The sequence below is a fragment of the Lynx canadensis genome, chromosome A1 (genome assembly GCF_007474595.2).
Source record: "Lynx canadensis isolate LIC74 chromosome A1, mLynCan4.pri.v2, whole genome shotgun sequence".
Taxonomy (NCBI): domain Eukaryota; kingdom Metazoa; phylum Chordata; class Mammalia; order Carnivora; family Felidae; genus Lynx; species Lynx canadensis.
The window spans coordinates 107,040,454-107,112,542 of NC_044303.2; the positions used below are offsets into that span (position 1 = coordinate 107,040,454).

The 72,089-nt window shown below is 39.4% G+C and overlaps 1 protein-coding gene and 1 long non-coding RNA gene across 2 annotated transcripts; one reads left to right on the top strand and one right to left on the bottom strand.

Annotated features, from left to right (window-relative positions):
• The first annotated feature begins 2,967 nt into the window (after positions 1-2,967).
• MINAR2 (membrane integral NOTCH2 associated receptor 2) lies at positions 2,968-19,653 on the top strand. Its single transcript, XM_030298558.1, has 3 exons — positions 2,968-3,132; positions 15,546-15,773; positions 19,474-19,653. The coding sequence occupies exons 1-3, from the start codon at positions 2,968-2,970 to the stop codon at positions 19,651-19,653; spliced, it is 573 nt and encodes a 190-aa protein (XP_030154418.1).
• An 8,478-nt stretch (positions 19,654-28,131) lies between these two features.
• LOC115515537 lies at positions 28,132-37,136 on the bottom strand. The gene is made up of 3 exons (XR_004344142.1): positions 37,038-37,136; positions 35,596-35,770; positions 28,132-28,268 (listed from the first exon to the last, which is right to left on the bottom strand). It is a non-coding gene; the product is annotated as an uncharacterized LOC115515537 (long non-coding RNA).
• Between the last annotated feature and the right edge of the window lie 34,953 nt (positions 37,137-72,089).

Genomic DNA, 72,089 nt, shown 5'->3' on the forward strand with positions numbered 1-72,089 from the left:
TCACATATAGACAGTTTTGTCTCGTGAACCATATTTAATCCTATTTTTACAATTCTCACGGTTCAAAAAAAAAAAAAAAAAAAAAAACAACCGTAATTCTGGGTCCAAATCCAAGAGGAAATGATACTTTTATAAAAATTGGTTACAAAGAAAAAGACCAAAAGATTACCTGCATGCTAAGTGTTGAGAAGCCCCAGATGTGCACATTTCCACCAGATTTCCCTCCAGTAAAACTCTTTATATTTATTTATAACCATTGTCACTCTAGATGGAAGTTCCTAATGACGATAAAGAAATAAAAACCCTAAGCCAAAATTCGTCCAGTTACTTTTGGGTAAACTTTTTGAAGAGTTAAAAGGAAAACAATAAAATGGGTATTATGTGATCAAATAAATTTGGAAAATGCTAGACTTATCAAAGCAGGACTTCTCAGAGCCTTCAGTGTGAGTCTGTGCATCGTAAACTACCAGAAGAGAATATAGAGTATCATAAACATTTTTGGCAACAGAATCCTTTTTTTTAATGAGCTTGGAAAACAGCACTAAGCCATTTTTTAAATCAAATGTAATTGGATTATCTATTTCCAACCAGAGGAGAGCCCTTTCTAGTGCTTTTGAAGAGACAAGATCCATCGTTATTTATGGAGCAAAGGACTTCATGAGGGTCTTCAGGACATGACTCATGGGGAAGGAAGCATCCGAAAGGGCTGCTCTTTGGTAATGTATCATCTAGTATAAGGCTCATAAAAGAAAAGCATGAAATACATCATCAGACCAAAGATAGTAAGATGAGACTTCAAACAAATCACTCCAAGATTTCAAAGGAGGGAACAATCGTACCTACTTGGCAAAATACATAAAGGTTTTGTGAAAGGTGAGTTATCAGCAGTAGCCCGTGAAGGATGATTCAGAGGTGGTCAACAGCCAGTTGGGAAGAAATGTTTCCAGGCAGAAGGACTGGCATTACCACAGGCACAAGTTGGGGTGGGGTGGAGTGGAAGTGGGGGCCAGGGGTGGGGAGGGGATGGCCAGTAACGATTTTCTGATCGTTAGTCATGTAGGTTACCTACAGTGAGAAATAAGAACCGATAGTTTGGGGGTGGGGGTGGAAAAAGAATGGGAAAAGAGGGAGAGTCTAAAACTCAACTTGTAAACAGGAGGAGACAGTATACAAGCCTCTGGGCATCTAGAGCATGGCGGAGGGATCTAAGGGAAGGATGCCTAAGGAAAACTGAAGGCTCATTTCACCTACCTCATACTTTGGCCAAAGAAAAGGCCTAATCAAATATATTTGGACCTAGATTCTCTGTCTCTACTTGCCAATATAAAGAGCCAAAGAGAAGTAAGGTTCTTCTTGAAGACGTGTGTTATTCCCTGAAGAATCTTTTAGGAAAAGCAAACAGCCTGAGAAATATTTATTCATTAGATGTATTCTGGCAGCAGCCAGGAAAATCCAGAATGTACCAAGCACACGCACATGCACATAATACACTTGATTCTTGAAACACTTGTGATTTAACTGTTTTGTTATTAACTGTCATTATGAAGTAGCTCTTACTTTCTCCAGTAAATATATTGTTAAAACTACCCAAGTTTATTTCGAATATTGCAAGACAGTGGAAGAGTCTGGGTCCAAAACATTCTTACAGAAAATGTTGATGGTTCAAACCAGTTTTACAGCTATAAGTAGGACAGGATTTTTAAACTCCCTCATGTTTATTGCTATAAAGAAGGTAAGTACTCTCTAGTGTCTTGCTCAATTTGAGAACATCCTGGCTGCTGGTTCTTATAAGCTATATGGCACTCTTCTGAAATCTGGTGCTGATACATTCCACATGTGACCCCATTTACCCCTGGAAGAGAAACCTTCCTGCTGAATCAGATGGGTTTACAGAGATGCACACATAACAAACAACCTATGTCTTTTTAAAACTGCTGATGCATCTATCCTTTGCCTTCTCACGGTGGGAAAGTATTCCTCTTACTCTAGATGGAAATCCATACTTTCCCAATGAGAAGCATGGGTTGCCTGAGGCAGAGTGACTTGAAATGTGAGAGCTTATGTCCCTTAAAGTCATCATTACTTCCTGGCTTAATACAGGGTCTTCAGCCTCATTCCCACCTTGGCTCCCTGAACGGCAGATGGGTTCACTTAGGACAGCACATCATCCAAACCCAGCAGCCATGTTCCCCTTTGGTTCCCAATGTGCTGTGTGAACACCAAAGCACACCGAAGGAGTTTATACAGCCAGGAACAGAGTCAACGGGACCTTGGATAGCATATGGGTCAAGGCAGTAGATTGGGGTGCTGAATTCCTGTAGCAAACTATAACAGCAAAATTCTTGCCATTTCTCAGTTCGGACCAAAGCTGACAGTGGTCAGGTTTCATGTGAGCTTGAGACTCTGGGAGTCAAAACAGGAGGAGAAACAAGATCCCGCATATCATATGGGAGACTGCATCGGCGGGGCCAAATCAGCTGTGTTAGCTCGGCAGTGTTCAGAGAGAAAAATTAAGAAATCTCTTCCTTACAGGTGATATCTCAGGTGCTCCAGTTATGGACTGTGACCCTGAAATTCTGGCAGCCTTTATCCAAAGACTAGTTCCTCTTAAACCGTTATGTCTGACCCTGTATGGAGAGACATTAAGCACTATATATCTAATTTTGGCATTTTGTGTAATTTAACGAGTACAACCCCATCTGTCCCTTTTAAGCCTCCTAAATGTGTGTGTGTGCATGCGTGTGTGTGTGTGTGTGTGCGTGTGTTGGCGTGCTGTGTGTGAAAGGCAAGGCAGGGCGCTGCGTTGTCTATGTGCGTCAGCATATCATTTCGAGAACAGCTCCCCCGTGTAGCTGAGAGACCTGGTTTCAGATGCCAACCGGAGCATCCTCAGGCTCATTAATAATGGACGAGTCTGACAGAAGCAGCCTCACTTACCTTTGTTTTCCACCGTAGACGAGGGGAGACATGGATCTCTCTGTTTTGCCAAATAACAACCATCCTGACAAATTCCTGCGGCTCGATGTGAAGTCTTTCAAGAGGAACTCAGCTCTTCTTCAGGCCAGCCTGGTGAGGTTTCCAGGTGGGAATCACCCTGCCGCCCAGCACTGGCAAAACCTCGTGTACTCACAGGTAAAGTCCAGGACAGCATAAAGCCCCCAGGCGAGGATCAGTTCTTTCTCACTACCTATTATTTCCTTATTTGTGCAGCGAGGGGGGGGGGAAGGCTGTAGGGAACACGGTACAAGGTGGCTGCCCTTGCAATATAAAAAAGGTCTTTCTCTCTTCCTTAACGTAAGGAAACTCTCTGATCACTTTATAAAATATGTGAATTCCTGCAAACATTCATTTCCCGCCAAGCACTAGCTTTGCAGCCCGTCCTCATTTTATTGCCTAGTTTTCATTTTACTCCTTTCCTTCAGAATTTTTCAAACCACTTGTTACTTTTGCAAATAAGACTCTGGGGGGAAAATCTACCTCTCTCTTCTGGTGCATTCTAAGCCCAAAGCAGCAGCAGCTTAGAAAGGGACTCAAACACAGCCTCTGAGACCACTGGGGAACTTGCTCTTGCCTTATTTAGGCTGGCTCCCTTTCATTTCTTGCAGAGAAGAGTCAGCATAACAATGGAAACCCAATGATTGAAGGAAAACAAAATAGAGGGAACTCTTCCCTTTTATTTTAGATACTCTTATTTTCTGCAGGTATCCATGTGGACAAGACATAACAATCAGACCTTCAAACCCAGTGCACACTTTATTTTTTCGCTTTCTTCTTTTGCACCTTCCTTCTTTTTGCTGACCAAAAGAGAGGAATAAAACTGTGATGAGTTCCATGTGCTGGAATAAACATAAAGGCCCTGACTGTTGGAAGGCTCAAGAAACAGGAATAATCTTTGTTTTAAGACGTGAGGGCTAATGGGGTTAAGGGTTAGTCAATTTAGAAACAGGAAGAAGCATTTCATTTCAGAACAGATGTGACTGACCTACAAACCCCTGCAAGTCATTAAGTCCTTTGGAGTGGTTCAAATTCCCTGAACAGAAATTTGTTTTCTTTTAAGAAACAGTTGCTACTCATGAGTCCTGGTGTAAAGTGACTCCTTTGTGGTGTGTTTGTGGGCTCCTCGGGACCTTTATCATGAGATCATTCAAAATCAAGTACACTCAAATGATTATGTAAGTGTTTCCTCCACCTATAAGGGTTTTAATTTATTTCCATCATAAGGCAGCCTGTTATGACAACTGACTTTTAAAAAAATTTTGCATCCTTCCCTTTTGGAATCCTCAAAACTCTTCCCCCCACCCATACACACCTTTTTGGTTATTGTTTTCGTGTTTTAAGTTAAACACAATAAATTTCGTGTTTTAAGTTAAACACAATAAATTCCTCCTCGTTGTTTATGCCACGGAATAAAATGACTCAAAAATCAGTTCAGAAAACCTTGGCCCTCCTATGCTATGAAGTTTAGCAGAAGAAAACATATCCAATAAATTCCTTTGAGGTTGGAATGTATCAATCTAACATCTTTTGTTTGGTACTGGAGTTGACCTATTTCCTTCACGGGAATCTTCACAGTTTAAAGCTCTGTTGAATGTTGTTTCTAAACCTGAATGAAATGCATCCAATTTTTAAGGGGCATCTTTTTCAATAGGTAGGCCCTGATGAGTTGAAGCGGTTATTTAACAAAAAAACAAGGAGGTAAAAATCTGCTATGAATGTCTTTAGATATGTTATTGGTAATTTTTTTAATTGTTCTTTGAGTTTATTTATTTATTCTTGAGACAGAGACAGAGAGAGTGAGCAGGGGAGGGGCAGAGAGAGAGGAAGAGAGAGGAAAGCAGGCTCTGCACTGTCAGCGTGGAGCCTGATGTGGGGCTCGAACTCACAAACTGTGAGATCATGACCGGAGCAGAAACCAAGAGGCAGACACCTAACCAACAGAGCCACCAAGGCACCCCTGTTATTGGTAATTTTAAACTGCACATGAACTCGATTTAATTATCCTTTTACCCTAAAATAACGTTAAAATGACAGAATAAAGGCTAATTTACTATTGAAATAACGGGGTGAGGGGAAATAGATCTTACAAATTCAGTTAGCTGGGTAGCCATGACACAAATTAGGACTAACAATTATTTGTATTTTACTACTTTAATTTGCAATATGTGAATAAGTAGTTTTTCTCTCATTAGCTGTATTTTAAAAAATCCAAGAGTGATATATTTGTGGGATAAAATAAATACCTAAAATAAAGGACTTACTAAAGTTTAAGTAGCTGTAGAGATACCTGGAAGAAGGCACAAAGTGTATCAGGTGCATTTGAGGCGTTAAGGGTGCATAAGGTGGCACTGTCAGAAGTTCTTAATTAAAAACCCTCAGTCTGGGGGCGCCTGGGTGGCGCAGTCGGTTAAGCGTCCGACTTCAGCCAGGTCACGATCTTACGGTCCGTGAGTTCGAGCCCCGCGTCAGGCTCTGGGCTGATGGCTCAGAGCCTGGAGCCTGTTTCCGATTCTGTGTCTCCCTCTCTCTGCCCCTCCCCCGTTCATGCTCTGTCTCTCTCTGTCCCAAAAATAAATAAACGTTGAAAAAAAAAATTAAAAAAAAAAAACCCTCAGTCTGCTGGGGATGCATTAAACCAACAGGAAGAGCATCGAATAAAGAGGGTGGAAACCTGGTTTCTTGTCTCACATCCACAGTAAGCCACTTTAAGAGACATCTATTGTGGCTCTTACTTGGTTCAAGCCTCAGTATTTTCACTTGAAAAACTAGAATAATATTAATTTTACATATTTGTTTTAAAATGAGAACAAGTAAAATAACATGAGGTAAAACAATTGAGAGGAAATATTTCCCATAAAAGTTTAAGAAATGTGTGTTGTTGTTGTTGTTGTTAGACAGCAGTCTGTTGTGTGTGTTGACATTATCCTTTCATTAGACATTGCAAAACAGTAGATAATACTACTTGCATTTTTTTATTTATAGTGCGGATGGAGGGGTGTATGTGCTTGTGTGTAGATGGTGGTGTTAGGGAATATAGTCAATACATCTGTGAATCCATAACTCAAGCAGTAGATTTTTTACTCACACGAAATCTACACAGACTTCAGAGTTGTGTCAGCTTACCGCTGGGTCTCACACCACCCAGGTGCATGGTGTTTGGGATTCAGACTACATCACGAAATGTCAAAGGACTTAACCTAGCAACAATTGCCTTCAAAATTAGTGGTAATTCAGCAGTTAAAACACAGATCTCATAATCCCGAATGTGAAGTTGAATTCCTAACTATATGCAGCATATTCTCATCCATCTCAAAGCTTTTCTATAAAAATTCACCTAACATCTTCAGGGGAAATTCTTTAAGCCATTATTACACATGAAAGCAATTGTGGGCATATAGAAAAGCAAGCGCTCGTTCTCACACATGCCTATAGTCCAGGAGGCTGTGAATTCCATGCCAGGCAAATACACAGGTCATCCATGTTTGCAGGGAGAGAGTATGAGCATATATTTCTTGATTCCACTATATTTACTCCTTCTTAAATTCTTTCAGTAGAGAAGCAAAGAAGCTTCACAATAAATTTCATCTCAGTGCAATGAACAAATGTTCGCCAAAATCTAATGTTTCTGGTTGTTAAAATAATTTGGGGCATGTATCTGATGAAGGCATGTGGAATTGTATTCTAAATATTTCTGCCAATCGCTTTATAGAACGAGGTAATGAAAGGAAAAGGGTGATTTTTTTTTTAGTTTAAATGATAAAATATGTTTGGTTTCAGATAATGTAGTGCCCCCCTTTTTTTGATTAGCAGTCAGACTTCAGAGTCATTTCAGACTAATCTCTTTGTTTTATCTTTTCCTGGCTTCCATCACATCTTTTTCAGAACCCAAGAGCATTCCATGCTAAACTTGTGAGCTGGAGCAAAAGACCAAGGATAAGAGGTTGCTCTTCCCTTGATTTCTAGGCAGTGCCATTTCCTGGGTTTATTTCCTAGTCATTTTCCTCGCTTTTTGTCACAGTCTTAAGAGCTATCTTTTCCCCTATCTTCTAATGTCTCTTCTATCTCAGTTTTTTGTTTTGTTTTGTTTTGTTTTGCTTGTTTGCATACTATAATTGTACTTCTTAATGATCTGTCTCTGGACAGGTCCCTGATATCTGTTTTGCCTTCTCTAAAAATGTCTCTATTCCTAATCCTCCAATTAGCGTTCTGAAAAGAATACCCTGCATATGCATTAGACTCCCATTTTTAAGCCTATATTTGGGGAAGAGCCTTTGAGGCTCTTAAATTATTATCTAGGAAGTAGATTGACGGGCACTGCTCAGTTGTTCAGGGATTTACTTGCAAATATCAGAACATGATTTATCAAGTTATGCTAAATTTATGCAGCTCACAAAATCTCCAGTGGGGTCTGGAATTTAGCCTTGGATGGTGTGCTGCCAGAAACAACACCTAAGCTGTCTCATCATACTGCTCTCAGATCAGACCCAAATGCCTCTTGCGCTAAAGCTTTTATTAAGGACGCCCTGAGTATTACAATAGCATGTGTGGGAGGTTAGGTGGAGGAGAAGGCAGGAAACAAGTTTCAACAAAGGTTTGGTAATTGTTGTCTGAGATTTTAAATTTTATCCTGAAAATTTTGAGGGGTTGGTGAAAACTTATTCTAGCAATTTGGGAAACAGAATTACTGGGGTCACTGGGGAGCTGATTTTGTTTGTATACCCACAAGTAATAGATAAACAAAATGCCTTGTTTGCAAGGCATTTATGATTATGAAAGGGACTTCATTGTATGTACAGATTAAATTGGGGAAAAATGGAAATGTTTATAATCTTGATTCTCCCAATCCATAAACATGGTATATCTTTTTATTTATTCAGTTCTTCATATGGCCCTTCAATGATATCTTATAATTCTCCATATAGAAGTTTTCATAAAGTTTGTTAGGTGTATATCTAAATATTTATAGCACCATTGCTTTTAAGACTAGAACCTTTTAAATCATGTTTCATAATAAAGTGTTACTCATGCATGCCATTGATTTTTATAGACTATTAATTGTCATATATTAATCTTAAATCCAGGAATAGTGTTAAATCTCTTTTATTTTGACTGTAAACATCCCTACAGCTAATCATGCTATCCGCTATTTTGTTTTATTTAAAACCCTATTCCTTTTATTTATTTTTCTGTTCTTATTGTATTGCTTAGGGCTTCCACTGAAATAATATGTGAATGTTTGTGATTACTGACATCCTCGTATTAATTCTGAAACTAAAACAAATGTTTCTAATATTGCAGCCATTTGGTAAACTATGCCCTGGAAGTTTTACGTAGATTCTCTTAATTAATTTTTAAAGATCCCCTACTATTCCCAGGTGGTTGGAAAGTTTGCTTTAAAGACATTTGAATGTTTTCAAAATCTTTTTCAGAATCTGTTGTAAAATTCTGCATTTTTTTTCCTGTTAATGTGATGAGTTACATTCATCTTCTAATTTTAAATCACCCTCCAGGTAAAAATTATTTCCTGTTATAAATCTTATTCTGGTATGTATAATTTATATGTATTGTAGGATTCTTTTTACCAATAGCTTATTCATGACTTTTGCATTGTGCTTATAAGAGAAATTGTCCTATAATTAAATTACCCTTTCTTTTACTTACTGCCTTTGTCTGGAGTTTATACCAAGCTTTCATAAAGTGAATTGGGGAGTATTCCTTGTTTTCTTATTTTCTGGAAGTGTTTGACAAAATATAAATGATCTGTTTCAGGGATATCCAGTAGAATTTGACTGCAATATTCTCTTGGCCTGATAATTTTCAGTTTGGGGTAGATGTTAAGTTATTGATTCAATTAATCAAATTATCACAGATTTATTATCATTTTCTATTTTTTCTTTGCTTCAAATTTTTTCAATGTTTATTTATTTTTGAAAGACAGAGAAAGAGAGTGCAAGCAGGGTAGGGACAGAGAGAGAGGGAGACACAGAATCCAAAGCAGGCTCCAGGCTCTGGGCTGTCAGCACAGAGTCCAACACGGGGTTCAAACTCATGAACCATGAGATCATGACATGAGCTTAAGTCAGATGCTTAACAGACTGAGCCACCCAAGCCCCCTATTTTTTTTCTTAATTAAGTTTGATAAGTTATATTATGATGGAAACTGCCCAATTGCATATAAAGTTTTTAAGTTGCTCATATTATTCTCCTATTACATTTATTAATCTCTGCTACGTCTCTTTCATTGTTTCTTTTACATTTCTAACACTGGATTTGTGTCTTTTTATTTTTCCCGATCTGTATTGCCAGAGATATTTTAATCTGTTTAGCCTCTCCAAAGAAATAGTTTTCAACATTGTTCATCCTCTCTAATATATTTGTTTTTTAATTTGTAATATTTACTGATTTCTACTATCTTTTTTATTTGTTTAAATTGCAGTTAACATACAATGTAATATATCTACTTCTATCTTTATTGTTTCTTATTACCTCATTTTCTCATTCTGCCTTTATAATGCAAGAAAATATTTTTGTAATACTCCCTCAAAATACCGTTTCAACTCCACCCAACAATTTTACAAATGTAGCATTTTCCATTTTAATTCTATTCTAAATTTTTAATTTTCATTATTTCTTTGAAGTGTGTGTTTTAGTTTTCTACAAAACGTGGTACTTTAACTTTTTGATATAAATATACAAATTTCTAACTAAGTTGACTGTGTTCAAACAGCACAATCCATATAATACTGAGTCTTTGAAATTTGTTTTAAAGTCTAGTACATTATCAACTTTTGTAAATATCCAGTGTATATTTTAAAATTAATGTATTTAGTTGTTTAATGAAGATGTCAGTATATGTGACTTGATCAAACTCGGTTTTATTGCTCAAATCCTTTATCTTTAGTAATTGTTTTGTCTGCTTGATAAAAATTCTCTGCATAAATTTCTCCTTGTAATTATGTCAAGTTTTGCTTTATAAATTTTGATACTATTTTATTAGATACATACAAGTTTAAAATTGTTATATTTTACTGATGATATCTGTCTTTATTCACTTTATAGCAATTCTCTGTAACTAACACAGTCTTTTATTTTAATACCTATTTTGTCTGCTAAATATATACTTTCTTAGTGGTTAGTCAGGCTAAGTTATGTTATGGAAACAAATTTTATTGAGTTAACACAATAAAATGTATCTCTCACAACATCTGATGTGGGTGATGTAGATGTCCTAAAGGCCTGGCTTCCAAGTGGAATCCAGACTGTTCCTTTTTGAGGGTTTACTATATCAGAATCTCCATAGGTCTGAACATTGGAAAGAGAGTAACCCAGGAATCTTTCAAGGGATTTTAGGGGTCAACCATGAGTTGTTAGTCATATGTCCTTGCCGTTGTATGCCCTTAAGAAGAAATGGATTTGCTAGTTAGGCTTTGCCACAGTTTATCATTCTGTCAAATATATTTACACACTATATATGCATATATATATATGTATATGTATACATATATGTATATGTATACACTATACATATACATGTATATGTTTGTATATATATACATATATGTATATGTATATATATATGTATGTATAGTGTGTGTGTGTGTATATATATACAGCATATATATAGTGCATATACATATATAAATACACTTATATTATATTATATGTTAAACATATTTACATAACATATATTATATATGTACACAATATATAAATAACACACACATATATATATATAAACTCTCCCTTTCTGAATGGGAAAAATTAAAGACACAGCTGTCACTATTCCAAAGTAATTCTGAGATCCCATGGGAGTAGTTTCATGGCCTCCTTCTTTGAGGATATGGAAGATTGATTAGGACATGATTCTGCTTTTTAGAAGGATTTCTGATGCATTGTTCTCTATAGTCCTTGATTACACTCTTTAGGAAGCATCTCCTTGTTCACTTTTCTCTTTTGCCACGTCAGAAGTAGACCCTGCTTCAAGGATAGACTTCAAAGTTTACTCCTACTCAAGGACATTTAGAAATCTAGGATTATTGTCATTGTTTTCTTTTGTTTTGTTTTAATTTTAAACATTTAAAAGCTTTTAGGTGTAGGCTTGTGATTTCTTTGGTAATACATTCTTTACAGAATTTAGGAAGCTATTTATTAACGTATCTTACCTAACATAACTGACTACTTGCAGTCACTTTTATATGTCAGTAAACACACCTATGTTCTTTGCAGACATAGCTCTCAAATAGGCTGAAATGCCTTGCTTTTCTGCCTCCGTTTCTGTATTTTTAGAGTCAGTGACAACCGCATAGAGGCTCTCAGGGTAACAGTTATGAAAGCACAGCCTAGCATGATCTTTATCTTGAGTCATTTTATTCAGTTGAGAAATTTCAATAGGTATTTTTTGCTCAATGCTTTTTTAAAAAAAATAATTCTGTGTTTTAGTATTGAGATCTACAAACAGACTTTCAACAATAGAAGGCATCACATTTCTAGATGCCTAGATTCCTCTCTACTTTCTTTCTTCTTTCCAACTGTGCAGCTTTCTCTAATCTCATCTCTTTCTTGTAGCACATTAATGCTATGATTATTGTAATGTCATTATATGTACATGAGTTCTCTGATTATTTCACAAGTATATCTCCTAGAGCTCTATAATCTCCTAGAGGTGATTAGATTCCAAATTACAACAAATGACATTTATGCAAAAAAATTTTTTTCCTATAGGATATGAATAACCATCATTCCAGCTTCTGATGTTTCTCTCAGCCCTTTCCACTTTTTGGCTGCAAGTCCATGCCACATGTTTGTGGAATTTCAAGATCTACTACTTTATTAGGGAGGATAGACTAGGCTGTGCTAACACATAACCCCAAAAAATACCAGTAACTAAAAAGAATGTTCATGCTCACGAGAAGCCTAAAAAAGAGCAGGTGGATTTTAGAGGCAGCTCTTTTTCAAGCAATAACCCATGGCCTCAAGTTCTTTCATCCTGTAGTTCTGCCATCACAGAACCCTTACTTAACAATGACACAAAAATGGAATATGAGCCAAAAATCTTGTGGAAGATTTCAGGGGCCAGGCTTGGAGGTGGTTTAGCTGGCCCCAATTTAACTTTAAGCCAGACTGGGAAAGACAGTCATCCATCCTTTATGCTTAGGAGAAGAGGATAAAATTCATAGGCATTTAACCAGTCACCACAATACATAGCTCCCATTCTTCTTCATTTGCCAGTATATCTTTTCACATTCTTTCACTCTCATTTTTGAGTCCTTATATTTTAGGTACTCCTCTTATAAACATTACATAATTTCATTTAATTTTAAAAATCTGACCTGACCAAAAAAAAAAAAAAAAAAAAAAAAAAAAAAAAAAAAAATCTGACCTGACAATCTCTGTCTTTAAATAAAGAATTTAGTCTATTTACATTTAACATGATTATTTCTAAAATTGTTCTCTTTTGCTGAAGTTCCCCCATTCTTGGTTTCAATTTTATTGTCTTATTATCAAGTTTCCTTTATCTTTTTTTCTATTGCTGTACTGATTTAGAAACTATCGATCCTTTCTCTATTTTTTACTACTATTTCTATCCTCTCACTAACCTGATTTCTTAAAATGTTCTAATAAAAAATATTTGTGTTAAATTTTACTGTCAAGTGACTTAGTTATCCCTTATTCAAAAACTCACAAATTAGGGGTGCCTGGGTGGGTCAGTTGGTTGAGCATCCTGCTCTTGATTTCAGCTCAGATCATGATCCCAGAGTTTTGGGATCAAGGCCTGCACTGGGCTCTGCACTGAGTGTGGAACCTACTTAAGACTTCTCTCTCTCCCCCTCTCTCCATCTCTCTCTTCCACTCCCTCTACCCCTTTCCCCCACTCATGCTATTGCTCTCTTTCTAAAATTAAAAAAAAAATAAAATAAATTAAAAATTGTTTAAATTCCCAAATTGGTGATTATTATCTCTGTTTTACCATAAAATCAATACTTACTTAGATATATAGAGAGAGATATAGATAGACTTATCAATATTTTTTCCGTATTCCTTTTTGTTTTGTTTTGTTTTGTTTTGTTCGGCATTTCTTCTTAATTTTTCCTTTTGTTATCAAGTTTCTTCTTTCTGGAGTACAGTTTTTTTAGAGGCTCTTTCTTTATTGGTCTATTAATTGTATACTCTCAGGTTTTGTTTGTCTCAACGTGCACTCTATTTCACTAATTTTACTGATTGATAGTTTACTTATATATAAATGTTGTAAATAATGATTTAAGTGTATAAAAGATAAATGGACAAAGTAATGGTGATACGGAGAAGTCCAGGTAAGCTTTGAAATGTTACTTTCCTTGAATATTTTAAAATACAAATTATTGTAGAGTCCATATGGCTAAAATAATAGAATTACTGTTGAATTTTCCTTTGGTAAATATAATCTAGTGGGGTCGAGAGTTAGAATCAAATACATGCTTTTTTTTCCCTTAGGCTATTTGAGAAAAATCATCAAAATGTGAATGAACCTCAACCATCATTAGTATTTTTTATATTGCTATCATATTCTTAGTAAAGAATATTCTATTATATATCTTAGTAAAAATATTCTATTAGTTTTCCCTTCACATGCCTTCAGACCTGAAATTGTCATGCAACAGAAAAATAAATGGCACCATGTATTAAGATAAACCCCAGACTTCCAAGAATATGGTTTAGAATTAAGGGTTTGCATGTTCTTTTTACACTATAAGTCTGATTAATTTTTATCTCGTGCCTGTTAGTTTTTCAGGGTCTTTATACACTGTAATAGAGTCTATTATTTTTTCCTGGCCCCCCAAACTGTGTTTTCCTCATTTACAGAGCTTTCTTATTTAAGAAGCTCAAAGAATAGTCTAGTAGGCAAGAGAACTGACAAAGCAAATTTGTCAGTGTCCAAAGAATTATCCCTCTCAAAGATGATCAAAGATATCTATCCTCGAAAAAAACAAAAAAGCCTTGAGTCAGAATTATGCGAAGCTGAAATGATCTAATTTCATATCAAATTGTTTTCATATCAAATTCAGAAACATGTTTTATGAGGTCATCCATCTTAAAGACAAATGCTAAGTCAAGATGATGTATTATTTCATTGCAAATTTCAGTATTGTAGAATATAAATTGATTTTCAGACCAACAACATAATAAATTCAGAGAAGATCTCCAAGTTGACCGCTAAGCATGTCAAAAATCTATGGGTTAAGAAAATTAGGGAAATGTAAGGCTGAAGAGAATGTGAATGGTTTTACCTAGATGATTTTCTTTTGGCTTATCAGCCATTTCAGAAGGAAACTGTATGTAAAATTAGTTTACAATTTAGCTTACATAAATACATATTCAATGTGACCTATATACCCCAATATATGCTGAGGAATCAGTATAATGGTGATAATAAAGATGACTAAGAGGAATATTAATTGCTATTGAACCTGTTTAGGAAGTCTGAAATATGTGAAACATATGAATTAAAAAATTGCTGTAAATTAGTGAAATGTGAAAGTAGTGAAATTAGCTTTTAAGGGTTAACCCTAAGTTTTCTGAAAATTGACTTATGTGAAATTCCTCTCCCTTGAAGCCCCATGATAACTGAGGCATTACTCTATAAGCTTTTGTTTCTTCTCAACTTTATTTAACCAATGAACAAATTTTAATGGAAATATTTTCTACCTCTATGATACTTTTATAGCCATAAGAAGAAAGAAAGAAAAAAAAAGCAAAATACAAACCTGAAGGCCAGATCAGACACAAAAACACAACTGGCCTCCACTGTTAAACTTGGGACACTGGTTGTCCTTGGGCAGGGGAAGGGCAAGGCAGAGTGAGGTGTGCTGGTAGGTGCTCTGTTTCTTGGTAGCGTCTTGGGTTTATTTGGTTTGTGAAAATTTATCGAGCTATACATTTATGATATGTGCAATTTTCTATTGTATATTTTGCTTCAATTAAAAAAGATTTAAAAAATCTGAAAGTCAATATTAGAGCCATCTAATAGCCACCTGGTCTGTACACATATAAAGGAATATGATGCTGTTCTGTCCTCCAAACTGCCTGAAATAGGAGTCCCAAGAGAGTTTTTGTAAAAGCCAAGGCACATCTATAAAATGTTTGTAATCTTCACTTTGCTGGATTAATCCAGCAATGCTAAATATTATTTTTATCGGTCGTGGAAAGCACAAATAGAAAGAAGTAAAATGTTATTAAATCTCAGTGCAAGTGAGCTGGAAAAGAAATTGGCTTTGTTCAGAATTCTGTGATTGGAATTAAAGGACAGTGTTCTTTCTCTGTAGTGATAAAATAGCATTTTAATGAATGATTACTGAAGCTGAGCAAGATCACATGCAAAGAAAAAACTCAGTTAAGGACAGGATTCTAGGTCAGACCAGATCCTAGAATCGTTTCCTCGTTCATTGTCCTAATCTGTTGGGGTTCCAGGCAGAATCAGCAAATTTTCAGGGGCAGTTATTTCACGTTTCATCCTCCGCCATCAGTGAGTGGCCCATTGGTAAGAGGAGACTTGTCTCTGTGCCTCCTAACAGAGAGAGAAGAAGACTATCACTGCTCAGCGAATGAGAGGACCCAGTGCACAGCGTGCTGTTGCTACAGATCATCCCCCACCATCCCTGTCCTCTGTTCTGAAGAATAACCCACTGTACGGTGACATAAGTTTGGAGGAAGCTATGGAAGAAAGAAAAAAGAACCCCTCATGGACCGTTGAAGAATATGACAGGCATTCCCTTCACACAAACCTTTCTGGACACCTGAAGGTACTCAAAGCAAAGAATCACCTTCTTCAGTTGCTGAAGAAGATCAGTTCAAGTTTCCTTTTTTAAAAATGGATATATGGGGCGCCTGGGTGGCGCAGTCGGTTAAGCGTCCGACTTCAGCCAGGTCACGATCTCGCGGTCCGTGAGTTCGAGCCCCGCGTCAGGCTCTGGGCTGATGGCTCGGAGACTAGAGCCTGTTTCCGATTCTGTGTCTCCCTCTCTCTCTGCCCCTCCTCTGTTCATGCTCTGTCTCTCTCTGTCCCTAAAAACGTTGAAAAAAAATTTAAAAAAAAATGGATATAAGGGTGCCTGGGTGGCTCAGTCGGTTAAGCATCCGACTTCTGCTCAGGTCATGATCTCACAGTTCATGAGTTTGAGCCCTGCATCAGGCTCTCTGCTGACAGCTCAGAGCCGGGATCCTGCTTCAGATCTGTGTCTCCATTTCTCTCTGTCCCTCCCCTACTCATGCTCTGTCAGTCTCTCTCTCTCTCTCTCAAAAATAAACATTAAAATTTTTTTTTAAATGGGTGTTTAGGTGACCACCCCTTTTTGCTAGACCCAAATGTCCAGATGTCAGATCACTGTGGCATCTGGCATCCTTTTCTCTGTCCTAGTCAGTACATGTTTATTGATTTGTTCTGAGTTTTACAGTGTCAGCAATTTCTGGCATCTGTATAGTGTAGAGATGAGGAAATGATGTGATACAGAAAGGTTTACCTAGAAGGTAAAAGGTTTTTCAAAGTTAATTTGGCAGATTATGTATGTTTTCCCCTAGTTTTATGACCATTTATTTCATGAATACTTAAGAATTCCCTATTCTGCATTTATTAAAAAATATTTATTAAATTCTCTGTCTTAGGCACTGTGCAAGGCAGTTCTCATCAAAGGTCATCTTATTCCAAGCCCACTCAATGATTTAAGATTGCAGATTTACATTTTGGACATTTTCCTGTGTCTCAGTAACAAAACAAAACAAAAACATTTCAACACAGGAAAAGTATGCAATGAACTCATTCACCCAGCCTAAACCCAACTTCAGTTTTTCTTTCCCCACCGCCCACCCGCCCTCCCACCCCAACCCCACTGGTGGTGTCCTCTGTCTCATGTATAGAAGATCTAGACATACCTGAACATCAGGGAGGGTGGCCCTGTATTTTTTACTAGATTCCTCCTCAGCCTCGGTTTGCCCTAGGGTCAGGGAGGCCTGACATTTTCCATATACCCTTCACGTAACAAGGTGTATCTGCTCTGAGCCCCATAACTTAAGCACCTGAAGATTTCTTTCTGTTGAAAAGGGGATAGCATTGTGTCCCCTTAAAATCTTACCTTAAAAATCTCCTATGTGCACTCTTGAAATATCTTCTTGTCCAGAGACTTTGAGGTTTTTTAATCTCCTAATAGATTTGATGTATCTACTTAATCTAGCCTTTTTTTCCAGGGAAGTTTCCATAACAGACACTCCCCCCTAGCAACAGTAATCTTGTGTTTTGTTTTGTTTTGTTTTGTTTTTATCAGGAGTCTGAAGATCAGGACCTCTAAGAAGTCACTTTCTTTTTTTTCTTTTTCTTTTTTTTTTTATTAAGTTTTTATTTTAATTCCAGTGTAGTTAAAATACAGTGTTATATTGGTTTCAGTTGTACGATATAGTGATTCAACAGTTCCATACATCACCCAGTGCTCATGATGAAAATTGCACTCTTTAATCCCCATCACTTATCTCACCCAACCCAATCCCCCTCTCCTCTCCCCTCTGGTGACCATCAGTTTGTTCTCTATACTTAAGAGTCTGTTTCTTGGTTTCTCTCTCTCTCTCTCTCTCTCTCTCTCTCTCTCTCTCTTCTCTCTCTTGTTCCTTTGCTTGTTTTGTTTCTTAAATACCACATGAGTAGAATCATATGGTATTTGTCTTTCTCTGACTGACATACTTCCCTTAGTATAATACTGTCTAGCTCCATCCATGTTTTTGCAAATGGCAGGTTACATTCTTTTCTATGGCTGAATACCATCCCATTGTGTATGTGTGTGTGTGTGTGTGTGTGTATATATATATATATATATATATATATATATATACCATATCTTTATTCATTCATCTATCAATGGATAACTGGGCTGCTTAAGAAGTCACTTTCTACAATTAGGAAAAAATGTATTGTTTTATTTTGCAAGCATTTCTTGACTGTATGCTAGAGCTTCTTCTCCACTCCATGTTGTTCACATGAATGGCAAAGGGACTATAAAGATGAGTATTCCTGTCCCTGTTGTCAAATAGTTAATCTAACTGATCAAAGTAACAAACCATAATTATAAAACAAGATAGAGGAAGAGGATAGTGTTTGTAATAATAGTAGAAAGTGCTATGCAGATTCAAACGAGGACAAAACCACACTGGATTATAAAAAGGCTTCATGAGAAAGTCAATTTATGCTGGACTTGAAGAATGAGTAGAATTCCAAAAGATATGGAGAGTTTGCATGAGTGGGGAAGCTCTTCTGTCAGGAGTAGCAAGAAAAAAGGCACAAAAAAAGAAAGTGAGAGAGTTTGTGAGAACAGCAAATAGTCCAGTGTTGCTGGCACTGTAGTGTAAGTGATAGAATAGCTCTCAAAACCACTAAACAGAAAAGTTCAAATGTACGGCTGAGGAGATTGAACATCATTGGCAATGAGGAATAATGTTTCTGCTGGAAAATTCCATGAGTTATGTTTAGGAGGATCAAATGTAAATATGATAGATGTATTGCTTCACTAAAACCAGAGTCAGTCCCCTCCCTAACCATCCTCCACATATACAGTTACCTCAGAGCTTTTACAGACCTCATGATACTATTTTTCAGCACTTTTTTTTTTAATATGAGAGGGGTGGGGCATGGGTGAAGGGCAGAGGAAGAGAGAGAAAGAGAATCCCAACAAGGCTCCATGCTCAGTGCAGACCCAATGTAGGGCTCAATCCCAAGACCTTGGCATCATGACCTGAGCTGAAATCAAGAGTCAGACATTCAACTGACTGAGCCACCCAGATGCCCCAAGCACTAAGTTTTTAAAGAGATGTTTCTGGAAGTCATGACGTTTGTTCTCATTAGAATTTCTTTCTATACCTCATGAATTCAACTTCTTCATCGCCATCCTTATCCATAGCTCATAACTAGCAGAAAGAGCCCCTAACGTATGTTCTGAAACTTTTCCACCTCTTACAGGCTATAAAATTCCAAGTGCCTTTGGTCAGTCCCATTTTTCTAAAATACTAAGAGTTTTATCAGTAAGAAAGGAGAAAAGAAACCCCATATTTAGTAACCAGGGCAAACTACAAGCAGAATGTAAGAGAGGATTTCAAGATCATCTATCCTTCTGCACAGTTCATCCAAATTTTATTTTAATATTTTAGCTTTTCTAAGAGCAGGACATTGAAACTAGTAGCAATGTGGTCGAAGAATGGTATTGCCATCACCAGTATCCACCCACCTCCCTATATGTGAGCCATTTCTCTCCTGGCAGTGCTAGCCAGGAGAAATAATGATGCTATTCAGGGAAGCCTAGCCTCTCTTACTGCAACCATGACCCTTAAGCTTCACCCAGGGCAATAGGACTATTGGCCTTCAAACCTCTGAGAGTATCTTGTTCTATAGTATCAAGTAGTCTGTAACGCTGACTGATCACTGATTGATCCTAGTCTCCTATGTAATTTTTTTTTTTTTTTTTTTAGGAAAATCCTAATGACCTACGGTTTTGGTTGGGAGACATGTACACGCCCGGTTTTGATACCTTACTGAAAAAGGAAGAGGAACAAGAAAAGCATTCGAAATATTGTCGTATAGGTCTGATTTTGCTCCTTGTTGCCTGCATCTTGGTTTTCATAGTGACCGTTTGCATGTTTTTCACCTAAAGAAACTGCCGCAGACACAGACACTTGAAAGTTCTTAAAAATCTTTCTAAATAAACATTCGCAGAAAAACATGTTCAAGTAGTATGAATGTATGGTTGAATGTACAGATCAATGTAATTGTCTCGTAGAACACAAATGTTGCTGGAGATAAGCTGGCTTTCTCTCCGTTGTTCTACGAAATTTGTAAGAATCCCAGAATGGCTTTTTTCCTTTGGGAGGCAGGACTTCTGGGGATCACAGAAGAGTCACCATATACAACCAAAAGTTAACACTCAGAATAGAGAACGAAACCGCACCAATAATTGCCAGCAGCTTTGTCTTACCTCCTTGCCACCCCCACCCTCCTTTCCTCCCTAAGACAGCTGAGCAAATCAGGGGCACCTGGTTGGCTCAGCCGGTTTAGTGCCTGACTTCCGCTCAGGTCATGACCCGGCAGTTCCTGAGCTTGAGTCCCCCGTGGTTGGGTGAGTAGCTCGCCCGGGGAGCCCCATTTCTTCCTCTCTCTCTGCCTCTCCTGGGAGTCTTTCTCTCTCTCTCTCTCTGTCCCTCACTCACGTGTGCCCCTCTCTCTCTCAAAGGAAGGAAGGAAGGGAGGAAGGAAGTTGAGCCAATCATTTTTTGGCTGCCAGATATACAGGTTAAAAACTTGTGGTTGTGCTATCTATTGCGTTGGATTCAAGCTGCTTTATCTCGTTTTGTTCCTATTTAAGCCAGAAAAAAAGGGGTGGTGGAGGGGCTTGACTCAAACGTGTTCTTATTTTCCCAGGATTCCTTTTTAATGCCTCAGTTTGATGTCGCACTGTCAGTACACCTAAACTTGAACAGGCCATAGTTATAGAATTAATTACATTTCTTTAGTTTTTTTTAATGTCTACTTACTTTTAAGAGACGGAGTACAAGTGGGGGAGGGGCAGAGAGAGAGGGAGACCCAGAATCCGAAGCAGGCTCCAGGCTCTGAGTTGACAGCACTGAGACCAATGCTAGGTTTGAACCCACCAGCTGTGAGATCATGACCTGAGCCGAAGTTGGATGCTTAGCCCACTGAGCCACCCAGGCATCCCAAAATTAATTACCTTTCCAGCCAATCTTGCTTACTAATTGATCCGCATTGGCTAGTGTGACCCCTGGTGGCTCTCAGTGAGTATGTATCACCAGCCATGGCCTCAGAGGAAGGCCCTCAAAAAGCAGAGGAAATACAGCCAAGAGAATGGGATCTGAATCCTGTCTTCTGCTAACTGTGGGACCCTGGGCAAGTTATTGTCTCTGAGAAAGGATAAGAATCAGCTCCCCCGTGGGGCTTGCCTAAGGACTAAACAGGAGCCAGATAAGAACAATACTTGGGTCCTAGTAAGTAGTTGCATAGTTAAGGATAATTGTTGCAACTAGTATGTGCTAGTTTATCCGTACCCTGAGGTACCTGACATTGCCTACAGATAACCAGGGACATGATTCTGGCCACAGATAGAGAATCAAGTCACCTCCCTTATCTTTTTCCTAGAACACTGGACCCTACGTCAGGCGCCCACTCCTTTCTCTTCTTTCAGGACTACCCCCACTCCCACCCCCACACTGTTTAGTGCATAAAACAAAAAAGGGACCTTTTCCTCTTCCCATTCATCAGCTTTTGCCCTTTGGGACTAGCACACCATTCTACTGAGTTACCTGAAATAAAAATTATTGAAGTGCAGCTTTACCGTACAATAGAATCATTGTGCACAACGGTAGTCTGAGCCATATTTGTAGTACTTGACTTCTTATTCCTCTCCCCCTTTATAATACGTTGTCATCCAATTTAGAACTGAATTAAGGAGAACAAAGGTCCTGGGGACTTCCAAGGGCAGGCCCGCTCACTGTGGATGCCTGGCAGACAACCTCTTGCTATTAACCCAGTTTGCGAAGCCTGCCCAAAGTTCGCCTCTAAGGGATTCAAACCATGTTCAGGTCTCTGCTACACGTGGAAAGCATTTGTGCTGCACCAGGTTACAACCAGCTGTCCAGGGTCACTTACAGGTAAGGCTCTCTAAGGGCACTCAGCAGGGATAACCACAGGACAGCTGTGTCAACCTGCCTGCCTCAACTTCTTGGCCCCTGCCCCCATCTCATTACCTTTCTCTTCTGCCCAGTCAGGAGACTGGCATCCGTCCCCCTGCTGTCTCCAGCCCTCCTCTGCTTCTCGTCCATGATGCTAGCTAGCAGTCATTTAGATTTCAACATGATGTGTTTATTACTTTGCATTGCTCCCAAACCAATCTTCACGTTTAGCCTTCAGTGTAACTATAGAATCAAAATATGTTATCCCTCATTGGATTAATGTGATGCATCTACATGAAAGGGAAAGTCAAAAGACGAGTCAGTATATTCCTGTGTGCCCTCAAAATCATACCGTGAAAGCTGTTCCAGTTTCTCCTTCAGTATGGGTTTTGAAAATGGCTCTAGCAGAAAAAGCATGAGGTCATGGAAAATACAGAGGTGATGGCCCTAAACAGGCTTAAGTTCAAATCTGGGCTTTTTAAAACGACCTCTGATCCAGATTCAGTGAACGTATTTTTAAAGCATTTCAGTACAATCCTTGGCACATAATAGGTGGTCAATAAATAGTAATTACTATTATGTTCAAAAAATTACTGTTTTAGTCACCACTTTTTTTTCTAAATTGGGTGAGGAAGTCTGGGCTCCCCAAATTCCTCAGTGATAATGGTTTCAAACAGTGATCTTTCGCAGGCTCTTTAGAAGATGCTCCCCACAAAAGTTTTATTCTGTTGCTTTGTTGTGTTTTGTTTTGTTTTTTAGATATTAGGTTAGTGTGTGGGAGGCCTAAAAGCACATAGTCTGGTAATTTTCTAGAGAAAAACATTCCAACTGTGGATCCTGTTCTAAAGTGCTGCTCTCAGATTTAAAAGAAGAAATGAAATTGTTTTTTACATAACCCATTAATGGCTATTCCAATTATATTCATGTTGCTGTCACCTAGCGGAGAGTTTAGTGGGTAGAAAACAAAGAAAAAGCGTCCTTGGCCGCACCATTTATCCAGAGTGCACTGCTGCCATCTGGTGGTGAAATATACCGTCTGCCATTAGTCCATGAAAATGTATTTTACCAAAGGCGTTTTGCAGGTGAAAGCCCAAGTATGCTGCTGTGATTAGCAAGAGTGTGATCCGGTGGCCAATAGCTCCTACCGTCCCTCTCAAAACCGCTAATTTTGATTTCCTCTCATCTTGCAAGAAAAGAGACATGACTGCCCTAGAGTCAGACTGATTCCTGAAGACAGAGGAGGGATCCTCAGCATAAACTCGTGGCTCTACCACACAAGTTATGCTAAAGTCAAAAGTAGAGGTGTTCTTAGAGATTGCCTCCTTCCCAACCTCAAATTGGTTAAGAATTTAGGAATGTTAAATTATTTACCACTATTTCAGGTAAGGCATGGTCTGAATTGCTTCCTTTTTAGCTCTCTGTAAATATTTTTTAAAATATGTTTTAATTCCTCTCTTCCCTCTGCCTATCGTGTAGTACCAGCTTTGAAATTCTCCCCTCGTGTCATTGAAGAGGTAATTTTATCAGATATGAAAAATAATTTTAAAACTGGCATCAGATAGGGCCGATAAATATCAAGCTCTCTGGATTTCTACTTACAGAGTCTAACGGACCGTGCTTCGTAGAGGAAAGATAACTTTTCTGGTTCCTTCCAAAAACTCACTTAGTCCAGGCTCTTGCCCAACTTGAGGTGAGAATATTCAACTGAAGTGAGCAATTTCAGAAACGGAACACAGCTCCTTGCCAGAGCGGTTGTTCTGCCGTTATTTTATGAACTATGACTCATGTACCTGATCACATTTCCGTCTTTGTGCAGACTGCTGGAAAAACTCCCGAGCAAACTGGGCTCTCTCTTCTTAGGAAGTGCGCTGGGCTTCCTCGTGTGCTGTCCTCATTCAAGGCTCCATCTCATAATCCGTCCTTTGCCTCATCTTCCTCTCTGCCTCAAATAGATGGCATCTCACAGGGCTCTTACTATTTCTCCACACCTTAGGCCTACTGAACAGATAGACTACTAGGTAGAAAATTCTGCGTGTGTTGGTTTTATGTGCTTCCATGTGTATATAAAAAACAAAGATGAAAGGCTCTCTTTCAAAAGGAAAATTTGAAAATAAAAGTATATTTTAAATAAGGAAATCCATGTTTTTGGTATAAAAAGTTCCCTGAAGAGGTTTCTCTGGCCGGAAGAAATGAGGTTCGAGGCTCACACAGTTTTATTCATACTATGCTTACTGTTTTCAAGTTCCTGACAAAAAGAAGAAAGTAAGCATTCGTGTTAGGCTAATTAAATTTGTTAGGTTTTTTCTTCTTCCAGGTTATGAAATAAATTCTCTCACATTTGAATTCATGTCCAAGTGGTCCAGGTTGGTGAAACGTTGTTTAGATAATTACCTGAATAATAAAATGATTGTTGTGCTAGATTCCAAACTTTATCAGTCAGTATAAGTGAAATAGTAGTTCATGAAACTTTCTAAATATCTATTTTTTAAAAGGCTAAACCATTTAGAATCAACACTTCATCGTTAAGAGAATAATGTCACTGTATTTCCTGCCATTGTTTTATTTTTTTAATACAATGATCATAAGCTTTTTTCATGAATTCTAAACTTAGTTTTTTAATGGTGTTCTTTTTATTTTTTTTCTCAAGTTTTCATTTGAATTCTAACTTAGTTAACCTATAAGGTAATACTGGTTTCAGAAGTAGAAACCAGTGATTCATCACTTACATACAACTGCCAATGCTCATCACAAGTGCCCTTCTTAATGCCCATCCCCCATCTAGCCCATCCCCCACCCACCTCCCTCCATCAACCCTCAGTTTGTTCTCTATCATTAAGAGTCTGCTTTGTGGTTTGTGGCCACCTCTTCCTCCTCGTCCTCCTCCCCTTCTTCCTCCTCTTCTTCTTCTTCTTTTGTTTATTATCAACACATAAATGTACAACTTTAGAGCCATTTTTGAGCTATTCAGAAAGATTCTCAGTGGATACCCATGGACAGCAGCCTATACCTGCCACACACACACCTCAACCTGTCCATTTGGCCTTCATTTGAGCTGTCTCGGGCCAGTATCAACACAACAGACATGGTCATTCTTTCTATATTTGATAGTCTCAAAACCCTTCCACTTCCACAGTCTCATATCACCTCAACTACAGTCTTGTGGGAGACGTATCAAACCTGCATTTTATAAGAGACGAGATTGAGGTGCAGAGCCGTTGGAAGACCTGTCAGAATAAAAACCGGAATGAGAGCCTCCATGATCTAAATGTATTCTGGTGTTCTTTCCACCCTCATTTTCATCTTCTCATTACCGGCATGAGAGTTTGGTAGATTCCAGATTTTGACAGAAACAGGAGCAGTTTCTCTCTTCTCCCCTCCAAGCTCAGCATATTCTTTTTCACCTCCAGTCTCCCAGAGTGATACAGAAAATGCATGATGTAAGTAAGGGCAAACACAGTTGCGCCCGCTGTGCCAGTAAAGGCGAATGCCCTAAGGTCATGCCAGTTTGCCCATTTTAGTTCATGTGGCTTCTCTGTAAGATAAGAAGTGCTGACAGCCGAGAGTCTGCTTGGAATTCTCTCTCTCTCTCTCTCTCTCTCTCTGCCCCTCACACTCATGCTTTCTCTCTCTCTCTCTCAAATAAAGTTAATCAATCAATCAATAAAAAATAAATGAAATAGAAGCCAACCCTAGACCTCTTGATTAAGAATATTCATGGGCTAATTATCCTTTCTTAGTAAGTAATGTTGGTAGAATGTCTTTCCTCTATCACAGTGTTCCAGAGCACAAGACCTGATTTCTCCAGCGTTGCCTTGGATCATGTCAGCCCCAGGAAGCCCCAGCTCCTCTAGGGTCTGGACAGGAGGAGCCTGGTTCCATAGGCATTGGCATCAAACCCACTTGGAGGCGATTATAACCTCCTGCAAGCTTTTAGTTCCACCTCAGCCTCAGAGGCATTCCTGGAATGAATCTCTCAAATGCCCGCTCTCCAATCCCGCCAGGTGAGGCACTGAGGCACAATGTGGCAACATCACCTTTTAAATTTTACACTCACCAAACACTCTTTGAATTGTTAACCATGGCAAGAGAGGGGTGGAGAGGGAGTAGAAAGGGGACAGGGGAGGCAGAATTAAAGGATGGCTCTTATTTCCCTGTAACTTGGAGTTAAATTCTCACCACCAGATGGCAGGTGTGCACCAGGATGGGAAACTACTTCCTAACCGATTTGAGAGATGTCCATCTTTGGTGTCAAAACAGGGAAATCCTGACAAATGAGCAGAGAACTTGCAGAGAACTGGAGTGATTAATTGTGCTGATGAAGCCCTAGCATGGGGAGCAGGGCCCTGCCGAGACTGTCGAGCGTGCTGCGGTGCAGGAAGGTGACAGTAATTGAGGTCCCATACTGAGAAGTCTTCAGATGGAGCAGCTCAAGCTGCGCACCCAGAACTCATTAACCAAGTCCTCCATGCAGTCTCTGCTCAAATTGTGGCTCATGCTTGTTAAGAAATGCAGAATTCCAGGACAGCTCAATCCGAATCTTCTTGTTTAACAAGCTCCCCTACTGATTTCTTTCTGTCTTCAGGTTGAGAAAAGATCTTGAAGAGTGTGGGCTCCTTAGCAAACTCTTTCAAAGCTGGGGTTCAGGGATGAGTGGGTCCATAAAGATCCGGGGTTGTTTTGCGAATGTCAAAATACTCACTCCAGGCTCTCATGGATGCACAGTCTACTTGGTAGCATTTCCCTCTGGAATGAAAAGACAGATAGGGAGATCTAAGTGCTCTCTTTGTCCAGGGTCTATCTCCCTGCCTTTATACTGTCATTGGTAACACTAAACTCATGAGCAGTATAACCCTTAACATATTGAAAACCTGACCTTTATTTAATAATGACTTAGTTTAAAATGTTGTGCTTGGGGCGCCTGGGTGGCGCAGTCGGTTGGGCGTCCGACTTCAGCCAGGTCACGATCTCGCGGTCCGTGGGTTCGAGCCCCGCGTCAGGCTCTGGGCTGATGGCTCAGAGCCTGGAGCCTGTTTCCGATTCTGTGTCTCCCTCTCTCTCTGCCCCTCCCCCGTTCATGCTCTGTCTCTCTCTGTCCCAAAAATAAATAAAAACGTTGAAAAAAAAAATAAAAAAAAAAAATAAAATGTTGTGCTGAGGGGTGCGTGGGTGGCTCAGTCTGACTACAGCTCAGGCAGGTCGTGATTTCGCGGTCCGTGAGTTCGAGCCCCACGTCGGGCTCTGTGCTGACAGCTCAGAGCCTGGAGCCTGCTTTGGATTCTGTGTCTCCCTCTCTCTCTGCCCCTCCCCTGCTTGCTATCTTTCTGTCTCAAAAAGAAATAAACATTGAAAAAAAAATGGTTGTACTGAAATTGGCACTGCATTTTAAATGGAATCTTAGAAATATGTTTTGTGCAGGAAGAAATACTGAGAAAGCCTGGGCCATGACGGGTAATACAATAGTGATTTCTTGTGTGTCAGCAAGATTTTTGTGTGAGTTAGAGGTTAGCACTCTTGCCACATATTGTCCTTAACACTGGTTTCTGGGATACAAAATGAATCCATCTGATCCCAAATTTATGTCTCAGGTTTCAATTCTACAGCCACCGACTTGAGTGAGAAAAGGAGCTACTGATCTGCCTCCAGAAAATAGTGTCGGGGCGAATTCAACCAGCCATTGATCAGGAGTACTAAGTCTTATTCAGGTTCGTATTTTAACTCTGAATTTCCTGCACCCTTTTCTGGAGGGGATACAAGTCTGGGAAGGATAAGTCCATCCAGATAATCTTCTGCACACCCATGGCAGGGGGAGTGGCATTCCTTTGTGGGTGGCATCAGTGCTATGTGGTACTGGCTCCTACGGTGACACAATAGTCACCCATACAGTGTTCTGGGATTGCCAGCCTTTGGCTGTCTTCCAAAGGTCCCCATGCCTCACTGTAATGTGCATCTCCTTCACTCTGTGACTTTCTTTTGGTCAAGTGGCCTCTCGGGATGGTCATCAGCTCATTCTCCAAGTTCATTTTCACAGCTTCCCCTGGAGCCATGGGAACAGTATGGACCCCTTCGATGCTACTCCCATGCCACAGGGAACACCGGGTAAAACATGACTCTTCTGTCGTCCACATGTGCCATTTTTTTATTTTTACTCTTTCCCCAGAACTCCTTGAAGGGGGTACATCTCTGAGGTTTCTGTTCTTAAGCTACATCCAAGGAATGGCAAATTTGTTTCATCTCTCAGAAGCCCCCTATTTTTCAAGGTACCCACTTAAATTACCTTCCTTTCCCTTCTTCACCCACCCTTGGGCATAAGTGAGAATCTCTATTCCTCTGTCCATCTAAAGCAAAATTCCTTAGTCAGCTGTGTCCTCCTAGAGCTTGATTTTTTTTTTTTTAATCATTCCAAGGCAGGAAGGAAATTGGTGTGATCTGGTATACCCCTTTTGAGTCTGTCCTGTTTTGTGATAAGAGCAGCTTCTTTGAATGATGTGATTTAGATTCTGGTCCTTGCCCTCCGTGGAAGTCTCCTTCACGTTTGTCAGTGCAGTCTGAGCTAGAAATCATTTGGGACAATGGCAGGAGATATGCTAGGGAAAGAGAAAGAGATCAATTGTCAGTATTTCATTAGTCCTTCCCATTTTGTCTTGCCACATATATGGGTACCCATGGAGAGTGAATCATGACATCATCTTAACCCCCTTTATCTATTTCATTGCATTTCCTTTGAGAACCTATCCACAAGGAAATGATCAATGTTACCACTTTCATCTGGACTGTAAGGCATTTCTGGAATCTCCCCAGAGTGTTAGGAACCATTGTGGGAAACGCTGAGTAAAATGTATTTGACAAGAGTCAAAACTATAGCCATAGAGAAAAGATCAACTGTGGCCAAGGTATGGGGATATTTGAGTGCATGCCTACAAAAGGACAGCCTGAAGGAGTTTTGGCGGTGATGGAATTGCTCTATATCCTAATGCTGCTGGTAAATACACAGATCTATGCATGTATTAAAAACTTAAAAACTATGCACCAAAAAGTCAGTTTTATTGGACTCTATCTATCTATCTATCTATCTATCCATCCTTGAATGGTATATGAAAGCTTATTCTCAGAAAGTTCTACATCAGATAGTTTCTATAAGTAGGTTTAAATGAGCTGCCTTTTAAAACGTAGGTGAAGGAGTACCTGGGTGACTTAGTTAAGTATCTGACTCTTGATTTCAGCTCAGGTCATGATCTCACACTTTGTGAGTTTGAGCCCCATGTCAGGCTCTGCACTGGCAGCGTAGAGACTACTTGGGATTCTGTCTCTCCCTCTCTCTGCCCCTTACCCTCGCTCTCTGTCTCTCACAATAAATATAAATGAACTTTAAAAAAAAGAAAGGAAAAAGTAAGTGAAAGTTGGGATTATTTTAGAGTTCTGTGTTGTGTTTATGCCTGAGATAGGCTGGTTCTACCACCTGCAGATGAATTCCTAAAACAAATATTCCAGAGGATTTCCATAAATTCTTTATCACCAAAAACAATAGTATGATGTCCAGCCTATAGATTCATTAATCTTTTCACTAGTGTACCCATTTAATATTTGGGGAACTCTTTCCATTTCATTCAGTATTTTAAAACAGTTTTGTTGTTCTCACTCTCTTACCCAAAATTATGCTCTAAAATTGCATCCTGTTGAATCTAGTATAGGTGTTTGTTGTGTCAAGAAGATCAAAGAATGTACCTGAAGGTGCATCAGCCTGTTTTACGCAAGGGGCTTTTTTTGTTAATATCTTGTATTTGCTACAATCCCAGAAGTGTTGATCCAAGTACAGCAGGAGGTATTTGCTATGGCATAGACTCCCCTTGTTCAGCCAATAAGTAATTGAAAGCAATTACCAAGCAGGAATTAGTAATTCTGTTACCTAAAAACCACCTTAGCAAGAAAGCCTAGGGACTTTTGTGGCACAGCTGTGGCCTTAGCAGTGGATTCGGCAGTAGTCGCTAGAGTTAAGGGGCACTGTTGTCACATGCCTTAACACGGACAGAAAGCAAATAGCGAAAAGGCAAAAGGAATAAAGGTTTCATACTGGAGATGAAGATCTTGATCTGTGAACTGTCTGCCTCAAGACCGTGTCTCCTTCTGGGGAGGAGCTTACCTAGTCAATTTTTTTCTGCCAGTTGTTTTGAGAAATAACTGACGTGCATCACTACATGGATTTAAGGTATACAGCATGGTGGTTTGATTTCCGTATATGGCAAAATGATGACCACAATAAGTTCAGCTGACATCCATTTTCTTGTACAGAAATAATAGAAAAAAAGAAGCAAAAATTCTCCTGGTGATAAGAAGTCATAGGATTTACTTTCTCACCAGGGTTCCTGTGTATCCCGTGGCAGTGCTAGCCACAGTCATCATGGCACTGCACATCACTAGCCCTCATTTACCTTACATAACTGGAAGTTTGTTCTCCCAGACCCTTCACCTCTTGTAACTACAGGTCTGATTTTTTTTTTGGTAAGGTTTTTTTAAGGTTCCACATGGAAGCAAGATCAAACCATATTTGTCTTTCACTGTTGGGCTTATTTCACAATCCCACCAATAGTGCGTAAGGGTTCCCTTTTCTCCACATCCACGCCAGCATTCATTGTCTCTTAGTTTTTGTAAGATGACATTTAGCAGAGAGAAAAAGCAAGTAGCGAAGAAGAAAAGGGAATAAAAGTTTTCATTCTGGAAATGAAGATGGCATGACATCTCATTCTGGTTTTAATTTGCATTGCCCTAATGACGAGTGATCTGGAGCATCTTCTCATGAACCTGTTGGCCTTTCGTATATCTCCTGTGGAGATATAGCTATTCAGGTCTTTTATACATTTTAATTAATTAATTTTAATTTTTAGAGAGAGAGAGCACGCTAGTAGGGGAGAGAGGCAGGGGGACAGAGGGAGAATCTCAAGCAAGCTCCACATTCAGCGCAGAGCCCGATGGGTAGCAGCTCAACCCCACAACTTTGGGATCATGACCTGAACCAAAATCAAGAGTCAGATGCTCAACCAAAGGAGCCACCCAGTTGCCCCTATCCGTTTTTAATTGCGTTATTGGTTTTTTTTGCTGTTGAGTTGAATGAGCTCTTTATATATGTCTGATATTAATCTTTTATCAGATATATGCTTTGCATATATTTTTTCCCCTTCTGCAGGTGGTCTTTTCACTTTGTTGATGGTTTCTTTTGTCCTGCAGAAGCTTTTTAGTTTGATGTACTTCCATGTGTTTATTTTTTATTGTAATTCTGTATTTTTTAAGTGTCACAGCCAAAAAAATCATTACCAAGACCCATGTCGATGAGCTTTATTCCTGTTTTCTTTCAGGAGTTCTATGGTTTTGTCTTGCATTTAAGTCTTTAATCCATTTTGAGTTAATTCTGTGAGTGTAAGATATCAGTTCAGTATGTTAATATCTAATTGCTTTAGCATCATTTATTGAAAAGGCTCTCTTTTCTTCATTGAGTATTCTTGGCTCCCCGTCAGATATTAGTTGACCATATATTCATGGGTTTATTTCTGGGCTCTCAATTCCATTTGCCTGTTTTTGTGCCAGTACCATACTGTTTTGATAACTATAGCTATATAGGATAGCTTGAAATCAAGAAGTGGGATGCTTTGTTCTCCTTTCTCAGGATTTATTTGCCTATTTGAGGTCTTTCGTGGTTCCATGATTGTGTTTTCTATTTCCGTTAGAATATCATTGGAATTTTGTTAGGGATTGCAATGAATCTATAGATGGCTTTATCTTAACAATATTCATTCTTCCAGTCTGTGATCGTGAGATACCTTTCCACTTAGGTATCTCAGACTTCCAGTCTGTGTATCGCGAGATACCTTTCCTGCAGCTTTACTGAATCCATTGATTGGATCTAACAGTTTTTTCGTTAAATCTTTAGGACCTTCCATCTATGAAATCATGTCATCTGCACATATAAACAATTTTACTTCTGCCTTTCCATTCTGTTGAATGGAAGTGGTGAGAGTGGGTGCCCTTGTCTTGTTCCTGATCTTAGAGGAAAATATTTCAACCCTTCATCATTGAGTACAATTTTAGCTATGGGCTTGTCATATATGGCCTTTATTATGTTGAGATGTGTTTCTTTTCTGCCTAATTTGTTGAGTTTTTATCATGAATGGATGTTGAAATTTGTCGAATGCTTTTTCCGTGTCTATTGAGATGATTGTATGATTTCTTTCTTTCTTTCGATGAATGTGATGTATCACATTAATTTGCATATGTTGATAAGTGAGGCCATGGGCTGTGCTCTCTGTTCAGGTGCCACTGTACATAGGACTGTTGAATGGGCTACGTAGCTCCAGTGTGCTTTGGTCAGGTTCTCTGTCAGACAGGCTGAAGGCTGTATTTAGCAATGAGGGAGCAGGGCTACACATTTGATCCCCTGCGCAGGTGCAGCACGAGAAGCAGCTTTAAAGCTCTTAAAGCTCTTTGGTCCCTTAACTTGTGCTGACCCACCAACCCACATCCCAAATTCTCTGACCCAATAGGACCACTGGCTTTGTTTTGCCAACTATCAGCTCTGCACACCTGCCTCATAGCCTGAGTGCCACTGGAGTTGTTTTTCCAATACAAGTTGTGTCCCCAGGCTTTATGGTCACATGGAGCCCGAAGACTCTGCACAGCAGTTGGGGCTATGTCTCAGCTCCTTTGCCTGGGAGGGAGTTGGTAGGTGGGGGGAGGCATGGAGGAGCTACTCCAAGCTACCCTCCATTTCCCCAATAGGCTCTGCAGCTGGGACGGGCTGAGAGCTACCCTCAGTCTTGGCTACCATTGAACCGCTCTGCCTGTGTGTAGCCCGTGAATGCTCTGTGCTGGTAGTTGTGCTCTCGGCACATCAGCTCTGCCCCCTTGCCTCTCTGCTCCACTGCTGGTAAGTCACACTGCTTCCAGGAGTCATTGCCAGCCCTTCTGGTCAGATAGGCCTGGAAGATATTCTCCAAGTGGCTGGGTCTTTGATTTAGCTCTTTGCCTGGGCATAGGCAAACCAGGCTGTAGAGCTGACAAAATTCATTTGAGGAACTAAATCAGATATGTACCCCCACTGAGTTCCCCGGTCAGAACGCACCCCTGACTTGGTTCTGCAGATAAGCAAAAACCACTAGTTAAGATTTCTACTCAAGCACTGCAGACATGAACTCAGTTTGCCAAGGTCCTTGTGCCGGTTGTTGCAAGCCCCTCTCACCTTCTTCATCACAGTCACATTCCTAGTGGCTGGGCCCCACAGACCTCCCTGAGTCCATAATGGTGTGAGACCAGAGTAAGGGCTCCTGCCAAGTGATCCACAATGCTGGGGGTAGGGCAGCTTGACGTCCCCCCAGGTTCTCTTTTTCTGCTGGAGGAAGTGGAGGCTAAGGAGACCTCTCCAGGTGGTGCTGTCCTGGTGCAGTGGAGGGGCAATGCAGTCAGCCTGTAGCTGCCTCTCTTACACTTCTAATGCAGACTTGCCTTGGTCTCTGTGGTGCGGGGTAGGGGCTTCAGCCTTACCTCTGTGTTCTAGGATTCTCTCAGTGGTGTCTTGTTCTTGCACAGTTGTTAGTTGTTCTTGTGAGGGGAAGTGATGTCAGGAAGAATCTATGTTGCCATCTTGCTGACATCACTCCCTCTCTGGTCAATTTTACTTTTAGATCTCTAGGTGGCATATAGTTCCAAGAGGCTGGTGGAGTCCTTTTTCACTGAGAGATGTGGACTGAAAGTTCAGGCCCCTTGAATTTGGCTGCTTTCTGGGTACCGTGGGGAACCTGGCATGATCCCTTCCACGTAGGTTCAAGACTGGACTTTAGGGGCATCTGGGTGCCTCAGTCGGTTGAGCATCTGACTTTGGCTCAGGTCATGATCTCACAGTTTGTGAGTTCGAGCCCCGCATCAGGCTCTATGCTGACAGCTCGAAGCCTGGAGCCCGCTTCGGATTCTGTGTCTCCATCTCTCTCTGCCCCTCCCCAGCTTGTGCTCTGTCTCTCTGTCTCTCAAAAATGAATAAATGTTAAAAAAAAAAATTTTTAAGACTGGACTTTATTCTTAGTGATTCCAAATCAGAAGTGTGGGAGAAAATTGAAAACATTTAGAAAGTTGTAGCCTGATATTTGAGGAAATTAGAAGAGTTCAGGATCCAGTTTGGTTTAGGGGTGTATAACAAAACTTCAAAGACAATGAAGAAGACTAAAATCTAATATTCACAAAGTTATGTTATCGTTTTCTACTCAAACATAGCTTTTTACTCTATAATAGCCCTCATTTCTATCAAAGATATTGAGAGCAGGACTAATTTGTTTGCAAAATAAGTCTAATTTCATTAACTTGGCCTGGTTATTTACATAAGTACAGAAACAGTAGTGATTGACCATAGAGGCTCTTATAAAATTTGCTTTGCAAAATCTATTAATAGAGAATCTTAGTTCAGTCTTATAAAGCCTCTCTAGGTTAAAAGGCCCACTCAAGGACCACCATCTGACTTCACCTGGAATACTTGTATACATTTGGGGTTAAATCCTCTTTTGTTGTTGTTGTTGTTTTGTTTTGTTTTGTTTTTCAGTTTTATTTTTTATTTTTTATATTAAATATAATTTATTGTCAAACTGGTTTCCACACAACACCCACTGTTCATCCCAAAAAGTTCCCTCCTCAATGCCCATCACCCATTTTCCCCTCCCTCCCATCCCCCATCAACCCTCAGTTCATTCTCAGTTTTTAAGAGTCTCTTATGGTTTGCCTCCTTCCCTCTCTGTAACTTTTTTTCCCCTTCCCTTCCCCCGTGGTCTTCTGTTAAGTTTATCAGGATCCACATAAGAGTGAAAACATATGGTATCTATCTTTCTCTGTATGACTTACTTCACTTAGCATCACACTCTCTAGTTCCATCCACATTGCTACAAAAAGTCATATTTCATTCTTTCTCATTGCCACGTAGTATTCCATTGTGTATATAAACCACAATTTGTTTATCCATTCATCAGTTGATGCACATTTAGGCTCTTTCCATAATTTGGCTGTTGTTGAAAGTGCTGCTATCAACATTGGGGTACAAGTGCCCCTAGGCATCAGTACTCCTGTATCCCTCGGGTAAATTCCTAGCAATGCTATTGCTGGGTCATAGAGTAAGTCTATTTATAATTTTTTGCGGAACCTCCACACTGTTTTCCAGAGCGGCTGTACCAGTTTGCATTCCCACCAACAGTGCAAGAGGGTTCCCGTTTCTCCACATCCTCACCAGCATCTATAGTCTCCTGATTTGTTCATTTTGGCCACTCTGACTGGTGTGAGGTGATATCTCAGTGTGGTTTTGATTTGTATTTCCCTGATGAGTGACGTCAAGCATCTTTTCATGTGTCTGTTGGCCATGTTAAATCCTCTTTTTTTGAGGTCTCCACAATATCCTGAGGTTCCCAGGACTGCCAGGAAGTAACCTTCCTTGCTCACCTGGTAAAGCTTCAAGGTATCCTGTCAGCAGGATATCAGGCCAGTTTTTCCAAGGGCATTTTATTGTCTGCATAAAGTCAACATTAGTTCATTCAGTCTATCTGGTTATATCTGATTTTATGCTTATTCTCAAAAATGATAGTCTAGTCAAAGCCATGTTTCTAGTTGTGTCCTATTATAAGGAGATCTGATTCCTATTGAACTTGTGCAAATAATTATATTGCTATGAAATTAAGAATGCTCAATAAGTTTCTGAATTATGGGGGGATTATATAGGGAGAAAAAGTAAATGTTTCCATTCTTTTGACAAAGGTATATTGACAACATTAAGTCATAGGTAATTAAGAAAAAAGAGAAGAAACTTCCCTTAAATCTAGAAAATCAAAACAATAAGGAATGCTTCACAGAAAAAGTTGTAAAAGTAATCATAATTATCCTCATCATTTCATTCAATACCTTTTTATTCTCATTTTCTTGAACCCAGTTTTTCCATTAGTTCTGGAAACTCTTCTCCCATTCAGTTCCATGATCTTCAAGTTATCAGAAATCTGTATTCCAGAGTTGTTCTCAGAGTCTTTTCCATGAATCTCCTGAATATGAAGCATTTTTGCAAAAGTTTCAGAGTAAATAGCTGCAAATGACAAAAGGACTTTTTAAAAAATGGCTGTGGTTAGGGGCATCTGAGTGACTTAGTCGGTTAAGTGTCTGACTCTTGGTTTCAGCTCAGGTCATGATCTCGCGGTTCGTGACAGGCGCTTGAGATCCTCTCTGTCCCTTTCTCTCTGCCCCTCCCTGGTTCTCTCTCTCTCTCTCTCCATGCATGCCACGTTTAAAGCTGAGAGTTCATTTGATAAGGAAATGCAGTTATTTCCATGGCATACAATAATTTAGAATAATAATTGGACAGTGAGAGTACTAACAAATTTTTAGAAACTTCACACAATTTCTGGAATACCTATATCAGTAACATATAACCATACACATGTGCCCTAATAAGGTTTATTATCACTTCTTGCTTGGTAATGCTTCCCATGGCATTTAACATACCAAGTAAACCAGAATAGTTTAATATTTCTCCTTTACAAGATGGAGACAAATTCTTTGAGATTTTTTTTTTCAGGGGACTTCTGGGAAATCTCCAAGTTACTTTGAAGTCAAATAGACTCCATTTAGAATTTGATTTTGGGAAGTTGTTAAAACATCAAAAGTTTTAAATATCTGACTAAATAGGATCACACAAAGTTATGTAATAATAACTATTTAACCAAAGTGGCAATAGAAGATTTTAAAGGCAAATACAGAAGGTTACATAGTTTTGGACAAAACTTAGCTCTTAATATTGAGAAGAGTAGATTTTCTTAAGTAATGAGAAACCTGAGAAAGATAACGTGAGGCACAAGAAATAATTTTAAGACACAAGATCTTGGTTTTCTAGGGAGGTTATTTAAATGGTTAAAACACATGCACACACACACACACACACACACACACACACATACACCTTCCACAATCTCTTATCAAGAGCAGATCAGTAGTCCAAGAGCATTTTGTTCTTTTAAAAAAATTATTTATTTATTAGAGAGAGAGAGAGAGGGAGAGAGATAGAGGAGGACGAGAGGCAGAGGGAGAGAGGAGATAGAAACCCAAGCAGGCTTTGTACTGTCAGCACAGAGCCCAATGTGGGGCTCTATCATATGAACCATGAAATCATGCCCAGAGCTGAAATCAGGAGTCAGACACTTAACCAACTGGGCCACCCAGGTGCATTTTGTCCTTCTAACACAGAAAAAAAAAAGACAACAGATTCTAATTTTGCACCAGTGTAGTTTTGATATTAAGACACATTCTTTTAAAATTAAAATATCTTAACCAGCTTGACCACACATAACATTCCTTACCCAAGATTCCTTTTCTGCAACACTCTTATCCATTCTTGCTTTTCCTCCTCACTCTGGAATGACCAGTCATTTTACTTTAAGTCACAGTTACTCTCTTTTTTACACCTTAACAACAACAAAAATAAAACATTTCCTTCATACTTTTCCTTTTCTGAATACACATTCAACTTTTTTCAAACATATTTTTCATGTACAGGTGTTTTCTTTTGGCCTTAGCTCTCGTAGTAGTTCGAATTGCATATATTGATTAGAATTCTTAGAAACATTCATTTCTAGTGAAATTATTTAGCAGTAAGCAGCTTTTGAGCCTGTTGCAATAGCATTCTATAGTGTGGTAAGTTTATGAACACATCCAACCATATCATCAATTTTCTTCTTTATATTAGGTAGAAGACCTTCAACTATGATAGAAATCAAAGATTCTTATGTCTTAGATTTTGAGCTGTGTGTCTTGAGAATGTTTTAGTAAATCCTTCCATAAACAGCTTCAGAGAATTTTTCTTTCCCTCTGGGTATATAGTTTCATTTTCACTTAGGGGAGAAGGCCTGAAAAAAAGTTCCTATCAGGCTCTAAATAGTAGCCTCCAATGTGGCCAACTTCTGACCACAGAGCGACTTAAAAAAAATTCTTTTGAATATGTTGTCCATTTTCAGCCTGGACAAACAATAATTATTCCTGGAGGCAATGGAAAATCCCATGGTGTCCCCACAGAGGGTGCAGAAAATACTGCCCTCTCAAGATCAAGAGCCATTCCAAAAAATAGCCAGAAGAAACAGAGACTTAGACAATTCCCCTGAGATCTAACAACAGTTAGTAGGGCCCTAGCAGCAAATGGCGGGCAACTCACACTTCTGTTCAGCCATATTTTAGAGCCCCCAACCTGAAGGTTCACCTGCCTGTGCATATAAGAACCTACATGTCCAGGCAGGCAGAAAGGCAAGCTAGGCTTTCAGCACACACCACTAGACAAATAAAAAGGCACTAACTGTTTCTGGGAAAGGATCAATAACCAATTGGTACCCAGAAGCAAATCCATGAGTCACAGTTCAAAGGTCTAATTCTCACAAATGTTTTTCCTGACAATTTGAATTTGGAAAGGAACGATTTTATCTTCCTTTCTCCACTATGTACCATAGAGGGAAATCTGGGAGAGCCGACTTCAGTAAGGATTCTTACTTTTAGCTGATTTCTATCAGTTTTCGCCAGATCCTATCTGCAGGCTCTGGAGTGAGTGGGGTGTCCCAGTGGATCTCATCTTGGTCACCAGAAACTGTAGAGGAAGAAAGATTATTTCTCCTCCACCCTTTATGGTGAGTACTTGGGCAAGACTCCTTTTTCTCAAGAGTATCTCAAAAATGGATACATTTATCAGGTTATAATTTCTCCACTGGGGCCACTGTAATTCCACTTTAGCGTTGGTAAGATTAACCTAGCTGTTCAGCATTGAAACAAAAGTTTATTTACCCAAGGCTTTATACTGGACCCAGTCCAGCTCAGAACCCAGTCCAAATATGGCGGGTTTCAGACTTAGTTCAGAAAAGGAAATGCTCAAATGAAGGCTGAAAGCTGTTAACACAAATGCCGTGGAACTAGGATCTAAGAGGGACCTACCCAGGACCTTCCAAGGCAAGGAGAAAGCAGCAAGCTTAAGGGCATCAACAGGTACCTGTGTCTGCTTGCTCTTTACTCCTGGGGGTGTCTGTGATCTCTTTTGGTTTCCTCTTCTGGTGCTAGACCTCTTCAGGATGAAGTGGGGCATATTAAAATTTTTAAGAGTGTTTTTGGGAAAATATCAATTTGAATCTTACACTGCCAAACCAGAAGTGCTTAGGGGCACTCTGTGAACAGGCACCAGGGGAAATATTCCTGCAGAGAAAGCACAGAAACAAAGGAAGTGATCGATTGCCTGTAGCTTAAAGTCTAGTTGGCTTTTTGGTTTGGTTGTCATTACCGTTTTGATTTTGCAGCCTTAAAGCATTTTCAGACTTAGATTTTGGTTTGCTTACGTAGGCCACCATGGCATGAGAGCCCCTTCTTTCTAATGGCCTCCTTGTTTAATTGAACAGCTCAAAGAAAGTATTACAAAAGAACAAATAAATACAAGTAAACTAAAATAACAGTTCAAAAGAAGAAAGGTCATACTTGGTTGAGGATGATCAGAGGTTTCATGGAAGAAGTGATCTCTGAAATATGTCTGAAAGAACCGGTAAAATTTTAGCAGGCAGGGGATGCTTGGGTGGCTCAGCGGGTTAAGCGTCCAACTCTTGAAATTGGCTCAGGTCATGAGCGATTGGTTTGTGGGTTGGAGCCCCACATTGGGCTCTGTGCTGACAGCAAGCAGTCTGCTTGGGATTCTCCCTCTCCCTCTCTGCCCCTGCCCTGCTCACTTGCACATGCATGCATGCACACACACACACACACACGCTCTCTCTTTGTCTCAAAATAAATAAATATTTTTTTAAAAAAATTTAGCAGGCAGAGGTAAATGGAAGGAGGCAATTGGTCCATAAAAGCAAGTCAGACCAAACTATTTGTACTATATGCCATGGAGGTTGGCAGCTGCCGTAGGTGTTGAACAGGTGAATGTTGATTTTCTTTTGACATTTACTTGGCTTAAGAAAATAACTGAAAATGGATCTATGCTATAAAAAATTAATAACTCAAGCAAAAGTGAAATTCTGGCTTTGCTTTACTTATAGAGTGATCTCTGTTGGTTTCTTGAGTTCTCAGCCTCACAGAACCAGCCAGTTCTGTCCATTTTATCTTTCCCTGCCAAAAATCAACCAGCAGAAACAATAGGTCAGAAGTCGGGAGGCTAGAATTCAGCCTCAATTAGTTACTACCGGTGTGACCTTGGGAAAGTCTCCCACTCAGCTGGAACTTCTTCATCCATTAAAAAATAATGAATCATTTCAGGCCTTCTTCACAACACTGGAATGATCACATGAGTGAACATTCTGCAGGGATTCTTTGTAAGCAGTGAAGTGTTCTGCCAAAGAAAGACAGCTTTATTCTACCATTTTCCATTGCCCCCCACCTCCTCTGCAGCATAATTAAGGCAGATGTGAAAGTGTATAAGGATGTGGTGGCATACCATGGTATTTTATGACTCAGCATTTTCACGTGTTACCATGTGCAATGACTGTTAGTAAGGATATATGTCCCTAGCATATCTGGAATCCAAAGTGACACTATGCTTTTGTGCTCCTCGGCTATTGCAGGTGGGGATCATTTTCTATTTGCTGGAAGAGCTTTTAACTAGGTTAAACAATTTGAAGCCAGATGGGATATTGAGAATTATGCAGCCACTCTAAGCCCGAAAAGAAATGTAGCCTAAGTACTGTGATATAAGCAAGACTTTGGGTATGCAGCTAACTATGATGGAAAAAGTCATTTTGTGCCCCAAGCAAAAAGAGAATTATGAAAGTAATGTGCCATCAGAAAAAATGGGATGGTTTCCACAGAAGAAAAAACTGAACCACAAATATAGTGTAAGCCCATAGTTGGTCTAAGCAGTGAGACATCTCTCTTGATAGTGAGAATTTGGAGATGATGCAGAATTTAACAGGTTAAAATGTTAAGTTACAAAAGAACTGTTTGGGAGAACTGAGTTAACTCAGGACATATTAAACCTCTGTCCTCCTATTTCTGATGGCCTTTCTGAGGGTTTCCACATCCTAAATAGACCAGCTGAAATGAGATAAACTGAGGATAGTATATAGTTCTGGCCCTAAGAAAAACTGAGAAATTTACTAAGCCTTTTTTTTTAATAGTTACTTCTCTCCTTCTAAAACCTACCATGAAATTCTTTTCATTGCCCTTGATGCTTTTTAGACATCTACTTCCTTTCTTTTCTCTTGTCTACCCCCCCCCCCGACTTGTATATCTATTTTATATTATGTATGGTCACTTACACCATCCTACATATTCCATTTCCATTTTTTTTAATGTTTGTTTATTTTTGAGAGAGAGAGAGAGAGAGAGAGAGAGTGAGAGGGGGAGGGACAGAGAGAGAAGGAGACACAGAATCCAAAGCAGGCTCCAGGTTCTGAGCTGTCAGCACAGAACCCGACGCAGGGCTCGAACTCACGAACCATGAGATCATGACCTGAGTTGAAGTCAGACGCTTAACTGACTGAGCCAGCCAGGTGCGCCTCCATTTCCGTTTTAAATCCTGTCTAGGCTTCAGAGTTTACCTACACTGGGCTGCAATCCCTCTGGAATATTCCTTCTACTCATATGGTGATGATTGATAACAAATTTGTTGACGTGCCCTTCAGCTCAAGAAATATATTTCTATTTTAAGCTGGCCTTCTGAAAACATACATTAATACAGTGGCACTTCAAGAGTAAGAATTTGACTGTAGAAAACGAACAAAAGGGGATTTTGCAGTAAGCCTTACAGAGGGTGTTTAGTTTTTAGTTTAGCGATTTAAAGCTAAACTGGATGATATCTGATAAAACACACTTTAAATAAAAAACAACATACATATAGGTTAAAAGTAAAAGAATTGACAAAGCTGTGCCATGTGAACAGTAACCACACAGATAGCTAGAATAGGCATATAATATCAGACAAAATAGAGGTCAGAGAAAGGAATATCACTGAGGACAAAGAGGGACATTTTGTAATGACAGAGTAGTCAATTTCAAAAAAAAAATCACAATCAAATAAGTATGCACCTCATAATAAATCTTCAAAGTACACGGAGCAAAAATGATAGAATTTAAAGGAGAAATAGGCATCTCCACATTTGTAGCTGAGTTCAATACTCTTCCGTCAGAAACTGATAGAACAATGAGATAGTAAAAGGGCTGCCCTGAGCCCCTCCTTCCCCTGATCCTCCTTTAGTCACCCTGATTCTTGAGCCAGGTGTGTGTCAGATTCTGTGATGATGGACAGTGGCAATAGCCTCTCTTGTTCTACATCCATACTATCCAGTTCACAGGTGTGTTTCAGTCTATCCTTTTAGGTTCCAGCTCTTATTTGGGGTCACAGCTTGTCTTTGCTCTCTTCCCTACATTACATCATCTTTCCTTCCTGACTGCCTGTCCTGCAGACTGGCTCCAGCATTAAATGCAAAGACAGTAGCCTTACAGACACTGACTCACAAACTCCCATGGTTGTCTAAAGGTCACATCTGTATAGCAAATCTTGTACCCAATCTAGATCTGTATTTATGTACCTCTATCTCTATTTAGCTGCATCTGTATCTATGGCCATAGTTACATCTACTTCATACATATAAGCTGCAAATCCTAATTGATTATGGTATAGAAGGCTGATTGGTATGGAATTTGGTGCCGAGAGTGATTCCAGAGGAATAGAATCTTTAGGATTAGTTCTCTGAAATGGTTTTGAGTTTTCTGGACTGGATCCTCTGGTCAGATTAGATTTATAGGCCTTAATGACCTCATTTCCAGGGGAAAGAGTATCTTGGCCATGCATGGCACACAATTTCACAATGATTACTTAAATTATCACCTACAGATAACTGTAAACATGTGCCTATAGAAGCCAATTGCTCTGGGAGGCCTAGTAATTGCTGCCATAGAACATTCTAGTGAAAATAAGGAGTATAATGGGGTTGGTTGGCTGTTAGGCTGCAGAAATGAGGGAAGGGAAAATAATGAGCTCAGGGCTTTAAATTCCAAGTTTAAGGTCTGCCTAAGGGACTGAAAGCTTCAATAATTGTCCTAAAGGAAACTCTTAACTGTTATAGCCATAAGGAAGATATTTCTCAAAATCAAACCCAGTGCCTTATCCTGGGGATGCCTGAATTACAAATGCAGATTGAGTTCTGAATTCTAGAGGATCTCTATTGTTAAAGTTAGATCATTGATATAGTTGGAGTAGCACCTGAATAATTGCAAAGGGATCATATAGGCATATTCCAGTGAAGCTTGGTACTTGGAACCTCAAAATTCTGCCAAGCCTTCTTTGTCTATAAAAGAAGACTTTGAACCTCTGCCTAATGAGGTTAGTCTTCTCTTGGCTGAAGAACCTGTACCTGCTTCTCTGGAGGTAGTTATCGGGTAAGGTACAACTGATATTCCTCAGGAACTACTCTCACTATCTCTATTTGCTTACAGACCTATAACTAAACTCAGGACTCAGTAGGTCTCAAAGGATGAAACACAAAGTATGATCCACGAGGAGATCTGATATACACAGTATAATGATTTTTCCAGAACGCTGGGAAATATATGTAGGAAAAGATTTTTAAAGTATAGGATCGAGATGGAAGCAATATAAATTTACATCAGCATAGGGATGCCAGGGTGGCTCAGTCATTTAAGTGTCTGACTTCAGCTCAGGTCATGATCTCGTGGTTTGTGGGTTCAAGCCCCATGTCAGACTCTGTGCTGACAGCTCAGAGCCTGGAGCATGCTTCAGACTCTGTGTCTCCCCTTCTCTCTGCCCCTCCCTTGCACGCTGTCTCTCTCTCTCTCTCTCTCTCTCTCTCTCTCTCTCTCTCTCTCTCAAAAATAAAATGAACATTATATTTTTAAAAATTATATCAGGACGAATGTAATGATAGGGCTCACTCATCAGAGATTCTGTATTCAAAGCTAAAGGGCTAGAAATGACTTTAACAGTTTTCTTGGTTAGCTATCCAAAATGTGGACTCAAAGGTGGCCTATGCTAAATTAAGTTGAAGTGCCAGGTTTTGGGTATACTACAGAGTCAGTTATCCAAACATTAGGGTAATTGAACTATCTCACATATATTTAGTGATTGCTTAACGTATGTATTCTCTGCGCAGTATCTAACGTTTATAGCTATTAGTTTGAGCTTATGTTTTAATGTTTACTTATTTTGAGATAGAGAGAGAGAGAGTGGGGGAGGGACAGAGAGAGAAGAGAAAGAGAATCCCAAGGAGGCTCTGCACATCAGTGCAGAGCTCAATGCGAGGCTCAAACCCGTGAAAATTGAGATCGTGACCTGAGCTAAAACTAAGAGTTGAAAATTGAGATCATGACCTGAGTTAAAACCAAGAGTTGGATGCTTTAACCTGGATTGAGTCACCCAGGCACCCCTAGTTTGAGCTTATTAATTACATTATTTAACTTTGATATTTGTGATGGTTTGTTTCCTGTACCTATCTGCTTGCGAGAAGCATGTACTAGAACTCTCTAACCACTACAGCTTGTCTCTTTCTCCTGATTCTATCAGCTTACTTTTTTTTATGAAAATAATTCTCTAATGATAAAAAAGTTATATACTTCTTTCTTTAAGTTTGTAACTTGGCCCTTTCCTTTGGTCTCTCCCCAAATAAAACTCTCTTTGCAAAGGAACATTAATAAATAATGGTGATTTTATTAAACCTAACAGAGGTCACATGGAAAGGGATTGTATTTCTCAGTGTATAATATTCATTTCAAAATTTTTCATTATATATTCCTCTCCCAAGTTTCCCTTCTTGACCTCCCATACATCAGGCGTCCCCTTTCCCTTCTCTCTGCTCTGACTCCATCCTGTGTTACCACAGCCCTCTCCACTCAATACCACTAAAATCACCACTATTCTCTCTTGATTTATTATATATAGTAATTTAGCTCTATCCCATATTCTTACTGCAGACCATATGACTTAACCCACTACTTCATATAAATTCTGTCTATCTAAAGCCATTTTGATGAGGGGAGACATATTGATTATGCTCAGAAAGTGAAAGATTCCCCAGCACCTAGGCCCCATCTTCCTTAGGAGGCATTTTGGCTTATACATTTAAAAAAATTTTAACATTTTTATTTATTTTTGAGAGACAAAGAGAAACAGAGCACAAGCAGAGGAGGGACAGAGAGAGAGGGAGACACAGAAACCGAAGCAGGCTCCAGGGTCAGAACAGAGCCCGACGTGGGGCTCGAACCCACAAACCATGAGATCGTGACCTGAGCCAAAGTCAGACTCTTAACCGACTGAACCACCCAGGCCTGGGCTTACATATTTAATACTGTAATGCTTTTCAGTTCAAAATAAGACATTTTTTTATATGCAGAGAAGAGAGACAAAATTGTATTTTTTTTCTGGTTATCTAAAGAGTATGAGTAACAACCTGAATGAGTGGACTGGATCTGTGTTTTTATTTTAGGTTTTCATCAATTTCCATGATGTTTAAGCATCTCTTGTAGGCAGCCACTGTGACAACTACTGGGTTGACCCATCATTTAATCCAGTTCTGATCCAAGATCATGACAAGAGAAAGTACTGAAATTTCTTGAAAAATCAATGAATTTTAATGGCCTTTTACCTCATTGAATGATTACGTTGACAATGCTTCCTGTCCACACGTAGCTATATACAGAGAACTATCCCATTTTAACATAAATCATATAATGTTTTAGACGATAGGATATTAGTCTAAGGTCAAAATTAATAGTTACAATTGTCTAAGGCCAACTAGCTCATGAGGGCAAAAACATGTAACTTTAATATTACATCATTCATCGTTACCTCCATTTCAAGTTTACACATCTTTTCTGATGTCAGAAAATAAAAACTTAGCTGATCCTAGGTTACGCCAGTCTTAAGCAACACTAGCATTCTGTGAGTACATATTTTCAGACTACAAACACATTTCAAGTACAGAGTTGACAAGTTGCATTTCTAATCGTCCCCACACAGCCTGAAGAGGCTGACATTATATAATTCATATTAAAGTGCTTTGAAAAGTTAAATGTACCATATAAGTAGACCTTGGTATGCAGCAATATGATGTCCAGCAATTTTCTTTTATAGCCTTTGGCCAATTATATCTGTGTTATCAATTGACTGTACTCATTGCCAGCAGAGAGCACAGAAATGAACCTCAATCTGTTACTCTCCTTAATGTACTCTGGGTACTAGACCCACATTCATCTGACCTCTCACGTGTTCCCATAATCCAATACTTTTCCTCCTCTGTGGGGCCAGGCAAGTGAAGCAGGGAATACAAGAGAGGTTTGGGGCCAATGATGACTGTCCCTGCCCCTGTGTAAAGATAATGGTTGTTATCCATTGTTGTGGTTTTCATGGTTTAAACACTCTTTCAAGGCATTTCAAATGAGGTGATTCCAAAAGATATTTTTGCTAGCAGTAAAATTATGTATATATATGTATGTCTTCCCAAACATCTGCTTTGTAGAGTTATACATTGCCATTGCTCATATTCATGATTTAATAAGAGAGAGCTTGGTCTTGGGAGCTGAACAGGGTAGAAATAAATCCCACGCTTGACTCATATTGTATTCATAGCCTTGGACAAGTTGCTTAGCTTCAATTGTTTCTCTTTTAAAGATGTTAATTAGAAAAAAAAAAAAAACTTACCCAACAGAGAGGATGTGAGGATTAGAGATTAGTGTTAATACATGTCCCAGGCTTGGAGTGCTTAGCACACAGTGGATCCTAGGTCCTTGGTCACTGATACATATCGCTGGGGCTGCCCCTGGGTGTGGAGATCCCTGGCCACATATTTGTATGGGGCTTTTCAATAGAAACAATTTGATTTAAAGACATTGTTGTAACATATGTTGAAAAAGGTAGGGTTTATTGGCTTATTGATGAATATTTAATGAGAAGAAAAAAGGTACTTACATATTTATTTTTTTAAGTTTATTTATTTTGAAAGAGAGAGCACGGGGGAGGGGCAGAGATAGAGAGAATCCCAAACAGGCTTCTCACCGTCAGCACTGAGCTCAACATGGGGCTCGAAGTCACAAATGGTGACATCATGACCTGAGCCAAAATTAATAGTTGGACACTTCATCAACTGAGCCACCCAGGTGCCCCACTTACATATGAGTTTATTGTCCAGCCAGTGCACATAAATATTCTTTGTGGTGTTCAGATACCATTTTTTCCTGTTTGGGTAGAAGAACCACTTGTTGTGACCTTTACTTTCACATGCACCATCTTAATTTCATATCTCCCACTGTGAGAATAAAGGTAGCAACAGTGTTATTATAGACAATGCTGTGCTCTTCAGAACTTGTGTTTGTATTTTGTATTGAAGCATAGACTTCCTTGCCTCTGTAATTCCCTAATACCATTCATTTACTGCTGGTTCCATCATTACTCATGACAGTGTATCATCCTTAATAGGGCCCATGATCACTGACTTTCAATGATCCTCTCAAAGGCTGTTACTGACCTTCACTGATAATGACCACAAATGCATATGAACCCAGATTATGCAGGGAAATGAGACCAATAATTTATTTCCTGGTCATGTTAAATTCATCATTTCAAATTTTATTGCATACAATGTAGAAGAATATATCTTCTATGTCACTCTAGGTCACACACGATCACAGCTTTCCTAAAATGTAATCTTTTTCATCTTTGGCCACACTGCTCCCTTCCACATGTTGCCACCAGTGAGAAGGATAAGGGAGGTGTTCATGGACAGAGTGAACAGAATATCAGTTACCACCATGGTTTAGGAATTCTTAGTTGCTTAGATCTGAAGCATGAGAAGACTTTCATCAGAAGGACCAATGGTGTTTTAGCAGCAGTCCTGAAAGCCCTCAAGGCCTCTGAAGAGATAGGGGTAGCCCTGCAAGAAGGACTACTCACGCAGGGTGGTGAGCTTGCAAGCAGAGTTGGTACAAACATCCTGGGTGCCAGTGGAGCCCCCTCTACGCAGGGTAAAGAATGACCACAATATCCTGCTGTGTATTAAAGAAGTACCTGTATCATGGTTGGAATGCAAATGGGTAGGTACCAAGATATAGGCTCATACACATGGGCCATGATTTGGTAGTGGGCCTTCAGTATCCCAAAGCCATGCACTTATCCCACACCCAGTGTGAATGAGTGTCAGCCACAGTCAGCATGTCAGCATCATTCCGGAGGTGTGAATTTGCACCATTTCACAAAACACTTACCATATTGGCAGTAGGAGTGATATGCTCACCAAGCTCCCCACTTGGTACTGGGACCTGGCCACTGGCTCACGGGATGATGCAATAGGCAGAATCCTCAAGCTTTTTGGCACATCCAATCAACCTCACATGATTGGGAGGACTATAGGGTCAGAGGGCTCCCCAAAGGAAAAAATGGGGACTTGGATCCACTAGGTCCTCAGCTGGGCATAGAGCTTCAGCCTAGATGACATTGCTGGCACAGTCTGGTTTCAGGTACCAGAAGGGGACTCATAAATTAAAAAAATATATATTTTTTTTAATCTTTATTTTTGAGAGAGAGATAGCATGTGAGCAGGGGAAGAGCAGAGAGAGAGGGAGATACAGAATCTGAAGCAGGCTCCAGGCTCCGAGCTGTCATCACAGAGCCTGAAGTGGGGCTCGAACTCACGAACTGTGAGATCATGACCTGAGCCGAAGTCGGACGCTTAACCGACTGAGCCACCCAGGTGCCCTGGGAGTTATAAATTTTTGAGGAAGAAACTCTAAAGCATGGTACCCTCTGAGGAGTAGCCAGAGCAAGGGTCTTGCTTGCTTAAGTCTAAGGTGGTATTGCCAGTGGCCATAACCAATCTTTAACAAAGCTAATTGAGGGAGCCAGCGTTTTAGTTGTCTTATGAGCCAACTATGAGCCAAATGTAGGATGGAAACAACATGACTGCCTGTATTTGTTCAAAATTCTGACCAAAACCTTGCACTTGAACAAGGTTCAGCAAAATAAGGTCCAAAAAACTCAGGATTTTCTCGTAAGTCTTCAGCAGTTCTGTTCATGGTTACGTCAGGCCGCTTACAGCATGAAGCTGGAATGTAAATAAGGGGTGGCCTCAGCAAACAGGAAGACATTTAAAGGTGACAAACTTATCTAGGACTTTATCTCTTTGTCTATGTTTACTGTAGGAAAAACCACAGTGAGGAAAAGAAGTCACCAGACAGACATACCAGTGAGCTAGTAACATCAACAAAACACAACAGTCCCATCAACTGACCTTAACCTGTTTCTTAAACCTTTATGAAATATCAGAGAACCTCTTTCAGATTCCATTTCCTCAATGTCTACGATGCTTCTAAAGCTTGTCATCCATGGCAGTAGAAATAATATACAAATGTGATGTGACATTTTGTGTGAAATATCATAGTACAGTAATTGATTATCTAAGGTTATAAGGTATCCAGAATGTAGTTTAAACCAATATCAAAATGTGCTACATAGACTGCTTAGGTTAGAACCAAACAGAAAGCTCTTTAAAAAAAATGGCTTTTTGGGCTCTAGAATCATGGACTCCGGGAATGGGTTTTAGAAATTTGCATTTTTAACAAATCCATTAGGCAATACTAGCAAAAAAAATGTGAAAACCCTTAGATTAAGGTCTCAGAAATGATTAAATTTAGCCTCATCTTCTGGAGGTAAGGCATTAATTCTGTTTTTTTCAGCTGGATGCTTCATATGCAATGCAGAAAATATCAGTGTCTGATTGCCCCGGGATGACCATCTCTTACCATTAGCCCACTGGACACTGAAGCCATCCAGCCCCTCCCTAGCATTGAATAAGAAGGAGTATTTTCATAGATAGAAAAACCCCATCATTGTTGTCTAGATTAGAAGATCAGGTTAGCTTTGGAGGGTTTAGCCATCTGAAGTTGAGGAATAATGAAAAGCACATGTAGCAAAGCCTCTTATAGACAGAAAATAGTACTTTTTAATAATTAAAAAAACAGTAATCTGGGCATTTCTAGATTTATGATTTCTTTAAATTATTTTTTGCCTCAGTTGTTCCTGAGTGCATTTAAATGCTGTTATCATTGCAATATTTCTTCTCTCTCCCTCTTGTGTTGGATATGTGTTGGTAGAAATTGTTGGTTGCTCAAAACAATTGTCTAAGCATTTCTAAAATCTTTAATGTCCATTTAATATCCATTCTAAAGGGTGGATTGCTTTTTTTTTTGTAATGCAGTGTCTCCTAATGAATATGTTAAACATAACTTAATGTTCAGTTCTGTGGTTTTCCAATGTGAAATTATCTTACGAGGACAGTCTCCCAAGATGGGAAGTTAACCACTGCCTTATTATAAATTCTTTGAGATAGAGAAGTTGACCATTATTATCTCCAGCTCTGGGCTCAGTCATCTACTGGGAAGAAAATAAGAATATGAAAAAAAATTCTGTTGGGAATAGAAAAAGGCAAGTTCTTTAAGTGACTAAATTGACAATGTAGAATCTCAGGCCATTTTGGAATACTCAGGTGCATGAAGGCTAGAATTACTGTATAAGTTTACTTATGTTGAAATTTTTATCATCAGTACACTGTTAACCATAAGAAATCCCATATTTAAAAAATTAAAGAAATAGAGAAAGACACATATCATATGATTTCACTCAGATGTGGAATTTAAGAAACAAAACATATGAACATATGGGAAGGGGGAAAAAGAGAGAGAGAAAGAGAGAGAGGGAAACAAACCAGAAGAGACTTTTAAAGATAAAGAACAAACTGAAGGTTTATTGAACGGAGGTAGGTGGGGGATGGGCTAGATGAGTGATGGGTAGTAAAGAGGGCAATTGTTATGATGAGCACTGGGTGTTATATGTAAGTGATGAATTACTAAATCCTACTCCTGTAGAATGTAAATAAAATTTTGATGAAAAAAATTCCCGGGGCACCTAGGTGGCTCAGACAGTTGAGCATCTGACTCTTGGTTTCGGCTCGGGTCATGTGGAGCCTTCTTGAGGTTCTCTCTCTCCCTCTCTCTCTCTGCCCCTCCCCCATGCGCGCACACACACACACACACACACACACACACACACACACTCATTCTCAAAATAAAAAAAATTAAATCCCACCACAAAAAAAATATAGATAGATAGATAGACAAATGAAATAGGTGAGGAATTTTATCTTCAGTCTTTAGTGTTCACCTACTTCTGGGCCAACACATCTCTGTCCTTTTTTCTTTTCCCTGAGTAGGATGTTGTTTTCCAGTATCTGCCTGTCCCTGCATCACCATGGAAAAGCATCGCATAGCCACAAGTCTTTCTCACTGTTTACAGCCTTAGCAATGGGTGTAATTGACCCAGAATTTACTTTATATGGAATTTGATGATAGGCTTTTACTTTTTAATTTAGGAACACAGGATGAACATGACAAAGTGGATAACTAAAAGATTTTCTTTTAGGTGAATGAAATATATTCTGTGTTCATTAGCCACAGTATGCCTGGCACTTAGCTTGGAGTTCAGGTGAGCCCAAAGAGAATGCTGGCCATTGTCCTTTTAGAATTACAGCCTAGATTGAAAAACCAAAGTAAAACACACACACACACACACACACGCACGCACACACACACACACACGTGCACTAACAATCCACGACTCTAATAATGTGCTGAGTATTATGAAGATTCAGAGAGATGAAAGAGAGAACTCATTTTACATTCAGAAAAAGACAACAGAAAAAAAAGAGTAATGTTTTCATTTTCTATTGTTTAGTTTATCAGCCTGAGAGTAAACATGCTTCTTTTCCCATCACTTCAGTATTTTTCATGTAATTTCCCACTCTTTTCCAATGAAGTAAGACCCATAGACTGCCTTAAAATCTGCATTTTAATAAGCTTCATAAATTGAATGTTCTGATAAGAATAAAATATAAAACAGTGAGATATATTTTCCTCAACATTCTTTTGATAAAGTTATTTATTTTTTTAAAGTTTATTTTTTGAGAGAGAGAGAGAGAGAGAGATGGAGAGCCCACAAGTGGGGAGGGGCAGAGAGAGAAAGACACAGAATCTGAAACAAGCTCCAGGCTCTGAGCTGTCAGCACCGAGTCTGACTCAGAGCTCAAACTCATGAACTGTGAGATCATAACCTGAGCCGAAGTTAGTCGCTTAACTGACTGAGCCACCCAGGAGCCCTGGCAAGTAAAGTTTTTTAAAATATTGTGATAAATATGCCTTTCAGGCAAAACCATTTCCTTTTCTGACGTATTTCTTTTATTAGTTAATATATGTTATGTCCAGGCTAAGGCTTTCAAAATATTTTTGGTAATATAAATGTTTAATGAATCAGATAATACTTTATTAGGCACAATACACAAGACTCTAATAAGAAAACATTTTGTTCTAATTATCTTTACCATCTCTTGGCAGGAAGATAATAATTCTGAGCTCTTCATATTGCCAAATTTTCTTTTTTTAATGGGATATTATTGGTACCTGGCAAAAGATAGAACTAAAAGAAAAACAAATACCGGATAGGGGACAGAAATTAATGAGTTAGAGGATAGAAAAACTAGAAAACTTAATAAATGAAAATACTTTGTTTTGGAAAAGATCAGCAAAATAGCTCAAACTAACAAAAAAATATGGCTAACTTGATCAAGGGAAAAAAGGCAAAAGCACAGACACACAAAATAGTGATAAGATAGGCAATAATATTTGAAATAGAAGGGTTTTTTTAATACTAAGATTCTATTTTGTAGAATTATGTGAATAAATTTGAAAACAGGCTGAATGGTTAATTCCCTAAAGAAATACATGTGGCTCCAGGCCCAGATGGTTTCACAGGTGAGTTCTACCAAATCTTCACTGTTTCATATAAGGAAGGCTCAATGTGCAGGTCCTTCCTGTCCTTTATAAGTGTCACTGATATAAAATGTCATTATTTAAGACATGTATTTCTTAGAAGAATGCAGAAAATGTCACACATTCCATTTGCTACAACATAGTAAATTAATTTTTCTGAAATGCTGTATTTTACTCACTTACATTTGCTATTTGCTACTATTATATCCTTTCTTTTTCCTGGAGGGAAGTGAGGCGGGGAGAGAGAGAGAGAGAAGTCTTTAATTTTATGTGTGAAGTGATTTTGGATTTAAATAGGGAAATCTGACCAAAGGTTTCACCATCAGAAACAACACCAAGACATCTAGGGTCCCTGTTATTTCCTATTCTCCGAGGCATACAGGCATGATGTTATCAATATGTAAACCACACTGTGAAGGCCCGTGGTATACTGCCTTGACAAATCTCAGTCCAAAGTAGAAAGTAGCATTTGTTATAAGAGTAAATAAATCTGAGTCTAGATGGTAAGGGTGTAGTGCTGTGCTGCTAGGTTAAAGCAAAATTGTTATGCTATTTATAAAAATAGACAAATATATTCAGCTGACATAGTTTCCTACCATGTGCCGGGAGTTGCATTAATTTGCCTCAGTAAGAAAACCACATCTGAAACACAAACAGCAATTCACGTCATCATCTGATTAGGTTTATAATAACCCTTTGCCATTCCCCAAGACTTTTCAGTATTTCTAACTCCCCATCTGTGGAATTTAATGAGGATGTGATCAGACTGTAGATACCAATGTTGCATTTCCCTCAGTGAAATTATTTCACTTTGAATTTTCTAGTTTGGGAGAACAAAAGAGACCAAAGGACTTATTTTATGGGTAAAGAATTCTTGCAGTTGCTTGAGATATGTATTCCAACTATACAATAAGTGACTTGGGAAATAACCACAAAGAATACTGAAGATCCCCTTCATGTACCATGAAACAAACTTAGCTTAGGCACATTTTCATGCCAGGTAATGCCCGTTGGGTCTATCTGGCTGAACTGGGACCCTAGACCTCCAGAAAGTAATGTCATCTCTCAGCTACCAGTCCTTCCTTACTCGAGTTTCTTTAGGAAAAAGTAGATGGAAGTACACACCTGTGCGTTACCACAGTGTCTCTCTGTCATGAGTTTAGCTAATCTCCCCCATGGTATTGCTGCCTTGGCATCCCTTTTGTTTGGCCAAGCAACCTGAAGTGATCTTAAACTGACACAAGCACACCACCGCCACCCCCATGTGCTTGCACGCACATGCTCTAGATAATAGCCCATAGAGTCACCAGCAGGTGCAAGTTCCTGATCTGATGTTTCCAATAGCTCTTGTGATCAGTAGCCTCCCCTGCCTCCCAGGGCCTTCCCATGGTATGCCCCTTAGGTAAGACCTGACCATGGAGATTCCAAAACCCTCCTCTTTCAGTTTGAATTGACCAATCTGGACTGAAACTGGGAACTCCAAAGTACTCCACCCATATACCTTAATAAAGGCATGTGGCCAGGTCCGGGCTCTCTGTCTGCACTCTGCCTTGACTTCTCCATGTGATGGCCCCAAGGTATGCTGGGGTACTTCCCCCAGTACCTATGAGTAATCAACATTGGTATTTCATTGTCTTTTGAGGTTTGTTGCTGAACCACCACAACCTACCATCTGTATCCTGTGCTCCACTTAAGTGTTAATTTGATGAATTCTTAACACCTCCTTAATGGTACATGACTTCTTTATCCAAAGCCTTCTGACTCTTAATATAACTCAGGCACGAGACCTAGGTAGTGGTTGGGACTTCCTACTGTTAAGACTCAAATCAGGCCTCTGTTTACCAGACCTAGAATTTGGGGTTTTTACAATTTAAGTAAAGCCTAAATTACTTTCTGAATATTTTATTTTGGTGGGCCTCTATAATTATGTAACCCTTCTAGAGAATTCTGAGTGTCAATCATTCCCTGAGACACCATCTCTTCCCATTCTTCTCCATTTGCCACTATATAGGCACTGCCCTCCAGGGTCTTCCCATTTTTGCTAAAATCATAGAGTCCAATTTTGTCCATTTCTTTTTTTTCAGGTTTATTTATGTATTTTGAGAGAGAGAGAGAGCATGTGAGCATGAGTGGGGGAGGGGCAGAGAAGGCGGAGAGAGAGAATCCCAAGCAGGCTCCATGCTGGAAGTAGATGCAGATCTTGATTTCAAGAGCAGTGAGATCATGACCTGAGCCAAAATCAAGAGTCTGATGCTTAACCTACTGAGTCACCCATTTTGTCCATTTCAATTGCCATCTTTTCCACTAGAATTCCTGACCTGGAATGAACATCCATCAAAATTGTTTTTAAAGATTGTCATCCCTCTCTCATCAATCTGTTCTTCATCTCAAGTGTGAAAGCCCTGGAATGAGGTAGAGTTGTTTTTTTGTTTTTTTTTGTTTTTGTTTTTGTTTTTTTTTTTGAAAGCATGGGATTTTCAATCTAGAACTTTTGTGTCCCAAACTCTTTCAAGTCTGTCTTCCAAATTATGTCAAGATGTTTCTGTTCTCCTTTGCTACTTATGGTCTGTGTTCACTCTAAGTTGTCTTAATGAACCTGGTAAATGTTTACGTCTAAATAGAGCTCCCAAGTTTGATATAGAAACTCTCAAAAGTTCTCTCATAAAAAATTTAGCCTAATCCAAAAATTTATTTTCATCATCCTTGGTTAAGCAAAATATTCATTTCCCCAGGCACTTTACATTTATGAATTGTTGTAATAATTTTTAGTCTTATTTTTCATTTTATCACCTAAGCAAAGTTGAGATTTTTAAAATCCTGCTTACTTAGAATAAGGCACTAGTAGAAGCTTTAGCTTTTCTTCTTCAGGGAGGCACATTTTATTCATCCAAGAGAGTAGCAGTGAAAATCATTTCACAGGGGCACCTGGGTGGCTCAGTCCATTAAGCCTAACTCTTGATTTTGGTTCAGGTCATGATCTCATGGTTCATGGGATCAAGCCTGTGATGGGCTGTCAAGCTCTGAGTTGACATGGAGGAGACTGTTTGGGATTTTCTTTCCCCTCTCTCTTTCTGTCCCTTTCTCTCAAAATAAATAAATAAACTTGAAAAAAAAAATCATTTCAGATGCATTTAGTGGTCCAGGGCTTTCAAGGCCTTCAAAACCATCGCCTATTTCATTGTTTCAGTTATCCAAATCTCAGTCTTATTTGATCAAAGCTCTAACTTTCACCTGAAAAACTCTGACAAGGTTATTAATCCATAGGCTTCTATAATTCAGCAACTCAAAAAAAATCATTCTTTCATTTTCATTTTCAGTGATCTCTAACCTACTGCTGGAGTCAATAATAATTTTTTTTAGCACTGTCACAGGAGGCTAGTGGTCTCATCCTATGTTTTCACTGAGTATTGTACATTATGAGTTTGTTTTCTCTAGCTTTGTCCATCAGGACCAAATATTCCACCACACTGTCTGGCATTCTCTATCACATTTCAATTAGCTTTGCAGACGAACACCTGATCCCAGAGTGTCATTCTCAGTGGGCACGTGGTCCAGGTCACTAGTCCGAATAGACTGATTCATCCTGATTGCTGTGATTGGCCATGAGTGGCTCTCTCCTCATCCAGAAATCTTGCTACATTTACTGCATCTCATCCAAAAACCAAATCCAAATCACATTTTCTTTTTTTTATTTATTTATTTTTTTTTTTTAATTTTTTTTTCAACGTTTATTTATTTTTGGGACAGAGAGAGACAGAGCATGAACGGGGGAGGGGCAGAGAGAGGGAGACACAGAATCGGAAACAGGCTCCAGGCTCTGAGCCATCAGCCCAGAGCCTGATGCGGGGCTCGAGCTCACGGACCGCGAGATCGTGACCTGGTTGAAGTCGGACGCTTAACCGACTGCGCCACCCAGGCGCCCCCCAAATCACATTTTCATGAGAGTATTTTGCTAGAACCCGATTTTTCTATCTAATTTTGTTACATTTCTTTGCTTGTAATCAACAGAAAACAATCATGCTTCACTTAAGGAGGAGAAAAGAATGTGGTGGAAGAAAAGTATGTAGCTTACAAAATCAAAGGACAAATAGGAAAACTAAACCTTAAAGCAGACTAAACAGAATAGTTTCAGGTATTTTAATAGCAAAGACTCAGGAATCAGACAAACCTCTCCAATTTCCTTCTGCCTCTGGGTGTTTCTGTGTAATAACTGAACTCCAAGAGTAGAAAGTCTGATTTTCTGGCATGGGTCATGCACCCACCTTTGTGTTGGTGAGGAATAGACTGGGCTCCACAATTCCTCCCAAATTATACAGTTTAGTAAAGGAGTAATCCCCGCTCCACTACCCAAGAAGGGAGGCTGGGAAAGCTATACGTATGTACAGACTTAAAAAATATCCCCTACACATGCAAGATGCTTAAGAATTCTTATTGATTTGTGTGATAATTCTGGGAAAGAAATCAGATTACTCAAATGATGCTAAGTATTCTCAGTACAACCACATACCTCAGCTGCCACAGTCATAGCCTTGTGTAAATTGTTTCCAGGGCATAGATTCTTCACACTCCTGTTTCTGAAACTGGGCCTTCACTTATCCTGGATGAGCTCAAGGGATTTGTAAATAGAAACACTAGACAATGATGAAGGGGGCTGGTCATCAAGATTTCCTGGCTGTCTTAGTGCTCAACTATCCCTTCAAAGTCCCCCAAAGGTGCCAGTTCTGCTAAAGTTCTATTAGGTGATCTCTTTTTTGTGTGTAGCTAGATATAAATGACAAATTACAAGATAAAAGTTAAAGATTATAGCTAATGCTTTGCTTTCGCAAACACCAACTCTTTGTGTGTTTGTTAACACAAGAACTAGATTTTCCTGCTGTGGTAACTTTGTTTTAGGGCTTTTCTTCTTACCGGGAGAAAAGATGTCATTTGGCCACTGAAGCACCATCATGCTGTTCAGTTTTGAAAACATTTCTCTCATGCAAGGCCACAGCTTGCCCCTGTGACATGTTGCTGCAAATTAGAAAAACACCCCCCTTCTGGGATGGTGTTAGAAAAGCCACTGTCTGAACGATGACCCCCAGTCAGGTCTATAACTTGGCAAGCAGAGCAAGGACAGAGCTTCAGCTGCTCCTGGCCTGATGGCCTGGAGCTTTGTGTAAATGCATAATCTGATTGGCCATTGGTGGTGGTTCTACTCTTGGGGCGATTTAGAACAGCTGGAACAACTGGAAACGTTTCTTTTGTGGTCATCTAGCTGGACACATTAGGAAAAAAGACCCACAGAAAATCCTGAACTGGAGTCATCCATTGTTTCTATATCCATTAGATTACTAAACCAAATTGCACCATCTTCCTGGTTGAAAGCTTTTTGCATTGTGGTACCCAACTCTTGAGATGTTTCTGTCTTGGTGTTTCATGTGATGCATCATATTTAAGATGCTGGGCCCCTGCTGACTGTAGTCAAAATTGAACACTGGAATGCCTACCCTTTTTCTGAAAGGTGGCTTCCTTGCCCAATCAGGGTTCCTGTACTTTTATCTTTATTCCATGCTCTTGACTCTTCTTTCTGTTGTCCACAATATGTCTTGTCCCCTTAACTCACATTAGTGTAGGCTCTTATGTCTTGGTTATTATCCTAGCTGTGTTGTTTTCCCTCCATCTCATCAGTACCTTCATAGACATCATTAAGTCATGGGCCTTCCATCTTAGGTGGGCCCTCAGAACCCTCTCGTATGTATACTTAATCCACAATCTGATTTGGTCACACAGTTTCTCCCTGACTTTTATCCTTCCTTTCCCAATTTGGGCCCATGCTCACCCTTTTCAACCCCACTTTTACCAGCACTATGTATTTATTTTGATCCTCTGTTACAACTATCTAGCTGAGATCCTTAATGTAGGTCAGCTCAGCCATTCCCTCACTGGTTCTAGTAATACTTCGTATCAGTGGTTCTCAAATGTCATCTGGGCATCCCTAAAGCTCTCTCAAACTATTTCAGGGGGTCAGTGAGGTAAAAGTCAATTTTATATTAATATTTTCATGTCATTTGCTTTTTTAATTCTCATTTACTCTTGGTAGTGCACCACTGAATTTTCCAGAATGAATATAGAAGCAGATATGAGAATTGACCTATTTTGTGTTTGACCATATATTATAGAGAGTTGCAAAAAATTAAAAACAATGCTACTTTTCTCACTAAGCTTTTTGCTTTTCACATACAGCTTTTTTCATACAAATGTTATATGGGTTAATGTGTAATGGGTTTATTTTTTAATAAATAAATACATTTTATTTTTTTATTTAAAAATTTTTAATATTTCTTTACTTTTGAGAGAGAGAGAGAGAGAGAGAGAGAGAGAGAGAGAGAGAGAGAGGACAAGCAGGGGAGGGACAGAGAGAGAGACAGAGAGACAGAGAATCCGAAGCTCCCAGTTCTAAGCTGTTAGTACAGAGCCTGATGCGGGGCTGGAACTCACAAACCGGAGATCATGGCATGAGCCAAAATCGGAGACACACCCGACTGAGCCAACCAGGCGCCCCAAATAAATAAATAAATTTTAAAGTTTTCAAAGGCTCTGTGGCAAAATTTTGTAGATATAATGCACAAATGGAAAAGCTCTGCAGGGCTCAATAGCTGTTAAGACTGAAAGCAAAATGTTTTAAAATCACTGTTTTGAAACATGAGCTCACTTGTGAACATTTGGGGAAAGTGCTATGCCAGGGTGCTCTTAAGTCCAGATATCATGCTCCATAGCAATTGGATAGTGAGTGTGGGTTTCAGGAAATGGATGATGAGTGATGTCTTGGAGCTTTGAGTTTTTAATGTGTAAATGACCATTTAAGCAGTAAGTATGGTTGAAATGTCCCAGGGAATATACACAATAAGAGGACAGTTAGGACCAATTCCCAAGAAAGAGCAACCTGAAAAGATAGACACAAATAGAAGAGTTTGCAAAAAGGCCCAAATGAAATGTGTAAACACAGGAAGGAATTGAGGGCAGTGAAGTGTCACAGAAAGGAAGGGTCAAGTGTTTCCATAAGAACAGAGCAGTCAGCAGGACATCTGGCAAATCCTGCCACAGGACCAAGTAAGAAGAGGAGTATGGTGACTTTGGTGAGAGAAGTTTCAGTGACCTTGTCGGGGAACAGGTTGGCAGAATTCACACATAAATGGTTTTAGATGAAGCAGAAGATGGAAAATTTGCCAGAGCAACTTTCAAAACAATTTACTTAAAAGAGAAAGAGAGGGGCACCTGGGTGGCTCATTCCATTGAGCATCCGACTTTGGCTCTGGTCATCATTTTCCTGCTGTCAGTGTGGAGCCTACTTCATATCCTCTGTCCCCCTCTCGCTGCCCTTCCCCTGTTTGTTCTCTCTCTCTCTCTGTCTGTCTCTCTCAAAAAATAAATAAATAAAAAACATTTTTAAAAAGGGAAGGAGGGAAGTGATAGGATAACTGGGGAGGAAGGAACATAAGATGGGTCAGGATTTTGTTACAGGGAATATTAATCTACCCACAAAGTGGCTTATTGGTCTATTTATATAGTTATTTCCCTATGTCTGTCTTCCTTGTGTAAATGTTAGTACCTTGTGCCAACTGGTCCATTTAATACCCCTCTCTATATTTTTAGCATCTGCTTCCTATCAGACAAATCCAAGAAAGGTCATACTTGTTTGTTTACATTAATTAATTAACTCTTATACTATTTTTTAATATAAAGCAGGCTTACTATTTTTTATTTTTTTAAATGATTTATTTATTTTGAGGGAGAGAGGAATAGTGGGTTAGGGGCAGAGAAAGAGGGAGAGAGAATTCCAAGGAGGTTCTGTGCTGATACAGTGCACAGGCAGATGTGGGGCTTGAACACATGAACCATGAGATCATGACCTGAGCAGAAATCAAGAGTTGGACGTTTAACTGACTGAGCCACGCAGGTACCCCAGCTTACCATTCTTAAAAAAGGAAATAAAGAGCTAGCTACCATCCCATTTGAAACAAGTCTTAAAATGCTCATGTTAATAAGGCCATGGCAGCTAAATTGATACCACTTAGGCCAGAGACTAACATATAAAAAAATTCCTGAAAAATATGGATGAAAATAAATCATTTTTAACACACAGAAAAATATGTTTTCCTAGTTTCTCCCTGATGAGGGGTTGTGTATTGACCGCATTTATTTCAAGCCAGTGAAACTGGGAAAGCAGGGGAGAGTCACCAACTGTGGGAGCTCTGAGAAAGGAACTGAAATTTGACTGATGTAAAGATGTGCTCAGTTCATCTGTTTATATATATCTAGAGAGTGGAACTTTGAAATCCTAAATATACATTGTAGTTATTAACAGTGATCTTTTAAAGGTCTATAAAGAATTAGTGAAGTGAAATCATCATGGAAAATCATATGTTCAGAAGAAAAATAAAATGAGCCTAATTAAAAGTGCTGGTGATTAAAATTTTTATGTCCAATTCATAATTCTTCAATTATTTTCATGACAGTACTCTAACATCTGTGTATAAAAAAATTCCATTACAGGGGCGCCTGGGTGGCGCAGTCGGTTAAGCGTCCGACTTCAGCCAGGTCACGATCTCGCGGTCCGTGAGTTCGAGCCCCGCGTCAGGCCCTGGGCTGATGGCTCAGAGCCTGGAGCCTGTTTCTGATTCTGTGTCTCCCTCTCTCTCTGCCCCTCCCCCGTTCATGCTGTCTCTCTCTGTCCCAAAAATAAATAAACGTTGAAAAAAAAAAATTTAAAATAAAAATAAAAAAAAAAATTCCATTACAAACACAAGGAAGCCTCTATAGGCTCAAAACTATAACAGAATTACGCACAACTGAGAAATCAGCAGCATGCTAATGACCATTTGTTTTATTCATTTGTGAGATGGCTAATTGGTGAAGTGAACACTGTCTACCATAATTTTTCATTAAAGAAACATTTTTCTTTTAAACTAGCAGCTCGTTTTCCACAGAGCAGAGCCAATGACAGGTTCTCAAAATGTTATCAGTAAATGCCATCCAGCTCTAATTACCGATGCGAAACAGGACTAGTAAACTCTTCACTCTTTCAGTATGTCGGTACAAAATACAGTAGGTACTAAACTTAAACCTTGTTTGTGATAGACATCTATCACGTTCTTCATTCCCCACCATCTTTGTAGGGCTTTTCTGTTCAGGGGGAAATGTCTACGGTATGACATTTACAACGTGAAAATCAGAAGCAAATTGTTAGCTTCCTTTGCGGAGAGTGTGAAGGCAGGTGACCAGAGCACCACAGTCAGACACACCTGCTGAGCCTTCTAGTCAGAAACGAGGGGGAACAAGTGGATGCGGGATGTAGGAGCAGGGACAGCACTGGCTTCCCACAGGTGGCAGTGCTGGGCTTGCTGGGCGCACAAGCACAATTAGCCCTGGCGGCTGTGCAGTCACGCTGAACGTCTGCTCTTTGGCACCCAGCAGAGGCACTGGGCACAGTTTCCTCCACAGTCCATTCCCATGTCATGTTTTGCAGTATTACCAGCAAAAGCTTAGTTTTGAGTCTCTTTTTGCCCCCAAAGTATCCTGCTGAATTCATTAACCATCTGTTATTCTTCATACATGGCTTTTCTGATTCAACTAGTCAGAACAGAATCTATTGTTTACATCAAGTGTTATGAGTGGTACACCATTGTAGCTTGTCAATGGGGGGGGGGGGGGCTGGGAATCAAGGTCTCCATGCTGCTTTGAGCTATTTGAGTCTTTATTGGAAGACCTTATGTTTCCAGTCTGAAAGGCCGATGAAACTGAGCAGCAAAGTGCAAGAATTGCCTGACCCGCACAGGTTTGAATTTGCTTCCTAACACCACCATAATTCGCTGTGGATAAGTAACTTCCTCTCTTTGATTCTTAATTGTATCACTTAAGATAGATGATAATAATACCTAATAATTGTCAGGATTAAATGGGATAATATTTACAAAGTATTACCGCAGTGCTTCATACTTCAAGCTGACCGACAAAGAGCTTTTATTCAGCTATTGTTAATGCCTCATAATGGTGAATTTTCAGTTACAGAGCATCTAATCCATTCAAGCTACTTTAAGCAGAAAGGGATTTATTTTAGAGGATTAAATCACTTCCAGGATGTTTGGGAGGGCTGAAGAAATGGAGGTGAGGGTGAACTTCTAGAAAAGCCCCAAAGCCACCCTCAGACTATGCTAACAGAAAGCTGCTATCCCAGTTCTGACCGGTCAAGTGTAGCATCAGGAAGCTGTTTGGTAACTAGAAAGCTTTTACTAAAGGGCTGGCTCTACCACCTGTGTTATGCTCAGGACGCTCTCTGCGGGATCAGAAAATCATGATTCGATCCCCATCAAACTAAAAATATGCTTAGTTTGGCCTATTTTTGAACTCTATACAAACAGAACCATAATGTAAATACTCTTTTGTGTCAACCATTCACCATCATGTTTGTGAGATGCAGGAGTTCTGCTCTGTGCAGTCGTGGTGCAGTCTTTATCGTTGCTTTCTAGAGGGGTAAGGTAGGCACAATTGTGTCTCCCAGAGATGTCAACATGCTAACACCTAGAACCTGTGACTGAGTTACAGCACAAGGCAAAGGAATATTGATTCGCAGACGGAAATAGGTTGCTAATCAGCTGGCCTTAATATAGGGGGATTATTCTGATTCTCCAGGTGGGCTCAAGGTAATCATGAGGGTCCTTAAAAGTGGAAGAGGAGGAACCGTGGGTCAGAGACAGCTTTGTGGGAAGGGCTCAGCCGGATTTGCTAGGTTTGAAGATGAAGGAAGTGGTCTAGGGGCCACAAAAGTTAAAAAGTACAAAATACAGTAATGAAAACTGAGTGTCTTCTAGAAGCTAGAAAAGGTTCTTCCCTTAGAGCCTCCAGAAAAGAGTACAGGCCTGTCAACCCTGCGATTGCAGCCCAGGGCAGCCTGCAGTGGACGTCTGGCCTACAAAACTGTAAGAGAATACATTTGTGTTGTTTTAAGCCACTCGTGTTGTGGTCGTTTGTGATAGTTTGTGGTAATTTGTGATGTTATGGAAAACTAATATCTAAGGGTTCCCATCTTTGGCCCCACGGACCTTTTGGAGCAGATAATTCTTTGTCACAGGGGCCGCGCTGTGTAATGTAAGATGTTCAGCAGCGTCCCTAGATTATACCCACGAAATGCCGTTAGCGCTACCGGGTGTTAAACGTAAGGGACGACTCACTAAATTCTACTTCCTGACACGAGTATTATACTATATGTTAACTAACTAAAATTTAAAGAAAAACTTAAAATTGGTTAATTAAAAAAAAAATTTTAACGCCATTAGTACTTCTGCTAGCTGTGACACTCAGAAATGTTTTCCAGAAACCGCCAAGATGGCTCCCACATGAGAAGCAATACACAACGGTATTTTATCTTATAAATATGCTGCAATTTATTTAGCCAACCTATTTGAAGATTTTTGGATTATTTCCAAAATTACTATAACTAATAATGCTTTTTGAATATTATCCGCCTATGTGTTTCAGTTAATATATGTGCAGCTTATTCTTGGGTATATACTGGAAAATGAAATCGCTTGGTTACAGAGTATGCTTTTTATACCAATATGCAATTTTCCATGCAATGTGTGAAAATTCCCATTGCATCCCATTCTTGCTAATACTTAGCGTTGCCTGCCTTTTTAATTTTAGCCATCCTATGTGGAGAAACGGGAACCCTTTTGCACTGTTGGTGGGAATGCAAACTGGTACAGCCACTCTGGAAAACAGTGTGGAGGTTCCTCAAAAAATTAAAAATAGACCTACCCTATGAGCCAGCAGTAGCACTGCTAGGAATTTACCCAAGGGATACAGGAGTACTGATGCATAGGGGCACTGTACCCCAATGTTTATAGCAGCACTCTCAGCAATAGCCAAATTGTGGAAAAAGCCTAAATGTCCATCAACTGATGAATGGATAAAGAAACTGTGGTTTATATACACAATGGAGTACTACGTGGCAATGAGAAAGAACGAAATATGGCCCTTTGTAGCAACGTGGATGGAACTGGAGAGTGTGATGCTAAGTGAAATAAGCCATACAGAGAAAGACAGATACCATATGGTTTCACTCTTAAGTGGATCCTGAGAAACTTAACAGAAACCCATGGGGGAGGGGAAGGGAAAAAAAAAAAAAGAGGTTAGAATGGGAGAGAGCCAAAGCATAAGAGACTCTTAAAAACTGAGAACAAACTGAAGGTTGATGGGGGGTGGGAGGGAGGGAAGGGTGGGTGATGGGTATTGAGGAGTGCATCTTTTGGGATGAGCACTGGGCGCTGTATGGAAACCAATCTGACAAGAAATTTCATATATTAAAAAAAATAATAAAAATAAAATGCTGACGGGTAACAAAATAAATAAATAAATAAATAAATAAATAAATAAATAAATAAATAAAAGTTAGTTTCCTGAAAAAAAAATAATTTTAGCCATCCTAGTGAGTGTGCACAGTATCTTCTTGTGATTTAAATTTGCACTTCCATGATATCTACTAAAGTTATGCATCTTTTCAATATGTGTAGTCCCTATGCTAGTCTTATTTATGCAGCGTCTAATCAAATATTTTTTTGCATTGTTGTTTTTCTTGTTTAACTTCTGGAGGTTATTTTCATGTTCAGATCCATGTTCTCTATTTAGATAGGAATATATGTTGACTGGGTGATTGATCCTAATTATCTCAGTACAGTAAAGTTGTTGTTACCTATTGGGGTTAAGATTTAGTCCGGAATCGAGGTAAAACTCTGTAGTGCCTCATGGGTGGGCATTTACCTTAATTTTTGTGTTCTCAACACTGTGAGAATCCCCCAAATTCTATTTTCCTTTGCGGAGGCTTTCCAGTGTGGCTTCTTCGTCTCTGTGCAGATGCTTCGAGGAGAGACACCTTGCTGGGTAGGGCTCTCATCTCCGTGCCTTGCTTCTCTTCTGCATCTTGGCTGCCCCACATCTAGGTGTCTGTCTCTCTGGATCTGTGCAGGTGGCCAACACTGTGTGGGCACCTCTCTTTCTTCTCTGTGGTGCCCCTCTTAGTTTCCCTGCCTGCCTCCCCAGTACCCCCTACAAGAATTGTCAAATACCTTGATGGGAACAGCAGAATTCAGGTCACTTTGTGATCTTGTTTCTCATGTTCTGGTTGCCTCAGGAACTCTCTAATCCCTTCCAACAGACAATTTTGTATTTCGGAGCAAATTTGTGTTGGGCTAACTATTCTCCCCTGGAGGGATGAGCTGCTGAATTCCACCGTAGCTGGATGTTCGTGTCAAAGGGGAGTTCTGAGGCCTAAATCTCACAGTCCTTGTAATCATCCCCAATTCCCTCCTCTTCATTCAGCATCATTGTTCTACACTGTATTTTAATGTTTCATGATACTAAGATGTTTCTGATGCTCAGCTACACCAGGATCTGTAGCCAGCGATAAAAGATTGTTTCAGGAAAATCGCAGTGCTCTCAACCTCTGACTGTGCCTTGTACTGAGAACATCAAACTATGAGTTGGTTATTTTCTTTTTTTGTCTAGTACAGTTAGAGGCAGTGAGATTGTGCTCTTCATGCTCCAGTGGTTCATTGTAATAGCTGCTAGGCCTAACAAAGAGTTAGCCTCATTTCCCATCAAATGACCATATGTGAAAATTAATTGTTTTCCCATGGTTTCCATGGGCCAGTTTCCTATAATTTGATGTTCATGCAGTTCTTTCCAGGTAGGATTATTTGTCCCAGATTCCCATTTCCTTGAGAGTTCCATGAGCTACACACATCCCTGTTACTCAGAAGTGCATTGTTTCAGAAATAGGCAGTATCTGGTTTAACATAAAAGGGAAATGTTGACCATTCTTCGAGAATGGTTAGGACAACTGAACAAATAGAATAGGCTAAACTTCTAGGGAAAACATATCAAAGCAATACATAAGACTCGGGCTGTTCGAGGGCCTACCACCTCTGCTGTGATCACAAGCTATAGAATCAGAAGTGGCTGTCGCCTCTCTTTCTCTAGAACCATTTCACCTCTGCCAAGTCCTGGACCGTCACGACAAGTCTCAAGCCCAGCTTGTCCTTCTCTTACTCGATTTTGAATCCAAGGCTCATGTGAGTGCATCTAATTGGCAAAACCAAATCCTGATCTGATACCCTCCCTGCGAGAGAGGAGGGAAATGCAGCCTGAAGTTTTCAGCCTTTGCATTCGAGGAATGTATTCAAGAGGGGACCTGGAAATAATGACAAGCCAGTCTGCAGTGTCCACCACCCCACTCGTGACCTATTTCCCAGTGTATCATAATTCTTGTTTCTTCACATTACTTGACCAGGATGTCTTGCTCATAGGCTCCTTATACTATGTGTCAATAATGAAGTGATTCTGTCCTTCAGACCTGCTTCTCTCCCTGTTCTTTGTCTTGGGGAACAACACTGACCCAAACTAGAAGCCTGATAGGTAGCATAGGTACTTCGTACTTTTATTTCATAACAGGCTTTCAGTTTTATTTGTTTATTTATTTATTTGATGCTAGATTTATTTATTTTTATTTATTTTTCAATTTTATTTAAATCCATGTTAGTTAACATATAGCATAATAATGGTTTCAGGAGTAGATACATATTTCTTTTTAAGAGAGAGAGCGTGAGCCAGGGAGAGAAACAGAGGGGGAGACAGAGAGAGAGAGAGAGAGAGAGAGAGAGAGAGAGAGAATATCTATGTCCCAATGTGGGGCTTGATCCCACAACCCCGGGATCATGACCAGAACTGAAATCAAGAGTCAGACACTCAAATGACTGAGACACCCAGGTGCCCCTTCTGGGGATATTGTCTCCTTAATAAGCTTTTTATCTTCTCCGTTCTCTCTACTCCTTAATTCACTTGGACTTTTTCTTTCTTAGATTATTTTCATAGCCTTTAATTTTCTTCTTTCTTCTGGACTCTCTTTCTACACCCTCCGCTCCAAACAGAGCATAGCCTTCCCACTACTGATGGAGCTTTTGGTCATTTTGCACATCCATCCAGGTGTGCACCCTTCAGGGTATGTATACAGCCACAGAGAGCTACTAATTGACCAAAGGCATTTTGTATTTTTCTTTTTCACTCTCATTTCTAATATTCCCCCTGCCTGAAAGTTCTTTTGCTTATCATTCTTTTTTTTTTTTTTTAAGTCCTGCTCATTCTTTAAAACTCTGTTCATATGTCACTCATTCCAGGAAGCCTTTCTAAACTTGGTCTGCTTTAGATGTGCATAATCTGTGACAGCATCGAACATACTGTTCCATCATTAAGGCTTCACTGGTCTGTTTCTTTCCACTAGACCATCAGATCCTTGAGGGTGGGTATACCATATATTAAACGTTATTTGCCGAAAGTATAATGTTAATAGCTGGAGTTGAGTAGTCCCGCCTACTTGTGGGGGAGTGGGGTGGGAACAGTGATTAGAATAGAAATCTTAGTAGTATTTTGCAAGGCCTAAAAATTAGATTATGATTTTGAGATAATTGCAAGCTGGAACTTGATAGTCTGTTTTCCACACTTGGTATGTTCTCAATGTTGACAGTGAGGAACAAACTTTACTAACCTGAGCCAGGAACCTTTGTCCTAAAAAATTCTCTGTTCAAGTTAGGGTTAAAATATTTTCTAAAAAGTTAATGAACACCACTTCTCACAAAATTAGAATTTCAGTGTCATTAATAGGGCATAACCATTAATTTTAAAATCTTCCAAAATGTATACATTGTGAGCAAAAAATCCACAAATGTAACGTGTTGTATGAGGATTACATTCTCCCATAGGGCACTTTTTCTAAAGTATTAGAATTAAAAAAAAAAATCAATACTAACATTGTAAGGTGAACTGAAAAAGCATTTAACCTTTACAGAATGTTTTTTTTAAGTTTATTTATTTTGAAAGAGGGAGAGAGAGAGCAGGGAAGGGACAGAGAGTGAGGGAAAGAGAGAATCCCAAACAGGCTACACACTGTCAGAGCAGAGCCCAATGTAGGGCTCAATCTCATGACTTTGAGATCATGACCTGAGCTGAGATCAAAAGCCAGATGCTTAACTGATTGAGCCACCCAGGTGCCTCTTACTGAATATATTCTTAAATAAAACCTCATTCCTTTTAATACCACACCTCACTGATCTGGCACACTTACTCTGAATATAATACTGTTCTTTGTATACAAAGACCACACTACTGCCCAGGGACCAGTAGAGTATGTAGTTTTTTTAAAGGGATAGTAAACATCCATTTGTGAACCTGAGTTGCACCAAACATAGTCAGGGCATTAAAAAAAAAACAAAACAAAAAAAACAATAAACAGCATGCATTTTTAAAATGTTCAAACAAAATGACAGGTTTATCTCTGAATTAGAAGTAGAGCAAAACCAGGTTCTAACCAAGTTGTTTATCAAACTGTATTCAAAGTAACATTGATAAGATTTTAATAGTAGTCTTTGAAAATAGTAATGTGGCAAAGAAACTTGGGATGCAGGGTTAAACAAATTTGGAAAGGCTTGTTTTTGTCTTATCTTGGGTTTGGGTTTTACAAGACTTCTCAAAGTCTTCATATGATAATAAGAATTTTGTGGCTTCTCTAAGAAGGTATTAGAGTATGCAGTGTCCCCAAAGGACCTGACCACAGAATCGTCCCCGCTCTCAAATATGCACACTTTTCAAATAACTGGTGTACATTCTTCAGCATTTAATTAGGGTAATGCTATCCTAACACACACACACACACACATACATACATACATACATACATAAAAAATAACAGTTGCCAGGAAATCTTGGCAGCAGAATTTTATATAAAACAAAAATTTTAACACAAAATTGGACTTTATGAATCAAAACAAAGTTCAGAAAAATTTTACCTTTAAAAAAAAACTAAGTGAGGCACCTGGGTGGCTCAGTTCGTTAAGTGTCTGACTCTCGATTTTGGCTCAAGTCATGAACTCACGATTTGTGAGATCAAGCGTGGCATCAGGCTCTGTACTGTCAGCATGAAGCCTGCTTGGGATTCTCTCTCTTTGCCCCACTTGGACTGTCTCTGTCTCTGTCCCTCTCTCTCTCTCTCTCTCTCTCAAAATAAATAAATAAACATTTAAAAAATAATAAAAAATAAAAAAACTGAGTAATAAGAATAATCTTCCCACTGAGTCCCTTCCCTGAAAGAGAAACAATGGCTAGTTTGCAGAAAAGGGTTTTTTCCCCCTTTTGTTTCTTCCTTCCTTCCCTCCTTCCTTTCTTCCTTCCTTCCTTCCTTTTTTGGTCTGGCAGAATTGTACCTCAATTCTCAATTAACGGTGTCAGAAATGAAGTCCTCCCTTTAGAACTAATTTCTGCATTCAGTAGCTGGCTCTAGCAGGAATATCTCTCTTGAACTGAAACCACTCACGGGCTGTGCTCCTGGTACTGCAGCCTCTAAGAGGTACGCTAAGTTCACTCTGAGTTGCAAAACTGTACTACTGAATCTATAAATGAACCCCTAAACAATTAGGTGCCAACTAGGTACCAATCTCTTGTTTGTTTGTTTGTTTGTTGAGATAGTATTCATATTAAATATACCATTTTAAAGTGTGGAATTCATTGGTTTTAGGATATTTACAACATTGTGCAATCATCAACAAATTCCAGAACATATCTATCACCATCCTGCAGAATACCTCTTACCTGTTTTGCTTTGTTTTTTCAATTTTTTTAATGTTTGTTTATTTTTGAGAGAGAGAGACAGAGCATGAACAGGGGAGAGGCAGAGAGAGGGAGACACAGAATCGGAAGCAGGCTCCAGGCTCTGAGCTGTCAGCAAAGAGCCTGACGTGGGGCTCGAACCCACAAACCATGAGATCATGACCTGAGCCGAAGTCAGACGCTTAACTGAGTGAGCCACCCAGGTGTCTCAGAATATCTCCTACTTGTGAGCAGCCACTCCCAAATCCCCTCATTTGCTCACAACTACTCATCTGCTTTCTCTCTGTCTTTGCCTATTTTAATAGGAATTTCATATGAATGAAATCAGATCATATGTGACCTTTTGTGTCTGGCTACTTTCACTTAGCATAATGTTTTCGAGGTTTATCTCTCAGTACTTTATTCTTTTTTATTTTTCAATAATCTTCCACTGTGTGAACATAACATATTTTGTTTACCCATTAATCCATTAAGGGGCATTTGGGTTATTTCCACTTTTTTGGCTATTGTGAATAATGTGGCTATGAACAAGTTTTTATATAAACATGATTAGTGTACAAATTCTTGTGTGAACATGTGTTTTTAGTCCTTTTGGATAGGTACCTAAGAGGAATTGCTGGGTCATATACCTCGATGTTTAACATTTTGAGGAATGGCCAAAATACTTTATTTACACAGAGGAAGCACCATTTTTCTCTCCCATCCGCAAGGTATGAAGGTTCCAATTTCTTCAGAGCCTCATCAACTTTTGTTATTTTTCTGAAAATGTAACAAACCCTTATAATTTAACAATAAAAGGGCAATTAATGCAAAAATGGGCAAATAATTTAAATAGTTTTCCAGATAAGATATACAAATGACTAATGAGGTCAGGAAAAGATGCTCAACATTGTTAGTCATTAAGGAAATGCAAATCAAAACTACTTGTAGTTCTCTTGAACTTGAATAGAATATCCTGTAACTGTTTTTTACTTTTCTTGAAGAGATCCATAGTTAGTTGCAAGGCAACTAACTTCACCTAGAAATAAAACACCTGGTGATCCCTGTACTTCTTTGCCATAAGCATTGCTAATCAGTTACCCATTTCATTATTAACCTTGTTCCTTTCTTTCTTTAGTCAAATTTGTACTTCATGCCCATTATCAAAGATGGGGTCTGTATTGTTCCCTATATGATTCCTGAATCTATGATAACTTTTTGGCACCATGAAGGAATTAATTCTGTATTTTCAGTAGAACACTTCACCTTGAAAGGTGAACAGCATTTGACTACATGTTTTTTATGGACTATTGCCAGCACAGTTTTACTATTGTTTTCAGGTCTCCTACCATTTTATAGTTTAATCTTAGATCCAAGAAACCTTCGTTCTTAAATGGGTCATAGTTCTTTTTAAATACTATTCAAGAGCCTCAATTTTATTTATTTTTTAATGTTTATTTTTGAGACAGAGAGAGCACGCACGTAAGAGCGTGCACAAGCAGGGGAGGGGCAGAGAGAGAGGGAGACACAGAATCCGCAGCAGGCTCCAGGCTCAGAGCTGTCAGCACAAAGCCTGATGTGGGGCTCAAATCCATGAACCATGAGATCATGACCTGAGCCGAAGTCAGACGCTCAACCGACTGAGCCACCCAGGTGTTCCCAAGAGCCTCAATTTTAAAATCTAGTTAAGTGTAACAATACAACATTGGATAGAAATACAAAGGTGACATTGCAGACTATATCACACAAGATAGTAACGTTCTGTATCTAAAATGTATGAAAATTAGGGGCGCCTGGGTGGCGCAGTCGGTTAAGCGTCCGACTTCAGCCAGGTCACGATCTCGCGGTCCATGAGTTCGAGCCCCGCGTCAGGCTCTGGGCTGATGGCTCAGAGCCTGGAGCCT

Excerpts from the sequence above, each read along its gene's own strand:
- MINAR2 (XM_030298558.1), top strand. The coding sequence starts at position 2,968 with ATGGATCTCTCTGTTTTGCCAAATAACAACCATCCTGACAAATTCCTG. Across the intron at positions 3,133-15,545 it reads AAAACCTCGTGTACTCACAG|AGAGAGAAGAAGACTATCAC; the intron begins GTAAAGTCCAGG and ends GCCTCCTAACAG. Across the intron at positions 15,774-19,473 it reads ACCTTTCTGGACACCTGAAG|GAAAATCCTAATGACCTACG; the intron begins GTACTCAAAGCA and ends TTTTTTTTTTAG.